General features: G+C 34.6%; 5 protein-coding genes and 1 pseudogene across 7 annotated transcripts in view; 1 reads left to right on the forward strand and 5 right to left on the reverse strand.

Moving 5' to 3' along the window:
• The window catches only part of LOC108813347 (pentatricopeptide repeat-containing protein At2g17525, mitochondrial), a 1991-nt gene extending 999 nt beyond the window's left edge, over positions 1-992 (reverse strand). The window contains exon 1 of the mRNA XM_018585882.2: positions 1-992. This exon is cut by the window's left edge and continues 999 nt beyond it. Within this exon, the coding sequence (XP_018441384.1) occupies positions 1-891 (891 nt within the window). The 5' untranslated portion in view covers positions 892-992.
• Positions 993-21648: 20656 nt separating this feature from the next.
• On the reverse strand, positions 21649-22419 carry LOC108808213 (uncharacterized). Its single transcript, XM_018580395.1, has one exon. The coding sequence runs from the start codon at positions 22417-22419 to the stop codon at positions 21649-21651; it is 771 nt and encodes a 256-aa protein (XP_018435897.1).
• Positions 22420-22798: 379 nt separating this feature from the next.
• Positions 22799-32266, reverse strand: LOC108811756 (1,8-cineole synthase 1, chloroplastic). Of its 3 annotated transcripts, XM_018583847.2 has the most exons (10): positions 32029-32266; positions 31888-31911; positions 31493-31715; positions 26159-26382; positions 25730-26006; positions 25255-25645; positions 24928-25146; positions 23947-24085; positions 23579-23830; positions 22799-23435 (listed from the first exon to the last, which is right to left on the reverse strand). In XM_018583847.2, exons 4-10 carry the CDS (start codon positions 26273-26275, stop codon positions 23115-23117), a joined length of 1716 nt encoding a protein of 571 aa, XP_018439349.1. In that variant the 5' UTR covers positions 26276-26382; positions 31493-31715; positions 31888-31911; positions 32029-32266; the 3' UTR covers positions 22799-23114. The 3 variants fall into 3 exon arrangements, with proteins under 3 accessions (XP_018439349.1, XP_018439350.1, XP_056844586.1); XM_018583848.2 differs by lacking the exon at positions 31888-31911; XM_056988606.1 differs by lacking the exons at positions 31493-31715; positions 31888-31911; positions 32029-32266 and having other exon boundaries at positions 26159-26874.
• A 5348-nt stretch (positions 32267-37614) lies between these two features.
• Positions 37615-40412, forward strand: LOC108808214 (uncharacterized). Its single transcript, XM_056987129.1, has 4 exons — positions 37615-37726; positions 37841-37967; positions 38987-39721; positions 39902-40412. The coding sequence occupies exons 1-4, from the start codon at positions 37615-37617 to the stop codon at positions 40410-40412; spliced, it is 1485 nt and encodes a 494-aa protein (XP_056843109.1).
• Positions 40413-48202: 7790 nt separating this feature from the next.
• Positions 48203-50506, reverse strand: LOC108809585 (protein PIN-LIKES 5). The gene is made up of 9 exons (XM_018581730.2): positions 50372-50506; positions 50190-50269; positions 49974-50098; positions 49564-49685; positions 49224-49478; positions 49038-49138; positions 48893-48945; positions 48626-48811; positions 48203-48546 (listed from the first exon to the last, which is right to left on the reverse strand). Exons 1-9 carry the CDS (start codon positions 50504-50506, stop codon positions 48422-48424), a joined length of 1182 nt encoding a protein of 393 aa, XP_018437232.2. The 3' UTR covers positions 48203-48421.
• Positions 50507-60158: 9652 nt separating this feature from the next.
• On the reverse strand, positions 60159-65043 carry LOC108808215 (L-type lectin-domain containing receptor kinase I.3-like; annotated as a pseudogene).
• Positions 65044-72089: the final 7046 nt, after the last annotated feature.

Genomic DNA, 72089 nt, shown 5'->3' on the forward strand with positions numbered 1-72089 from the left:
TTCACTGCATAAAACTTCCATCACCTTAGTCACTGTCACAACATCAGGAACAAACCCCAAACAAAAGCATTTCTCCAGCAACACCATTGACTGAACCAACTTCTTCTCGTTGCAGTAAGCAGATATCAAGATGTTGAAAGTCACATCATTGGGTTCCTTCATCTCACTCATCAAACTCCTAGCTCTCCCAACTTTCCCGTTCTTGCAAAGAGCGTGAAGCAAAGTGTTATATACCACAGCGTTTGGAGCCACACCACCGCCGCCGCGTGTCTTCATGAACTGAAGAAGCTTGAAACCATCACCAATCCTGTTCGTCAAGCAAAGCCCTTTCATCAAGATCCCGTACGTGTACTCATCACCTTGGACCCCACTAGCCATCATCTTCCTTCTGAAAAACTCTCTAGCTATCTCAATATCTTCTTTCACCAACACATCAAGAATCGAATTGAAAACTTTCACAGACGGTTTGATCCCAAACTTCGAAACGAGATCAAGGACACTGATCACACGTTTGGTCAGTTTGGCGCGGCCTAATCCTCGGACGATGGTTATGAAGATAGCGTCGTCTGGAGGTGAACCGATTGATTGGGGCATTTCGTCGAGCAGTTGGTAGACGGTTTCGAAGCGGCGGAAAGAGCAGAGCTTGTGGAAGAGAGCGCGGTACGTGGAGGGAGAGTGGGTGAAGCCAGGGAAAGTGGATGCCCATTGGAAAGTTTGTAGAGCTCCTGATGGTGATTTTTGGTCTAGGATGAGACGGATGATATGGTCATCGCTAGGTACAGAAAGCGAAGACGATGATGATGATGAGCAGAGAGAACGTAGTTGAAGCCGTAATCTTGTTGTCACTGGCACGTATCGAGGAGATGTCGAAATATTTGAGATTCTCAGCATCAGGGACACGAGACAGTCACAAGTCACAACTTACTTAGGTTTGGAGATTTTCTCTCTTTGTAGTAATCCTGAAAGTTATTGATAGACCATTTTCATAATTGTATTCTTACGAAATATATGCATAGATACATGGAGAATCTGCAGAAGGACCAAATTCATAATGAAAATTAAGTGGATGACGTTGTTGCAGACATAGGTTTTGATTAGTAATTTTGTGGTCTGATGGAATTTTGTTTTGCTAATCAACAATCCAAAAAAGCATGTTTGTGTGTTTTGCTGATAAAGTATCAAAATAATTTTTATTAAAAAGAAAAATAAGTTTAACAGATTATCGTGGAATTTTTATTTAAAATAACATTTTTATATTATTAAATTATATGTTAATAATATTTTAAAATTCTAATAAATAGCAATAATTTTTATACTGATAAATAGTTGTATTGTAAATAAAGTTATACTATAATTTTTGTAATATTATAAAATGTTAATAAACATATTGAAAGATAAACTAAATATTTATAATAATAACTAAAGTATTTTTAATAAATTTTAGTTATATTCACATTTTGTTTTTTTTTATAACAAAGTAAATACCATATAAATTATTTTGATTAATTTAACATGTATCTTATTATTCCATAAATTTTAAAAAATTTCACAGCTTAATTATTTTTTTGCAGCTTAACTATTTTTTTTTTTACGATTCTGCGATGGTTACCAATCGAAACCATAATGAAAAGTATCATTTATACTTCAATTTATACGGTTATATCCTCTTTAACTACACACCATTGGTAAAAAGGAAAAAAAGAGATGACATCTCACTTTAAGATTCGGACATTTTTAGTAGAAAACTGTTCAGAATGAAAGAAATTTAAAATATCTACGTGACTTGTGTTTTTTTTACTGTATACGGTTTTAGATTGGACTAGCAATGTGATTTCATTAAATAAAAATATAAATGAATGAATGACGTGCAAATTGAAATGAAGTTAGTGCATAATGGAAAATAAAAAGGATACTTTCATCTTTTTTTTTTTTTTTAAGAATACTTTCATCTTATATAAGGAATAGCATGGTTTTATGATATCTGTGGTCAGATTGATTGTTTCTCAAACAACCAGGAATGTACATTTCAATGGTTTGAAAGTTTGCGGGTGTGTTATTCCATTTTGATGAAATGAAGTTAGTGCTAGGGAGAATTTACCAACATTAAATCCTATACAAACTCCTTAATTACTAAATCTAAATCCAAATAACTGATAAACCCAAACATAATCTATATAATATGCTGCCAATTTTCTCAACGGACGCAACATAATATGGAATCGTTATAAATAGTATAAAAAAACTGATCCGTACCCAACTTTTAAATACCAAAACATAAACTGTTATCACTAAACCCAAACACCACTCTCATCTTCCAAATACTAAACCCTAAATCCTACTCACTAAACCCTAAACTCAAATATAAATCCAAAACCCAAATATAAATCTTAAAGCCAAATAGAATGGAAAAAAATACATAGAAAAGTATATATTGGTGAACAAAAAAAATATTTTTTATTAATCATCTTAATATATCGCCTTAAATAACAATATAACATAATGGTTTCGCATTAGTACACACTATCATTGTAAACACAGTAGAACATTTTTTAAGCAACAAATGTAATAGAACATGATAAATAACATAGTACATTAATATGAACGCGCCAATAAGAGAAATGTTGAATGTGAAGGGCACAAAAGACTGTTCTATTTCATAAATATAGTATATAAATATGTGAATAAGAGTAGATTATATCATAACTAGTATAGTAACATCAAACAAATATGTATACAATATGTAAGTATCTCCTTCCTCGGCTTCATCAACCATGATTCTGCAATTTCATAGTCGCCTTCTGCGACTTCGTTATCTCTCTCGTCGTTGATGTCGCTTCTTCACCCACTTCCTCGTCAATCGCAATTACGCAATCTCAAAGTTGCGTTGATTTTGTTGCGGCCACGGTGAGAGGATGTGAGGAAAAGGCTTGTTGCAGCGGTAGTAGAAAAGAATATGTGGTGATAAAGTGATCGGAGGTGGAGTTGATAACTTAAACGCACATGATTTCGAATCTATCTTCTTTACCACAAAACTTCTCGAGAAACAAAAATGACAATGTCTTACATACAAATGTAAGATGAGACATATATATATATATATATATATATATATATATATATATCTTGTTTAGTTGAAGGGGAATTTTTGATTATATTAAACTAGATTTGGGTATTTGGATCTTCGAATTGGGTTCGTGTCGGTTCTTTTTGAGTCTGAATCTGAGTTCGAATCCTTCAAATCTCAGACATGTTCACATCTACAATGAAAATACTTGTAAAATAGCTGTAAGTTTCGGATCTGGGTTTTTTTTTTGAATGAGTGTTAAATTTATTCATCAAAAAAGCATTTTTACAAACTAATGCTTACTGTTTACTTCTGCAACAAGTGAAAAAGAAACTAAACAACTCATAAAATGAGAAAACCAATCCTCTAACTCTTCTCAAAGCTCCCAAATCCCCCTCAAACTTGACCATGTGAGACAAGTCAAGTTTGGAAGTACTATGAGATTCTTCTCATTAAAACCCTCATTAGAGAAAACACATATGGGACAAAACTCTAATGGGGGAAAAAGAGTAAGAACCCCATAGCTAGGGACAAAGACCACCATTATCTTCTTGTTTCAAACCAATAGCTGAGCACTTCCCCCATCCCTTTACCACCATTGTTTCTCAATAAGCTCAGTTTATTTCGAATTCCTTTCTCCAAATATCTCTTGATAACCTCCATAGGCATAGGAGGCTCTCCATGCTTTATTCTATTCCTCTCCCTCCATAACATGTGAATAGCAGCTTGGAAAGCATACCGAACACAAAATAGACGCTTCTTATCCCAATCAGATCGAGATATAACTTGGACTAATCTCAGACCAGTCCATAGTATAAGAGATTCCCATCACCCCAATAACAAGATGCTCCCAAACCATAGAAGTAAAGGAACAACTGAAAAAGAGATGATCACGGGATTCTGCATCACTTCTACAAAGAACACAGGTACCATCCACCCCTTGACTCCAACGTACTACTCTATCCATCGTCGAGAGTCGGTCCAACATTGCAACCCACGTCATGAAAGCAAATTTAGGAGTCGCCTTAGAAAACCAAACACTCTTCTCCGAACTGTTCTGTATGTAAGAAACCCGCGTCATCATCCAAGTTTCCTTCGTTGAAAAACGCTTTTTGAACCCCACTCTATCTCTCCATAAACTACAATCATCACCACTGCCCTTCATATTCCCCTTCAAAGAAACCAATTCAGCATCTATTGAATTAAGCAACACAGTATGATAGCTTCTTCTTCTTCGAATCCTCTTAACTGCCTCTTCTACTGTTGCTGCTCTGCTTATGCCCAAATCAATAATACCACCTTCACCCAATATATTGTGGGAACCGAAATTCACACCATCAATATTTAGTATATTTTAGGAAAGTAGGAAAACTCTAATTTCCCAGAAGGTCCCGGATTTCTGAGAAACCACACGTCAAGCAATCAGAACACGACAATAACGGAAAATAAAAATAAAAATCGTAATAAGAGAGCAAGAAGGGTTTTATTCTGAATCTGCGTATAAGCGTGACAACAACATGACAACGTGTTTCGGCTACGAGAGCTGTCGGCGAGATCCTAGTTCTAATACCCGAAGGTGGCTAAACCTAGTTGAGTCGCAGCTCGAAAAACAAAAAACATAAAGTTGCCTAAAATGCTCTAAGTGCTAGTTTGCTCTGGAAAAGGTGATGTCTCTATGCCTCTCGACTTGAACTCCTTATATACTCCCTCCAAGGTCGGTTTACGCTTTCCCCTTTTGCCCTTAAGCCGTCATAGTCGAAAAATGGGAATATTCTATTTTTTCCGATCTTCATGATTATCTGCGGAAAATTTCCATTTTTTCGCGGAAACTGATGCTTATCCACCAAGCATAAACCGTCATAAGGTTTATGGATTTTTAAGAAATCGCAAGTGGGCCTCGAATTAAGTTTAGGACCTCTTTTGGGCCGTATTTTTGATTCGAGACTTTTTTACGATTTTTCCGATAAGGTTAAGTTTCCGCGGTTTTATCGTAAACCAAAGGACGATTCCATTTGATCGAGAGATCAAGAAACGAATAGTCGTGAGTTGCGGAGAACGGCTATATGGATAGTCGAGAATGCATACTTTTATGTCGTGTCGTCGTCTCGGAAGACTTTGGACGTTTCGGAGAATGATCGATGCACGAACGCTCGATTGCTACAGCGACCGAACTTTGTCCGCAGCTCGGTTGCTATAGCGACCGAGATCTATCCGCAGCTCGGTCACTATAGCGACCGAGCCTTGCTCGTGGCTCGAACGTTTGGAACCATCGCGAAGCTACGATTCTCTCAGGATGCTTGTTTGCGGATGTTTGGACCTTTGATAACAATGTTCCGTTTTTTTTAAGAAATCGTAAACTTTCTCAAGCCGTTTAAGAAATCGTTGATTTTTTAAGTCATTGATTAGGAAATTGTCGTTTTAAAGAATCGTTCTTTTAAAACAAGATTTTTCCGTAAATTTTTCGTATAAGTTAATCTTTTCCGAAAAACCGTAAAAGATTTCTAAGTAAATAATTTTTAACGGAAATTTGGATGCCAACTTTGCCTTGTCCGATTTCGACCCCAACAGTTAGCCCCCAGTGCAGTAGAATCGTGGGTTGACGAGATTTTGTCGTATGGTTAGGTCAGTTTAGGCGAGTTTTTAGGCCAAGTTAGGTATCCAAAAGTCCGAACTTGAATAGTAAATCCTGAAGTTATAAAAGAGGGGGTAACTCTTTCATTTTTACTCACCTATCTTTCATAAGACTTGCTTTGAAGAATTCTCTCAAGAAAATTTCTTTTTTTAGAAAGAAAATCCTCCAAAATGTCAAAGTTGTTTAGGAGCGGAAAGAAGTCTTCCAAGAAGAAGACTCCCGTGACTTCTTCTCCCGTTTACAATCAAGACGAAGAACTCCTCGTTCCGAAGGCCGAGTTCGAACTTCCTCCAAATGCGGCTGAACGCGATGCGTATTGGAGAGCAAGCAGTGATCGTATCAAACGTCTCGGAGAAGAAAAGTTTCCGATCTGTCGATCTCGGAAAACGGGGGCCCACCTGCCGAGTAAGACCACTGATCTTTTTCTCGAGACGCTTCGGAAGTTTGCCGGAGTCCCGGACGCGGTTGAGTTCCAGATTCATAGGGTCGGAGAAAGCGCCGACCATCCTCCGTAAGGCTACTTCACGTGTTACGAGGCCGTTCTAACGCGCTGTCGTATCTGGTTTCCGATTCCTGAGATCATTATCCGTGTACTGGACCGTTTTCAGGTTTCGTTAAACCAGCTGAGCCCTATGAGTTTCGAGATCCTTATCGGTCTCGTAATTCTGAGTTACGAGCGCGGCTTATCCCTCACTGCCGACCATTTTGAGGCACTTCTGAGGCTGCAATACAACAAGGAGTCTGCCTCCTGGCGATTGACTCCTCGTCCCATAATGCTGGTAGTAAGGGGAACTGTTTCCAATTTTAACAATTAGAGACAATTCTTCTTCTACGTCCGACTTAACGCTGCGTCTGTCGCGGAGGAGTTTATTCCGATGTTTCGGACGGTTCCAAATCCCCTTTCGTACATCAGCGTGGTCCATCCCTGACCTAGGGACATTATGGAGGTGAAGGATGCGATGAGGAGCGGTGCTCATTGGTGGACCAGTTTTACCCGTCATAGGGTTCAGAAGGCGATCCGATTGGTTCACTCTGACTTCGAGGCAGAGGGTAAGATTGATTTTGCGCCCTTTGAGCATCTCCCGGAGCGTGTTCCGGTCGAGAGATCGCCTGAGTTGCCGCGGAAAAATAAAGACATCGAGGTCGAGGAACAAGACTTTCCTCCTGACGATTCTCCACTTCCGGGATGGGATCCGTCTCTAGGCTTTGGCGATGGGAGCGGTTCGAGTGACGCGCAAATTCCCAACTTTGACGATTTCTTTTCCGGTCTTTCCGATCATCCTGTCCAGTTCCCCTTTGTGGAGGAAACAGAGAAAAGACCTGAAGTATTGGCGGAGACTTCTCGCGTGGTGAACGGGGTTAGTTTCTATTTCTTCCTTCATTCTCTTTATTTATCCGAATAAAAATTCTATCTTCGAATTTCGCAGGCGATGAACCATTTTGGCTCGGCGTTGGTGGATAGTCAGAGAGAATCAAGAATCTGGCGCTTCAAAGCGGAGAAGAACGCGAATGACTTGGCGCGACTCCAAGAGGAGACCTTAGAGCGAAATTTAAGAGCTGCCGCCGATCATGCTAGAGAGATTCGCCGAGCGAGGAGACAGGCCAAGCGGGAGATTGCCGCCGAGATGCAGAATCGGGCGACGCATTTCCAGGAGGAGTATTACAATCTCCGGGCGGCGATGCCGCGGTAGGCGATTTTCGCGAGTGTCGCGGATCGGTTGGAGCTCTCACGAGGACTTAGCAGAGGGATTACGTTTACAAAGAGGAGTTGAGCCTCATGCAGGATGGCATGAAGGACAATGTTCATGCCGAGTCGCTTGTTCCTCCCATCGAGGAAAATATCTGGGGACTCTGGGAGCCGATTCCTGTTTCTCATGACACGGTGGAGGTCGCGACCGAAGCGGAGGGAGGTGAAGATGAGGTGACTTATCCGACGGAGTTCGGAACTTCGTCGTCGGATGATTTTATCCTTTACTGAATCTTTCGGAAAAATGTTTTCCCTTATCTTTGTATTTCCGTGGCCAAGTGTGGCCGTTTTATCTGTTTATGCCGCGACCGTAGTAGGTTGCGTAATTTTATATTTTTCGGGACATGCCTTTTAAGGCTTTGAATCCCTGCCGTCTTCGCGCGGCTTTTTTATAAATATGAAGTAAGTTTTTTTGATGATTTATGTTTTATGATCTGATTTAAACTTTCGCCAAGTGTAGAGGATATAATGCGAGTAGTCAGTTCATATTCTAACTCTTAATTCATCGCTTGGTTCGTATTCTGCTTTTTGGCGAGCGTTTTAGGTGTAAGCGATAAGAGACATGTTTTGGGATCTCGTATTTAATACTATGTCTGTGAGATGTTAAGTGCCAACAAGACTGGGCTTAGGGCAAGACCTAGGTCTACTCTCAGCATCAAGGCTATGCGACGACTGATCGGCTTCCGTTTGCATGTTTGAGATTTCGACCTGATTCGTACCGTTTTAAAATCCGCGAAATGTTATCGGCTTATACGATTTTTCTGGGTACGAACCGAGCGACTTCCTTTACGAAGTGCTAGACGAAATTTCGATTTTCTTGTATAGCGCGCTATGGTAACCTGGTCGGATGTAAGAGGATCTTGTGAAAAGATCTGACTACGAATTTGTTTAAGTGAAACGTTTCTTTATTTGTCCGTCGGGGCCAATCGACGGGTTTGTTTTCGTTTTTAAAGTCGCGGAGGGACAGTTTTAATGGTTGTCTTAAAGTCGCGGACGGACTATTTTGATTAAATGTTTAAAGTCGCAGACGGACTATTTCGACGGATAATACAAATTAAGTATCTTCAGTAAAACTGCGACGTCTCGCATTTTCTTGAGGATACGGTTTTCGTTTTCTGGAATGTTTAAGAATCGATAGATTGAGAAAGAGAATTTTATAGAAAAAGTTTCGAAAATTTCGAATACAAGTAAGGGTAAACTTTTTTTTTTGTGGGAGTATACAAGTATACGCACCCACTCCCCCCCCCCCCTTTTTGGCAAGGGGGATAGCTGAACTCGCCAGGTTTCGACGGGCTGCCTACGTACCTCTTTTGAGGATCAAGTCATCTCGTAGTTCTGATTATGCCGCGAGTGTGTATACTCGTCGGTTAGTTTTTCGTCGACCGCTTTAGTGCTTCTGCAGAAGGCGTCACTGTGCCCTTTGTCGGGGCATCTTCGGCGGAAGGTTGGCTTCGCTTGCGTTTAACCGTGAATGTCGTCGTTACCTGCCTTAACTTATGCTCCGCTAGGAAACAAAGTCGCGATTTTTTTTGACAACCCCAGATTGTGGCGACTCCAGTCCTGGTTGGGAATTTGACGCCCAAGTGATAAGTCGAGAGAACGGCCTTCATGGCGTTTAGCCATGGTGTTCCCATAATCGCGTTATAAATAGCCGGGCTATCTACCACCGCGAAGTCAACTATCTTGGTGACGTTTTTTGCTAGTTGAGTCGCAGCTCGAAAAACAAAAACGGAAAGTTAACTAAAATGCTCTAAGTGCTAGTTTGCTCTGGAAAAGGTGATGCCTCTATGCCTCTCGCGTTGAACTCCTTATATACTCCCTCCAAGGTCGGTTTACGCTTCCCCCTTTTGCCCTTAAACCGTCATAGTCGAAAAATGGGAATATTCCATTTTTTCCGATTTTCATGATTATCTGCGGAAAATTTCCATTTTTTTTTTCGCGGAAACTGATGCTTATCCACCAAGCATAAACCGTCATAAGGTTTATGGGTTTTTATGAAATCGCAAGTGGGCCTCGAGTCAAGTTTAGGACCTCTTTTGGGCCGTATTTTTGATTCGAGACTTTTTTACGATTTTTCCGATATGGTTAAGTTTCCGCGGTTTTATCGTAAACCAAACGACGATTCCATTTGATCGAGAGATCAAGAAACGGATAGTCGTAAGTTTTGGAGAACGGCTATATGGATAGTCGAGAATGCATAGTTTTATGTCGTGTCGTCGTTTCGGAAGACTTTGGACGTTTCGGAGAATGATCGATGCACGAACGCTCGATTGCTACAGCGACCAAATTTTGTCCGCAGCTCGGTCGCTATATCGACCGAGATCTATCCTCAGCTCGGTCGCTATAGCGACCGAGCCTTGCTCGTGGCTCGGTCGCTATAGCGACCAAGCTGTAATCGGAGCTCGGTCGCTATAGCGACCGAGCGTGGTATCTTGATCCGTTCGCTATAGCAACCGAGCTCTTATCCGTGACCCGATCACCATCGCGATCGGGTTTGTGCCGTGGGTTATGGTCCGTTGTCCGAACGTTTGGAACCATCGCGAAGCTACGATTCTCTCAGGATGCTTGTTTGCGGATATTTGGACCTTTGATAACAATGTTCCGTTTATTTTAAGAAATCGTAAACTTTCTCAAGCCGTTTAAGAAATCGTTAATTTCTTAAGTCGTTGATTAGGAAATCGTCGTTTTTAAAGAATCGTTCTTTTAAAACAAGATTTTTCCGTAAATTTTTCGTATAAGTTAATCTTTTCCGAAAAACCGTAAAAGATTTCTAAGTAAATAATTTTTAAAGGAAATTTGGATTCCAACTTTGCCTTGTCCGATTTCGACCCCAACATATATCAATCAAAATCCGTTTAGTAGACCAATTGTCGTACCAGAATGACGTAGTCCTACCATTCCCCACTTCTCTTTTATAAAAAAACCTTGCAACCTCCCTAAGCTTGAGTATCTTCCTCCACATCCAAGAGCCAGCTTGAGTATTCTCTTTAAGAGACCAAAAATTCTTCCTCTTTAGAAGGTTTTCTCGAATCCAATCACCCCATAGAGAATCTCCCGAGAGCAACCTCCAAATAAGCTTCATACCATTCACTCTATTTACTTCTTTTAAATTTCTAATCCCCAAACCACCTTCACTTCTAAGCTTGCATACATCTCTCCAAGCCACTTTAGCGCCTGTGGATTTAAGAACTGGTCCTGTACATAAGAAAGAAGCACAGAGCTGATCCACTTCATGAATACACTTACTTGGCAATCTAAAAACAGAAATCCAAAAATTTATGATATGTTGTAAACCATCCGGTTTAAGAATGCTTATAACCGACTTTGTATTAAACCGGCCATCCTTATGTTGATCGGGCCTTGTCTTATTTTGGGTTAATGATGGCGACTTCTCTTAATGTTTAAGAGAGTCCCACATTGCTTATGAGACTTGTAATAGACGGTCTAAGCTCCATATATAAGGAGCCTCTTGTCTTTGATATTGAATAACACAACAACACCTTCACATGTTACTTACAACATGATACTCATTATCACTGCTCTAATCAGCTGCAGTCTGCCAGCAAAAGAAAGAAGCCGACAAGACCAAGTATTGATCCTACTTTGAATCGTCTCCACCAGAGGCAAGTAATCCTGTTTTCGCATTGCCTTCGTCATAAGAGGAAGACCCAAATACTTAACTGGCAGCTTTCCCTCAGCAAATGGAAAATTCGACAGAATACTTCTCCTCTCTTCACTCTTAACTCCCGCCATAAAGATAGTAGATTTCTCTGTGCTGATACTCAATCCAGACCAGAGTGCAAACTCATCAAACACAGCAAGCGCTCCTTCTATTGATTTTTTAGAACCTTCCACAAAGACCATTAAGTCATCAGCAAAACAGAGATGAATTAAAGCTATAGTTTTACACCTTGGGTGAAAGGCAAACTTCTTCTCCACTACAGCCTTATCAATTTTCTGAGACAGAACATTCATGCACAGCACAAACAAATATGGTGATAAGGAACAGCCTTGCCTCAACCCTCTCTTGCTCTGGAAGTAGCCAGCTAACTCCCCATTCACTTGTACAGAAAACGAAGGGGAAGTAATGCAAAGTTCGATCCAGTGAATAAACTTGCTCGGAACACCTATTGCTTCCAAACTTCTCAACACAAACGACCACTGGACTGAATCAAATGCCTTTGATATATCGATCTTCATGAGACATCGAGGAGAAACATCCTCCTTATGATAATCTTTCACCAGTTCAGAAGCTAATAACACATTCTCCATCAGCAGTCTACCTTGAATAAAAGCAGATTGATTTGAAGAGACAATCCGAGGAAGAAGCATCTTGAGCCTGTTTGCCAATATCTTCGACACCACCTTATAAAGAACATTGCAACAAGCAATAGGACGATGATCCCGCATCTCCATCGAGTCTATCTTTTTTGGAACCAGAACTAAGATAGTAGAATTAATCCCCTTAGGCAAGAAACCAAACCGGAAAACAGACTGTACTGCAATGGTGAAATCATGTGCTAGGATATACCAAGAGGCTTTAAAAAAACTCACAGGGATACCTATCTGGACCTGGTGATTTGTTAGAAGGCATTGTAAACAGCATACGTCTTATCTCCTCCTCAGAAACTTCCTTATCCAACATCTCACAATCCTCCAAGCTACATCTGAATCCAAGCAAATTCTCTAACTCCTCCTTAGTGGTTCCTATATAGTTTGCAGGTTGACAATTAAGAAACTCCGAAAAGAACCGCTTTGCCTCCACTTTTATTTCACCTTGACTAGTAACTGTTCTGCCATCAGCACACCGAATCTCTCTGATAATGTTTTGAGCCTGACGAGAACAAATAGCATTGTGAAACGCCTTATTGTTCTGATCACCAACCTCTAGCCAATGAAGTTTTGCCTTCTGCTTCAGATGATTTTCTTCCAACTCAGCTACATGAAGCCATTTTCCGTAAGCCTCAGCTTCCTCCTTAACATATTCTTCACACGGGTTAAAGAGTGTTTGCTGCTGTTTCTCACACAACTCTATATGAGCCTCCTTTGTCCTTTTAGTGAGATTACCCAGCTTCTCTCTACCTAAATTCCTGATGATAGGTTTCAAACTCTTTAATTTCTTGGAGAACCGGAACATAGCAGAGGTAGAGTGGAATAGTCTTGGAGTAGTATCCCAAAACTCCTTCACCGTAGACAAAAAACTTGGCAAACTCCCAATAGCATTGACATACTTGAAAGGTCTTCTGATTTTCTCACTTTGAGGCAGGATCTGAAGCTTACATCTCATGTGATCTGAACAACTTCCCGGTTCAAAAACTGAATAAGCACTAGGAAATCTTAGCAACGGTATATCATTCACTAGAACTCTATCCAGTTCCTACAAATAACTCCTTCATCTCTCTTATTGCACCACGTAAACAAAGGGCCTTGGAAAGCCATATCCGAGAACCTACAGTGAAGAACCATCTTCTGAAATTCCCACATACCTCCTGAGACTCTCCCCTGACTCAACGGACCCGAACTCTCCTCCACATCCAAAATTTCGTTGAAATCCCCCATAATCATCCAAGCTTTGCCTTGAAACGAAGCAGAATTTTGATGATGACAGAGATCCTACCACAGTACATTCCTTTCTTCCATATCATTGCTCGCATAAATGAAAGAACAAAAAAACTCCTCATGCCCTTGAATCCCCACTGAACAAGTTATCATTTGATCTGTTTTGTAAATTGGAGTCATACAAACAGTATCCTTCCAAACCACCCAAATTCTTCCACCACTACTATACTCATAATTTGTAATACTCGACCAATCTTTAAAAACAGAATTCAAAATCCTTCTCGCTTTACCTTCCTTTACTCTCGTCTCCAAAATACACCCAAACTCCATATTATTGCTTCTCATCCACTCATGAACTACAGAATGTTTAAGATTTTTGTTGAAACCACAGACATTCTAGAAGAAGCTCGTCATGGATTAATGTTTATGGCGAGAAGACCCTGAGCTCTTACTAGGATTAGGATCCCGAGCCTTAGTCTTCTGACCTCTCTTCCTCCCTTTTTGCACTCCCAACTTCCCCCATTCCTTAACTCTTTCCTCAAGCAACACCTCTTCTCGGGGATCAGCATCATCCTCACCAATAATCTCTTGATCATCCATTGAAATTTCGCCTTCCTCCCTCTCATCAAAAAGAATTGAGAATTTAGAAGCCGAAATTACAATACCCTTAGAATCCAGAGCAGGAGATACTTGCCCTTTACCCCCTTTTGCTGGAGTCAACCAGTCATTATCCTCTTTACCATTGCTCTTCACACCTACTTCAGTATCTCTATCTTCCTTCACTGGATTACTTCCCTCTGCATCTTTCTCTTCCTCCCCTTTTTCCTTCTCTAAAACCTTTACAGGACTACATTGTCTAGCTTTATTCTCCGACCTACTCCTGTGCTTATTCCGCTTACTATTCATAGCACAGACTGCCTCACCATGTCCCCATTTATCACACAACTTGCATCTTGCCGGAAGCCAAGGGTAGTAATATTTAACCGTGAATTGTTCCCCTCCTTTAGTAAAAGTGATCTCCCTCGGCAGAACCTTAGAAGTATCAACCTTGACAAAGACTTTTGCTTCCTCCAAATTAGTGCACGCTATTGTTTCTTGATGGAGCTTCACCGGTACACCCATTGGACTAGTGATGAAACTGAACCCTTCCCAAGAATACATGTGAAGTGGCACCTTCTCTAAGTGAACCCACATAGGCATTGCTTCATCCTCTTGTTCCTCACCCTTCAGTTTAGGAGACCAACGTGTAACAAGCATTGGAACTCCTACTATATTCCACATCCCTCTACGCACAATCTTCTCTCTTACCTTCGGATTTGAGACCTTGAACCTCAACATGGTAGGATTGACCTCATAAACCTCAATCTTCGCAGAGGAATCCCCATAACGTCAGATCTTATTAAGAACCATATGGACCTTTGCGATGTGAGGCGCTTGATCCAGAAACTTCCCTATCACAAAATCTTCCCACAGCGGAGTGGCGTTCTCAACGATCTCATCCGGAATCTCAATCGTTTTCAACCCATCCTTCTCCAGAACCTCAACTTGATGCTTCCTCAAAGCCTTCTTATCTTGCGCAATATCCAACTCACTTTCCATCGACTACCTTACCCAAATCACTTCGAATCTCTCACCCTTTGATTTCTCCGATCCTACCACATCCTTTAACCCAGTCGCATCCTCTGATGAGACAGACAGATCTGGCGGGACGGCCAGATCCATCAGTCGAACTCCGATCTCTAACGCTCGCAAATCGCCAAAAAAATCGCCCTAGACAAAACGCAGCGTTTTTGTTAATTGGATCTGGGTATTTAGGATCTATAAGCACTCAATATGCTCGAATTTCATCAATTTTTTTCTTCCAAAATATATAATTTATCTTTTATAAAATAATCAGAAACAAACTATTAATAATTGAAAGTTAAATATTTTTAAATCTAAATTTGATTTGTAAAATCTTATATTACTTAAAAATAAGAATAATAATAAAGATTGCTAATAAAAACACATTTCTACTAAATATATGAAACATAATATATGAAATTAGAGTTTTGAACATCATGTTTATAGGTTGGTTATGAATCGATTCTTATCAGGTGTGGTCTATTCGGATCAGAATTTTAGACTAGTCTATTCTATTAAAACTGAAGTACATTTGAGAATTAACCCTTTTATCACCCTAATAATTACAAAATATGCCACTGTATTAATAACAAAATATCTAACCAAATAAATGCATAGCTGATTTATCATATTAATAAGAAAGTTCTATTATTAACAATCGACATCCACCAAAAAGTCTAAACTTTCTAACTAGATTATCTTTTTGTTATATGACAATCTATTAATATTAAAAAAGAGTACTCCAAACCGAAGCATGCCTACAATCAAGCAAAATATAAATATTAAAATCCCAATTAAGTGTTAAATCACCAAAAAATATATCCTTCCTGATCTGATTACGTTTATGTTATGTGACAATGGATTATTCTTACAAAAAGTAATATTCGTAATTATATTAAGCCTAACAATAAAGAAATATTTTTTTTGAAAACTTTAATCAAACAGTATTTATATATATATATATATATATATATATATATATATTGCTTACCTATTACTTCTCTCTACAACAGAATCCATCATTAAAATCACGGTAAGAAAATGTCTACCAGCAAAAGTATGACTGGACAAAAATCTGAATCCAAAAAATTGAACCGAACTCGATTCAGAAAAGTAGCATCGAACCCAAACCAGAATTGACTAAATATCCGAATGGGTTCAAAATTTCGGTTTTATAAAACCAAACCCGATCTGAACCGAAGTATTTCGGGTACCCGAATATATCCAAAATAGATTTATATAACTAAATATATTAATTAGTTTTAGATATAATGTATAATAAAAACATCCAAAATATATAAAATGCTTTTAAATTTTCCAAAATACTTGAAAAAATATGTCTAAAATAACTAAAATATACTTAAAACACCAAAAATACTTAAATATCTATTGATTTTCTATCCAAACACTCAAAGCAAATCAATTTATGTGTTAAGTTTAGGTATTTTGACATATGCTTTTCAAATTTATATGTTATATATATATATATATATATATATATATATATATATATATTTTTATAGATTTTAAAAAATTAAAGTATATAATGAATTTTAAAATTTTAAAAAATAATTTAAATGGGTTAGCCGAACCCGAACCAAACTCGCAAAGATCCGAACCGAACCCGAACCAAAATTTAGAAATACCCGAATGGAGCTGAAATCTTTGACCCCGAAAATCCGAAACCTGAATAGATCCGAACCGAATTCGAATGGGTACCCGAACGCACACCCCTAAACAAAAGTTTTACACTTCTGAAAAATATTAAACCTTACAAACCCTAATATTAAATTATTAATAAAAATATAAACATTGATATATTAATACTGTCAAAATAGAACAACATTATCATAAAATTATATATAAAATTTCATATTGTAAAAAAAATAGATTTGAACATATTTCGTATTAGTTATATATACATAGTATACCCGCACGGGTGTGCGGGTTAGAATCTAGTTAAACTTAATTAGGTACATAATATATTTTTTTTCGGTTTCACATCAAATATTTTAAAGTCGATTTCAGTTTAGTTTTCCTGGTCCTGGTAAAATATCCACGTATAAAACATTGAGTTTGTTGGGTTTACATCGGTTTAATCAAACTGAGCCGGTTGGGATAAAAGAAACCAAACCGCTGGGAAAGACGACGGAATCTCGTTTCCAGGAAAGACGACGGAATCTCGTCTCCAAAGAACGAAAAGGAGGAGTCTCTCTCTCTCTCTCTCTCTCTCTCTCTCTCTCTCTCTCTCTCTCTCTCTCTCTCTCTCTCTCTCTCTCTCTCTCTCTCTCTCTCTCTCTCTCTCTCTCTCTCTCTCTCTCTCTCTCTCTCTCTCTCTCGTGTAATGAAATAAGAAAACAGAACACAGCAAATTTTAACGAGTTCAGGCACTTTCACTTCGCCCTACGTCTCGCCGGGATCTGAGATTCGGAATCCAGCAGAATCACTTAGATTATATACACTTACAACCACTTAACTCAACCATAGTTAGTTCTGTACAATTAACCCATGTAGACAGAAGAGACCAAACGTGCTTCCAAGCCGACTTCTTCTTCTGCATGAAACAGAGCAGCTCTGTTCTTCGAACTGTTCTTGCTCAAATAAGGAAACAAAGGCACGCGCGCGCCACGTGCACGCTACTCTCTGCCGGGCCTAACGGTCATAAATGTCTTCCATGGGCTTCGTACACACTTGGCCCATCTTCCATACTTAGCCGCTAGAAGAAGAAACAACTCTTCTTCTTTGATAACTCAAAGACAATTTCTACAATTTAAATTCATGTTTTTTAAGATTAGCTATGTTTTCCTTCTTCTTTTTTGTAACACATATTTCATTAATCATAAAAGCAGTTCGTTGGGAGTTGTAAATACTCCATCAAACGAACTTCAAATGAAATCAAAGCAGACTTTGCTAACATATCAGCCTGGCCATTTTTCTCTCCAAAGAACCAAGCAAAAGATATATATTCGAAAGCAGAAGCAAATATATGATGTCTACAACTACTCCATAGAGCTCCGGTACGCAGGTTCTAGAGTTTACAGCTTTGATCAGTTGTGACGAATCAGATTCGAAGCACACCGCCTTCAGTTCCTCTCTGACAGCTTCGAACAAGGCTAAAGATTCTGCCACTGGTGCCGAAGTCACGTGAGAAAACACTGTCTTGAAGAGTTGAATGTCCGAGGGGGAATGGACAACCCATACCAAACCCGCTGATGTTCCCCGAGGATTCCACGCTGCATCAGACCTAATTGTCACGGTACCTGGAGGGCTCTGAGCTTGAATCAGCGTTCGTCGCACTGTGGCGGGGGAATGCTCCTTCTTCTAGTTTGAGCACCATTCCCTTGCTAGGGCGTCGTCGAGAGAGTATCTTCCGGCTAAAGGCTCAGAATCGTTTGTGTATATGCAAGACTTTGTTAACAAAACAGTTTCTTTAGTTTTTATTAAACTCTTTACTTGTATGATCACCTTACATTATAGATTCATATATATAGGTCTTAGCTTTACCTATTACAAGTTGATCTAGGAACTTATCATAAACCTAAACCTCTTAGAACTAGGAAACATAACTTATATCCTAATCCATATGTTATTCTACTTATCTTAATGAATAACTTGCTTCCTAAGTAAACTTCTTGAAGCTTATCCAACATTCTCCCTTCTAAGCTTCAATCCATTTTTGCTTAGATCTTGAACTTGAATCATCTCTCTCATCTCCTTGAACTTTATCCTTGCCAAGGCTTTGGTTAGAATGTCTGCCTTTTGCTCTGTTCCGGGTACATGTTCCACATCGATCTCATCTTTCTCCACTCGTTCACGAATAAAATGAAAACGCTTTTGGATATGCTTACTCTTGCGGTGAAACACAGGATTCTTTGCTAGTGAGATTGCTGATTTGTTGTCGACACGAATCATAGTTTTCTTCACTTCTTTACCTGTAATTTCACACACCAAATCTTGTAACCATACGGCTTGCTTTGCCGCCTCTGTTGCAGCCATGTACTCTGCTTCACAAGAGGATAATGCCACTGTGTCTTGCTTCTGTGAACACCATGTTATTGGTGTTTCACCAAGACAAAACAAATGTCCTGTCGTGCTTCTTCCGTCATCTGGATCTGTGTTGTGACTGCTGTCACTGTAGCCGATGAGCTTCATTGATCCGCCTTGCTTATATGACAGACCATATCCGACAGTCCCTTTCAAGTATCTTAACACTTGCTTTAGTGCATTGCCGTGTGAAGCTCGTGGGGAATGCATATATCTGCTTAAGATGCCGACTGCAAATGCCATGTCCGGTCTCGAGTGCATAAGATACCTGAGACATCCTATTCTTCTTCGATACATAGTAGCGTCTATCTCTGGTTCGTCGAGGCCTTTTGAGAGCTGTAGACCAAACTCCATCGGTATACTTACTGGATTACAATCACTTAGTGCAGCTTCTTCTAAAATTCTTCGTGCATAGGATTCTTGAGTAATGGTTATGCTTTTCTCGCTTTGCTTTACTTCTAACCCAAGATAATAAGTCAATAGCCCCAAGTCAGACATATCAAAATTCTTTGACATATTGATCTTGAAGTCTGAGACTTCTTTTGCTGAGTTTCCTGTGACAAATAAATCGTCCACATATATAGCAACAATGAGAAGCTTTCCATTATCATCTTTGCGATAGACCGAGCTTTCCTTACTGCATCTCTTGAATCCTAGTCGCTTTAGAGTCTGATCAAGTTTCGTGTTCCACGCACGCGGAGCTTGCTTTAATCCGTATAAAGCTTTTGAGAGTTTGAAAACCTTATGTTCTTCTCCCTTCTTTTCAAACCCTTCAGGCTGAGAGACATAGACATCTTCATTCAATTCTCCATGTAGAAACGCTGTCTTGACGTCTAGATGATGAATCTCCCACTTGTTTGCAGCAGCTAACCCAATTAGAAGTCTTATAGTTTCTAACCGAGCTACTGGGGCAAACACTTCATCAAAGTCGATCCCATGTTCTTGCACATAACCTTTAGCTACGAGTCTCGCTTTGAACTTGTTGATTGATCCATCCGCGTTTCTTTTTACTTTGAAAATCCACTTGAGACCAATGATTTTTGCTCCGGCTGGTCTGTCCACAAGTGTCCATGATTTGTTTATGTTGATTGAATGAATCTCGTCTTCACACGCATTAGTTCATCTTTTGTTCTTCTTTGCTTCTTTGAAACAGGTCGGTTCATCGTTAATAGAAAGGAGTAACAACTCACATTCTATTTCGGCAAGTAGAATATAATCTTGAAGATAACTTGGTTTACTTGTCTGTCGTGATGAACGTCTTACTTCCTGAATCTCGTCCTGCTCGTCTGTTTCTCCTGCATATTGCTCTGTTTCTTCGACAATATGCTCTGTTTCGTCACTAATATGCTCTGTTTCATCATTGAGATGCTCTGTTTCTGTAACACTGCTTTCTTGATGTGTCCCAGTCGTAAAAGGGCCAGTGCCTACATCTAGTGTAGTTCCCCACGTCATCTGAAAGCTTCCGGAGTTGTTCTTCCTTTTATCATCTCCCTTCCAATTCCAAGCTACTTCTTCCTCAAATATTACATCTCGGCTGACTACTATCCTTTTCGTGCTAGGATTGTAGAGACGATAGGCTTTCGAACCGGGTTCGATGCCAAGATGTACGAGAGCTTGTGATTGATCGTCTAGCTTCTTCAAGTGAACTGAGTCCACTTTTGCGTGTGCAATGCATCCAAACACTCTAATATGACTTATACGAGGTTTTCTTCCCTTCAAGCTTTCATATGGCGTTTGATTATGAAGAGCTCTTGTAGGTACACGGTTGATGAGATACATTGCATGACGAACCGATTCACCCCACATGTAGTTTGGTACTTTCATTGCTTTCAACATGCTTCGTGTCATCTCCATTAGTGTACGGTTTCGTCTTTCAACCACACCATTTTGTTGTGGTGAGTAGGGAGCAGTTAGCTGTCGCTTGATGCCTTCTCTGTCGCAGTACTCTTGAAACTCCTTGGAAGTGAACTCGCCTCCTCTGTCTGTACGAAGCATTAAGATCTTCTTGTCATAGTCCTTTTCAACAAGAGTTTTAAGCATCTTGAATCTCTCAAAGGCATCACTTTTCTCTCTTAGTAAGATTGACCACATGTATCTTGTGTGATCATCTATTATAACAAAGATATACTTGTTATGAGATGGAGTTGCCGGAGTTATTGGACCACAAAGGTCGGCGTGTAACAACTCTAGTGCTTTACTTGATCTATATGTTGTTGCAGACGGAAACGAGTGCCTTGTTTGCTTGCCTACTAGGCAAGAGTCGCAGATTTGCTTAACTTCATCTATATCAGGCAGGCCTTCCACCATCTTTCTTGCTGCCATATTTTTAATAGTCTTAAAGTTAATGTGACCGAGTCTTGCGTGCCATCTCCACGTTTCTTCTTTGATCTTTGTGAGTAGACAAATAGGACTTCCGACTTTAAGAGATACTTTGTATAATCTGTTTGGAGCTCTTAAGACTTTTGTCAAAAGCCTCCCATTTGGATCTCGTATAGTTAGATAGTTGTCTTTCATTCTGACATCGCATCCTTGTTCCGTTGCTTGTCCTAAACTGATTATATTACTTTTTAGATCGGGTATGTAATATATATCAGTTAATAGCTTATGTTCCCCTGTTTTTGCTTCAAACAAGATCGATCCTTTTCCACTTATCTCTACACAAGAACCATCTCCAAACTTGACTCTTCCTTTGATATTTTCATTGAGTTCTGAAAAATATAACCTTTCACCAGTCATGTGATTACTTGCGCCATTGTCCAAGTACCACAACCCTTCTTCTTTCTTGCTTGGTTCTAGTGTCTTTGGTAATACTTTTTCCTCGTTAAGAAACACTACTTCATGTAGATAGAGAGCGACATCTGCATTCTCTGTTTCGGTCTTGTTTAATTCTTGAGTTTCTTCTTTCTTTTCAGGACATACAGATTTGAAGTGACCTTTCTTTTTGCAGTTGAAGCAAGTGATCTGTGAATAGTCCTTCTTTTATTTGTTCCATTCACCGGAGTTGCTTCTTCCACGTCCTCTTCCTATGTTGCCACGCCCACGTCCGCGATACGATCCTCTACCTCGTCCTCTCCAGTTCTGATCATTCGTGCTTTCTGAACTTGAGAATAGAAGACTGGTTTGTTGATCTTGCGGTATCTTTCCTTTTAGGCGCTCCTCATAAGCTTTGAGTCTCCCAACAATGTCTTCAAAAGGAATTTTATTCAAGTCCAGTAATTGCTCCAGAGATGCAGTCATATGGAAGAACTTCAGAGGTAGACTATTTAAAAATTTCTTGACAATTCTTGGTTGATCAATCTTGTGTCCTAGTGAAGCCGCTTTTGATACTAGTTCAGATAATTTTCCTGAGAAAGCATCAATGCTCTCTGAATCTTCCATAGTGATACGATCAAACTCATTCATAAGTGTTATTAGGCGAGCTTCTTTTACACGTTCCGCACCAACGTTTCTTGTTTTGATTGATTCCCAGATTTCTTTAGGAGTATCATCATCTCCAATTTGCATTACCAGAGTCTCAGGCAAAGATTGATACAGCAGTACAGTCGCCATATTAATCTTGTCTTCGTCCTCTGTTCCTGGTTCAATTGCCTCCCATACCTTATGAACTTTAAATAGAGCTTTCATCTTCTTCACCCAAACGTTATAGTTTGTCGTCGTGAGCATTGGACAAACTACTGTATTAGGAACATCTTCTCTTCTTCCTTGCGTCGTCGGTGCTTTCACCTCTGTCAAATCTTTAGTATCAGCCATGGATACCTTTTCTTGACTTCGTAATCACAACAATAACACAGGCTCTGATACCAAATAAAGGCTCAGAATCGTTTGTGTATATGCAAGACTTTGTTAACAAAACAGTTTCTTTAGTTTTTATTAAACTCTTTACTTGTATGATCACCTTACATTATAGATTCATATATATAGGTCTTAGCTTTACCTATTACAAGTTGATCTAGGAACTTATCATAAACCTAAACCTCTTAGAACTAGGAAACATAACTTATATCCTAATCCATATGTTATTCTACTTATCTTAATGAATAACTTGCTTCCTAAGTAAACTTCTTGAAGCTTATCCAACACCGGCGAGCCTGAGTGACTTTCGAATACATATTTGTTACGCGCCTTCCACAGATTTCAGAGAATCCAGGGAGCGAGAGACTCAGAGGTTATCCCCGAGGGAGGGAGACAAGGTTTGGAGCAAAGAGATGACCAGCTAGCTGCCAAATCTACCATTCCGCTGCTCTCCACTTCTGTCCTGGAAGGCGCAAGGTTCCACACCTTCTGCGCATATGGACAATGTCCTTATCTATTTTTTGATTTTACTGCTAAATAGTTGACTCAGGGTATTGACTGTATAAATCATAAGCTTATTTATACCATCGTCTCGTTCGAGTCAAAAGATCTAGAGTTGCATAGTTATGATTGTTATAAAATGATAATTAGTTTTACTTAAGTCCATCTAATGGGACTGGATTAACAAGCAAGGACATGACACGTTCAACGGTCTTTGCTTTGCCGGGACATCCATGACCATCGCCGTATTGATACATGCACTGCGACATGCGTGCCAGGTTCACTGCGGCTTCCACAAAACCTCGAAACTGTGACGAAGAATAAGCGCGTTCCGTTTTTGTTTCGTCGTTCATTTCATCCCACGTTTCACAGATCATCTGCTGCACGTGTGCACGTGCCTCTTCCTCCGACGCTCCGGTCTCATGCATATAGCATTGGACCGATTTGAGAACGTCCCCTCTTGCCAGTTCATCCTAACATAACAAACAAACACACTCACATACACTTATATAAACTATAGCATAAATCTTTTAGAAACTATCTTACAATGTTTCTGTTAATAGCAGAATATAATTTAAATGTATAAGGACTAAGTTTTAGAATATATATTATTTACCGGCGAAGTTCCAAGGTCATTAGCTAGACGGAGGATGGTGGCAGAGCATCGGATAATGTCTTGTTGGTGTTCAGACAAAGTCTCCAAGATTTGAACCGAGATTTGATCAGAGAAAACGCAGTAAAAATGGATCAATATCGTTGGGGCAGAGATTGAAATCAAAGCATTTTGCATGTATTCTTTCACGCTTGGTTTGTAACCCTTTTTGTACCACTTTGCTTCAACTAGATATGCTTTACATAAATCTGCCCACTAATTTTCACAAAAAAGAAATTTAAATGAAACTCTAATAATATTTTCAGTAATAAATGATTATATAAACTTACCGGTTACCGATTTTTTTTAAGCAAAAAAAAAAAAAAACTTACCGATTTTCTTAAAAATGGGATGACGTTAACATTTTTATATTTGAGAATGTCACATCCAATGCTGTTTGTTTCATTGAACAAAATAAGGAAACACGACCGCAGATACTCGGGGAGCTCACCGAGACGATTTACATCCCACCTGCAACATATATACGAATACGATTGTTTTCTAAATACACTTTTGAACAAAAAATCATTAAAATTAATGAACCAATATATCGTTATTCTTAATACAACGCAGAGTTCAGAAACATGGTATTCATGAAAATCTATGTGTGAACTGCTTTAGTTTTATAAATAGTTCTTTCAAACAAAAAAATGGCAGTAATATTTCAAAATAATTAATTTACAGTATACCAATAAAATTATGACGGAATTTGAGTGGTAGTCCTTGCTTAAAAAATAGTTTGTAAACGAAAATCCCAATAATTTGTTTTGAAAATACATTCAAAACATTCATTTACAATGGAGTTATTCTTGGGTTTATCCCCGGAGTGAACATGTAGGTTCACCAACCGATATAAATTTGTTATTCTATATTCTGTATCTTTTTAAAAAATAAAAAACATATTTACCAAATTATACTATGATTTTAAAATAAAAAGGGTAAAAATCAATAATAATAGTTGTCAAAAATGAAGAATTTTATTTAAAAAAATATTTTTAACACCGTCAGCAAAACACTAAACTTATACCCTAAATACTAAACCCTAAATCTTAAAAACTAAACTATAAATCCTTGGATAAACTCTAAATCCTAGGGTTTATGGTTTATCTAAAGGTTTAGAGTTTAGGATTAAAGATTTATGGTTTAGATTTTAGGGTTTATGATTTTATGATTTATTCAAAGGTTTAGGGTTTAGAATTTATGATTTTATGATTTTATGATTTTACGATTTTATAAATTTTATTTATAATGCTCATTTTTGTTATAATGTACCAAGAAAACTATGACGGAATTTGAGTTTGTATAGTCCTCACTTATCAACCACGGCAGTGAAGAGTTCAAGTTCTTCAAGAGTTCCATAAATATCGTAAATGTCGTCAATGGTTGTAATAATTGCAGCGACTATAGTCATGATCCGTCGTATATTTCCAAATTGAGGTTCGTATATTAATCCAACGGCCCAAAAATGATTCTCGACTATTCTATCTCTTACAAAAGGAAGCTGCTTAACCAAACATGTTTCCTTCCACCAGCTTCATGTCATTGAAAGGGAGAGGATTAGATATAAAATTTACGATAAAAACCATTCGAGATATGCAAAAGCAGTAAAATATAATGCTTTTATTAGTCTATAGTAATACCTGCAAACGTATTTGAGATCTTTTTGATGAGCAATTTGTACGATATTGAAATCGATTTTTGAAAATTCGTTCAAGACAAGATTCATGTCATGTTTCTTCTCGTACGCATCTATGTACCACCTCGTTTCTAGCCTTCTCATTCTCCAATGGTACGGCATTTCTAGCGCATGAATCGCCTTCTCATGCACCTCAAGGTTGCATGTATAATCATCATGACTACTATCAACATATTTCCTTATTTGTTCTGTGGCAAAAGGTCTGATGACTTCACGCAATTTAGTATCCGATTTCGTGGAGAGATATGACGCTTCATACATAGATATGATACTATTTATATCGTCACTCTTGAACGTTTGATTTTCTATCATCTTAACGATCACATCAAATATATCTGAAATAAACGGGTTAAACGGTCCTTTTAGCTAATGTGATGTTATCATTTACTTATCATTTTATTGAATATGAAAATACTAACCTTCGGATACATAAAAACCATGTTGTCTAAGAAGTCGGAATTCGAGGGAGGTTGCATGTAAATCTTCTTCCTTGTAACATTTCCAGATGCTTCTTCCATTTTGATGATGTAAATCCATTAAAACGTTATTTATTTCTACCTCAAAATGATATGAAACCCCAAGTTTTTCTAAATCGTCGATGAGCTCTAATTGCTCTAGACGACTCTTTGTCTCAACATCAAGCATCTTCCTCACTTTTTCCTTCAACAAGTCTCTAGCTATCTCTTTCTCCTCTTTCTGTATGCATCTTATTATTAATAAATTAATCTTAAATAATATAGGAAGACATGTTATTAAAAATAAAATAGATTTATGATCTAGTGACTAGTAGCATATATCCACTTCAATAATATATTTGTCGTTTGTTTTAGACGTGAATACTTATTTACCACATATTCATTGTTGATGGAGAGGATATAACTGTGGTCCCAAGGAGAAGGCTGATAGTTGCCGGAGCGTCGACTAAGGACATCAACTGAAGCATTATCTGACGTTGTTGTGGTCATGAATTTGCATACAAAACGCTTAGGACGACGAAGTATTTCTTTTCCGGTAGTAGCATTTTGGTAAATAAGAGCTGAAAGTAGACATTGGACTAGAAGAATGGGAATGCCTGAGAATACATTTACACAAACGCTTATATAGAACAGAGTTGTAACAATGGAAGCACCATCACAGAGTGGTTAAAGTCTAAAAACTTTAACACTAGATCTGAAGTTTGATTTCTAGATGAGGTGTAATTTCTTACAGATTAAAGGACGCAAATATTTTGGAGGTTCCAACATGCTGTATGCATAACGTTCGTTGTGGTCGTGTGCTAAAATACTACCAAAACTATTTTGCACTGGTCCATTTCTTCAACACTTTGATTTTTCTATTTTTAACATTTCATATCACCTTCTATTTATTACATCTAATTAGACTTTGATTGGCAAAATATTAAGAAAAGCATTACGGTCTTTGTTATCCAATCAATAACTACAGGAAACACATTTGAAAAAATGAAAATGCTCTCCGGATTTTCTTTACTTAATGTTTTCATATGGAGCCTTTGGTAACATATTTGAATTTATATATATATATATATATATATATTTCATACAAATAATTATAAATAATTAATTTATTGAATTCTATAGTACCAAAAATATATTTTTATTTTTATTTTTATTTTAGAATTTATATTAATAATTTTAAAATTTTAGTAGTAATATATTTTAGTTTTTTGATATAATAATATTTAAATTTAAAAATATAACTTAATATATATATATATTTTCATTAAAAATATAACTTATATATATAGATACATTATTTTCATTAAAAATATAACTATATATATACACATATAGATACATTATTTTGATAAAATATATAATAATATTATTTATCATAAATAAATATATTTTATTTAAAAATAAAAATTATATAGGGCAATTCTCTCAAAATAGCATTTTTAAGTTTTTGTCACAAATAGCACTAAAAATAAAATGACCAAAATAGCGCTTTTTTTTTGAAAATTTTAATATTTATTTTTAATTTTAAAAATTTGAATACATTCCTAAAACTCCACCCCTTAACTCTAAACCCTAAATTTTAGATTAATTAACCCAAAATTTATAAATGCATATTTACCCTTTAATAAAATTTATTTTGGTCATTTTCCTTTTTGTGATGATATTTTTGTGACAAAAACTTGATTTTGATGCTATCCTGGTCTTGTTCTCAATTATATATCATATATTAATTTTATATGATTATTTTATATACAATATAATACTGCTCTACCTGTCACTTAAATAAATATTTTAATAAGAGAATATAACTTTTGCAACATACTGCTTATAGAACATACTTCTAATTCTTTTCATCAGATATACTCATCAAGATCCATCTATTTTTTTTGTCAAAGAAGATTTAAGACCATGCTCAATGATATATTATTTTGAAAGAAATATTAAAAATGAAGAAAAAAGTCTCCACGGTACATCATTTTGAGGGAGAAAATAAAAGATATGAATCGTAACACATTGAATTTGAAACTCGTTTTGATGTTACATTGTTTTTATTTAGAAATTGATCCAAAACTTTTTACATAACTATTTATAGGGAAATTCTTTAGGAAGACACTAATTTATTTTTTAACATAAATATAGCACACAAGAGTCAAAATAACTAAAATATTTTACTACATAGGTAAATAGACACTTATATGAGAAATTACCAAAACTACCACATTTTTACTACCACTTTTTCTATTTTACATTAACCATATTTATCCTCATTTTTAAGAAGTAAATAAACACTTATAATCTTAGGGTTAACTAATATAGACTTAGAGTTTAGAGTTAAGGGATGGAGTTTTAGAATATGAAATTTAGGATTTTGATAAATATATAAATAAAAACCAAATTTAAATAAAAGATTTTTTCGAATTTCTAAAAGAAAATTTCCAAAAAGAAAACAAATTCAAAAAATTATAAAAAGTTCAAATTTGAAAAGTTATAATTCGAAAACTATAAAAAAACTTTTTTTCTTTATTTATCTTCTATTTTTTTTAAAAAATAATTATTTATATGTCTATAAAAAACAAGCGTTAAGAGTCTTTCCCCTCTTTCATGAAGATAAATATGTTTAATGATAACAATAATGTGGGACAGTGAAATTTTCTCCACTTATACTCATGGGATTAACTAATCTAGATTTAAAGTGAGGTTTAAGATAAAAAAATATTACAATTTACAAATAAAATTAAAAAAAAAATAGTTTCAAAAAGGATATTTGTATTTCAACATTAAATTTTGAAAATGAAAAAATCGAATTGAAAAACATAAAAAATAATTATTTCTATATATTTATACATCTACAAGAAGGATATAAGAGCTCTTATCTCTTTAATGAAATCTCTTTTGATCATTTTATTCTTTGGTGAAAAAACTTATTTTTGTGTTTTATGAGAGAATTTCCCTAAATTAAGTAAGGGCATCTATAATGATTGTTCTCATTTTATCCTTCAAAATTATGCAAAATTTAAATGAATTTGCATTTTTCTCTACTGGTTCTTCTCTTTTTTTCTTCTCAATAATTTTATTCATACTTATTACTAAATTGTATTTGTGCTTTTTTATTTTAAAACTTACAAACTTCACCCAACAACAATTTTAATTTAACTAATTTTTATTACATACATAAATTTGTTTTAATAAGAATATATAATCATTATATGAATTTATAATTGTAAAAAAAATTTGTAGTATAAAACACATATATTTAGTATTTTAGATATAAACTGGGCAACTCTTTAGAAGACACTAAAATAGTTTTTTTTTCATAGCCAATGAACACATAACGAAAAGAAAATGACCAAAAGAAAGAAAAGATAAAATACTCTACGCCTACTTTTTAGATATATAAATAATTATTCAATAAATAATAAAAAAATAATAAATATTTTCATTATTTTGGATAATGTGGTTTTCAATTCAATTTATTTCTTCAAGCATTTATTTTTAAATATGAAAATTCTTTTTGAAAATATATTTATTTTTTATATCTTAAATCTCACTCTTCAAAAGTTAAATCATAATGTAGATTAGTTAACCATAAAGATATAAATATATTATTACCATTTTAGTGAGATATTTTGGTTATTTTTAATTCTTGTGTACTATATTTATGACTAACAAAGTTTTAGTGTCATCGTATGAAATTTCTCATAAATCTATTTGTTACTCGTGTCTTTAATTGTTACTAAGCACGGACATATATATATATATATATATATATATAATATATATATATATAATATAAAGGATTTACAGTGAACAAATGGCACTAAACAGAAAACCAAAATATGTACTCTTTTTCAAAAAAAAAAAGGGTAATTGCTAAAACGGAACAAAAATTCAGCATGGTTGTCTTTATAGTATAAAAACTATCATTTAGCTGTCTGTTTAGTATAATTTTTTTCATAATTTCAAAACTAACCATTGATTAATCTAATTGAACACATTAAACTAATAGAATTTAAATAATAATAATTAAAAACGTTTTAAAAGGGAAAATAAAATAAAAACTTTTAATTTTTTTAATAACAATAAACTTTGTAAAATTTAATAAAAATAAAAATAATTTACATATTTTTAATAAAAACGTTAAATCAACCTAATAAAAAACAGTTTACAAAGTTTTATTTTTTATAAAAAGTTTAAAATGTATGTAAACTTTTTAATTTTATCAATTTTTTAATAAAAATAAATAAAATAAAATAAAATGTATTTCTATAAAGTTTGTTTGAACTTCTTATTAAAATTTTTTTGTAAAGTTTATTTTTATTTTTATAAAGTTTACAAATTTTATAAAGTTTGTTTAAAGTTTTTATTAAACACATTAAACTAAAAGAATTTTAAAAAGTTTAATTAAAAAGGTTTTAAAAAGGGAAATAAAATAATTTTTTTTAATAAAAATAAACTTTGTAAAAAAAAATTTACATTTTTTTAATAAAAGCGTTAAATAAACTTATTAAAAACATTTACAAAGTTTATTTTTATAAAAAGTTTAAAACGTTTTTAATAAAACTTTAACTAAATAAAAATTTTAAACTTTGTAGAAATAAAAATAAAACTTAACAAATTTTTTTAATAAAAACTTTAAACTAACTTTATTAAAAAACATTTTACAAAGTTTTAATTTTATAAAAAGTTTAAAAAGTTTGTAATCTTTTTAGTTTTATCGAAATTTTTAATAAAAATAAAACTTTTAAAAATGTTTTTAATAAAACTAAAATTTGTAAATTTTATAAAAATAAAAATAAAACTTTACAAAAAATTGCACCTAAATTCAAAACACCACATGTTGTATAGATATGTATCATATAGAACACAAGTTTAAAAATCAAAAGAAAAACTATGGAAAACCATAGATTAATGAAGAAGACAAGGGAAAATCATTTTTTAAAAAATTTTGACAAGTAAAATCGAAAATAACACGTTTTAGGAAGTTAGAATATTTTTAAGAGATTTTTAGAATATTTCCTTAACTGAAACTTTCATTAATTTTTGCAAAAATCAGGTAATCTTATCCGTAGAAAGCGCCTTCTAAAAGTTTAGAAGATTGATAAAAATCCAGAACACGCTTTCTACTTTTAGTAAATGTAAGAGTACATTTTAGAAAACACATTCCACGAAATTTAGAATACTTAATAAAAGTAGAAGATGCATCCGAACGAAAAGTAGATAACTTTAGGATTAGTAGAATGCGCATTCCACTTATTTAGAAATTTAGTAGATAGTAGAATGTACGTTCTAAAAATAGTAGATGAACATGTTTATTTTAGAAATCGTTTTCTACTATACCATTTTCCGTAGAAGGCACATTCTACCTTTAGTAGAATGTTTTCAAATTTTTATTTATCAACTTTTTGAAAAAAAAAATACCAGCTTGTGTATATAGGTGTTTTATTAATTGTTTATATTTTTAATATTTTTTTGATTAACAAAACTATTTATTTCATTAGTTTTTAGAAATATAAAGGGTAGAATAGAGAAAATTTGGACAAAAATGATTTATACCAAAGGGACAACACCCTTGTTTTTTTGTTTTCTATTGGCAATTTTCCCAAAAAAAAAAACTAAAACATGTTGATCCGAAAGTAAACAGATAACAATATCACCACATTTCTGTAATATTATAAATATATCAAATAAAATGTAAGAAATACCAACCTGGTTAGGTTAGTCTTGATCGAGAAAGTAAACATGAATCTTTTCTTGTCTCTCCTCTCACCCGAGCTTCTTAAGCTCTATTTGTTTATTTCTTCTTTTTCGAAAGCATATTAAGCTCTATTTGTTACCTTCTAGTTATCACCACAACTTTTCTGATTCTTTTTTTTTTTGACAAAAGATTTTTCTTCTTTTTGTGTTGCTTCCAAAGTTTCTTTAGGTTGTTCTGAAAAAAAAAAGAAATTTCTTTAGGACTTTTTGTAAGTGTGCTTTAAAATGAGTCGCTCGTACTCTCCCTCCCTGAATTATCACCACCATAATAAATAAACTTATTCTAGCAAAATTGAGAATCAGTTTAGGCTTTTTTGAAATGTTGTTGAATTGTGTTTACAATTTACCTTATCACTTAGCTTTTGCCATATCTAAAGAAGGAAACAAATATAAGTAGATAAGAAGGGATAAAGGTTTATGAAAATAAATTCAACAACACACAAATTATATCCGAACATGAAGAGCTCTGGCGTTTCAATCTTACTAACCTGAACTTTACGTTTATCGGCGGCTCCGCTTATCCGTCCACAGAAAATTTGTATGTTTCTCAGTTCATTGAAAAAAGTTTGTCTCTATAAGACTGTTGCTGCAAGAGGTTGTGTTTATATGGATTTATAGTTGTAGACTCGACAGTTGGCCAGAGGTTTTTTTTTACTGAACCAGAGGTATGTTTATCTCGACAAAGTAATGTCAAATTAAAGAAGTGAAATCCAATGGTCTCTCTCTCTCTCTAAAAGCTAAATGTTAATGTAGCCACGTTAAAAACATGGCCATCAAAATAGAGTCGTGTTGAATTTTAGCCATATGTTCATTCTCTACCAAACAAGATCCAACTAAATCTGAGAAATAAAATCCTAAATACGTAAATTTCAAGACATGTAAAAGTCCCACGTTGAGGAATTGGAATTAATATTTTTTTTTGTCATCAGCATAAACAAAAACTCTCATCTAGACTCAGAAAACCAAGCCGGCAATTCTGCATCCATGTGAACAATAAAAAACGGTTGTACTCTGACACTTCGTGCTAGTTTGTCCGCCTACATATTCTGCGTTTGTTATACATGAATTATCTCTGAGTTGATGAGAACGTTTTTAAGGGTTTTTATATCCTCCAAATAACTTGCAAAGCTGGCCATTCCTCTGGTTCTGAAACCATCTTCACCAATTGGGAACAATCCGTTGCAAACGTAACCTTGAACTGACGTAAATTTCTCATACATTCCATTGCCCATATCAGCCCTCGACTTCAGCATGAAGGGGAGAGAGACACGCTCTAACACTCCTTGCTCCCATTAAACTATCAAAACCTTCTAAAGTACTATACCAATTTTGTCCCGAGGCTTTGTCTTTGTCTTTCCATGAACCATCAGTGAAACACCATCTCCCTGGTCTTGATGCAGGGATGATTTCATCAATCTGTCGTACTTGAATCTGAGTATTCGTATTATGTGCTTCCATCCATAATGCGGATTCTGTCTCCGCCAATTTCAATGTATCTCTCGGGTCAACATCAAAATTACTAAAAATCTTTTGGTTCCTTCCTTTCCAAATGTACTATAGAATCCAAACAAATTGATGACTTTCTACTTTTGGATCAATTCTCCAAAATAAATAATCCATATTGGTAAAAAATGATTGATAGAGGAAAATAGCTGGATTTGAAGGGATCCTTGAAAGAGCCATACCTGACGCGCTGGTGGACACTCAAAAAACACATGATTTATGGATTCCTCGGGTGCACCACATCTATCACAACATATATCTCCTTTTAACCCTCTTGCTTGCAGATTCTTTTTAACTGCTATGCATCCTGATATCAATTACCACAAGAAATGCCTCATTTTTGGTGGGCATTTTACCTTACAGCAGTATGCTTTCAGGGTCCGACCGTAGGCCCGAACACTCCCAATGGTTTCTCCTTATCTAGATAAATTCTATCCACTTGATATCCTGATTTTACCGTGTATTTTTCGTTATTTGTATAATGCCATCCATCCTTATCTCCCAAGTTAGTCCTATTCAGAAGTATACTTTCAATAATTTTAACGTCCTAAGGATCCATTAAAGTCCGAAGTATTGATTAAAAGGCCTTGTAATCTATGATGTATTGGAAATATGATATATGAACCACATATGTGTTCCTGGCTGGGCAGTGCATAGGTTTTGTGACAATAATAATTAATTATTATTATTACCATTTAATAATTAATTTATTCGATAGACCACTTCCCATAAATTTTGAGACAAATCTCTATTTTCTATGAACAGAAAATACATAAACGGAACAAAAATTCAACATGGTTATCCCTTTGATATAATATCATCATTAAATTGTTCATTTCGTATAATTTTTTTCATAATCCTAAAACTAACCATTGATTAACCAGATTAATCAAATAAATATATTTTAAAAGTATTTAAATATTAAAAACGAATAAAAATAAAAATAATTAAAAAAAAATATATATATATATATATATATATATAATTTTAAGTCTACATTTTAGATTATATTAATAAAAATTAAAATAATATATTTAACGTTTCTATATTAATAGATAACATTTGAAATAAACAATTGAATTCAAAATAATTATATAAATAAATATATAAATAAAAATAAATAAATATATTAATGAAAATTAATTAACATAGAAAGCACACAAAAAATTTCAATATTTATTTTTTATCATAAATTGTACATTTAAGTTTATAAACCGATATTTTCAAAATATCAACTAAAAGCTTTAATCGATATTCAACAATTTTTAGTGTATATTAACTATTTTATAAACTATATAAAATATCTTAAAATTTATTAAATATTTTAAATGTTTAATCATATTTGATAAATAATTATACACTTAAAACAGTTATAATAAGTAGCACTTATATACTAATATTTTTACGATACTTGTTTACTTAAATTCAATTATTATTTTTAATATATAATGTTAATTAAAAATAAAATATTCTCATGCATAGCATGGACAATAAAATTTATATATTGCTGTGATACACACAATTGATTTCAAATAATTTTATAAATAAATATATTAATAAAAATATACATATATCAAAAATCAAAAATATATGTTTGTAACGTTTTAGGCAAGTACAAAGATTACAAATATTTTTAGAATATTTTTATGACCAAATATACACGTTTAAAGAAGTTTGAATATTTCAAATATTTTTAGAATATTTTTTAAACTGAATTTTCATAAATTTTTGCAAAATTCAGATTTTTTATCCATAGAAGGCATTTATCCGTAGAAGACACTTTCTACACTGCGTAGAATGAAGATAAAAATCTCATAAGCAGGTTGACCTCATATAACAGTCAGAATAATGTCTAGATTTCACACTCTGGAGTTGTAGAATACGTAATAAAAGTAGAAGCTGCATTCGACAGAAAAATAGATATCTTTGCAATTAGTAGAATTCGCATTACCCATGTTTAGAATTTTAAATAAAAGTAGATTGTTCGTTCTAAACAAGTAGACGAACTTTTTTAATCTAGAACTAGATTTTGATCCGCGCTTGGAAGCGCGGAATATTTTACGATAAAAAATTTCACTAATAACTTAACAAATATTTTGGTAATTTTTAAAGAGTGTGTATTTAAAATATTTTTGCATTTAAATCAGTGTTTTTAAATTCAACCCAATTGTGATTATACCCGTTAATCCGGAGATCTGACAATTCAATTTTGGTTTTTAAAATATTCATATTAAAAAAAATCACTAAACCTCGAGACTAACCGATTGAACTGATGGATGACCGATATGTAATCTAATTGGATTTAAATTGTAATAGTTTCATAATTTGTAATCTTATAATCCAAATTTTAAAGTTCATTATTTTGCAATTTATGAAATTATGATGTTTCTACAAAATTCTAAAGAGAAAATGATAGATATAAATAACTAAGATTAATTATTATATTGTCTGTAAACATTGATAGTAGTATAAAAATATATTGTTTGGAAACATTGATAGTAGTACAAAGAAATAAGTATATTGTTTGGAAACATGGATAGTAGTATAAAGAAAGTAACATTAGTGATTTAATGTAGATTTAACTATAAAGTATAAAGGTGTATTTAATTTAAAAACTTACAAAATAAATGTTAGGTCCAACAGAATGTTTCTGTTTTAATAAGATAGATTCACTTTCTACTAACCTATTTTCCGTAAAAGATAACTTCTACTTTTAATAGAACATAATTTAAAATTTTAATTTATCAAGTTTTTCAACTAAAAAATACCAGTTTGTGTATATGGATGTTTTATCATTTGTTTCTATTTTTTACAATTTTTTTTGATTGATAAAACTATTTATTTTATTAAATTTTAGAATTGGAAAGGATAAAAGAGAGAAAAGTGGACAAAAAAGTTTTTATTCCAAAGAGACAATCATGCTGAGTTTTTGTTCTGTTTTGGTAGTTTTCCTTTATTTTACTATTTTCTGCTAGTTTTTATATACAACAAATAGAAACTTTGGTTATATTTTATTTTAGTTTTGTAACGCAATATAGTTTCAGTTACCACTGATTTAAAAGACCATTCGTTAAATTACAAGAAATTAACAGAATTAATAGTCTGTGTCTGTTATGGTTGTTTTCTTAAAGCAAAATAAAAAAATAAAAAATACTTAATGGAAACAAACTATTAATTATGTTAATTTCTTGTAATATAACAATTGGTGTTTTTTTGTTGGCATCAGTTTAAACAGATTCATATAGATTGTGTAAATCAAATTGGTAACTTCATATCCGTATGGATGATCAACGACGACTACTTCTTTGCACTTTCTATGAAAACGTCTACCTCTACCTCTGAATTATGTGTTCGTGGTATATGAACGAATTCTGAATTGTGAAATTTTTTTTTAGGATCTTGATATCTTTTAAATAGCTTGTAAAAATTGGTCATTCTTTTGGTTTCGAAACTATCTTCCTCAACAATTGATATTTTAAAATATCTTTCGTAATATCAATTTATTATTGATTTTTATTTAGGTAATTTTTATTTTAGAATTATCAGTGTGTCTAGTTACAGTAATTTTTATACAAGTCTAGGCGTGGGAAAGAATGGCGTTCAACAAATCAAAATATTATTAATAGCCACCACCACTCGTTCAATGCACACTTTTATCGTGATTTATGATATTTTCAAATATGGAAATTGGACAAAATAATTTTCAACTTTCAAATTTGACTTAAGCAAAAACTTTTTGTTTTTCAAACTGAGCTATTTTAAACTGAGAACCACGTTTATTTAATCCTTAACTTTCAGATAGAACATGAACAAATTTTAGATTTTTGTTGATCAATTTTTTTTTAGTGCTGGATAATTATGTTATTACAACTATGAAAAATATTACATAATATTTTATAATGCGACAAATCTATCTATAGTATAAAGATTAAGGTCTGACTGCATCACGTAAGCCGCCCTATGAGATCCACGTTTGACGGTATTCTTTGCATCATGCTTCAGATCTCTTTTTACTTATATATAAGTTAAGTAAAACAGAACACATATATGTAGGAGGAGGATTACACCCCTCAAAAGGTCTATCAAACAGCGAGATATGGCCTATCAAGCGAGAAAGATGAGCAGGATATCGGGCCGAGAAGATGGTCCAAGGGGGATCGTTTAGTCGATCAGGCGACTAAACCACAAAGGGCCACTTGGCCGGCCCATCGACTAAAAGCCCGCTTAGATCGACGGATACTAGGGCGAACACCAGCGAGCTACCTATAAAAGGGAGAGAAGTAGCAACGTGAAGGGGACCGAGACTTCTACACACACACTAAGCGGCTAGAACTAGGGTTTCATTTCTCTTTATCCACTATCTTGTACCGTTTTCCCAGCCAGCTCTACGAGCACCGGCTTGTTCTTACCGTTTACTTTTACTTTGTAACCGACAAACTCTTTCTCTGCAATAAAAAAGTCTTCGTTAAACCCAAAGACGAGTTTCGTCTTTCTCTTTACTAGTTTCCGACCGAACTCGGTTCAAACAGTTGGCGCCCACCGTGGGGCATAACAAAGTAATGTTAGCAAAGATGAGTCCGAACCCCGAAGGTTCTACTTCCGGCGACGAACACGACGCACCGGACCCAACCCCAGTCACAGCTATTCCGATAGCACATGATTTCGTCGATACCATCATGGAACGTTGATATCTTGCATATTTGCATTGTTTTACCCATTCATTCATGTGCATTTTTATCATTTAGACTAGGATTTAGCATGTTTAGGTTGCATTTTGCATACATGAGTCCTTATTAGGTATTGTAGTATCACATGAAGTTCTTGGAGACATTTGGGTGCATTTGTGGCTCAAAAGAGGTGATAAAAATGATCTAGAGACGAACAGCCCCAGAGTGACCTCCCAGAGTGATCCTGCCTGGTCACTGTGAGCGCACCATCCTGGAGTGACCTGCCCCAGCGACCCTTGCTGGTCACTCGGCTGCCGACGCCATCCTGGAGTGACCTCCTGGAGTGACCCTGCCTGGTCACTCCGTGTTCCGTTTTAGCTCGAAGTTTAACATTAATCAGGGGAATTTTGATCATTTCTTATGCACGTTTTACACTTTCTAAACCTATGTTTAAGTACCTTTTGTAAGCCATTGGAGGCTGGATGATCTTTTATCTTTGAAAACACAAAAACCTCTTGAGAAGTTCATCTCTTTTGATCATTTCATTGTTATGTTCTTGTGTTCTTGTTGATTTCTTATCTATTATCTCTCTACATGATTAATCTGAAATCCAATATGGGTTTAAGAGGAATCATGGGGATTAGTGAGTAATCACCTTTTGGATTCATGGGTTAGGGTGATTAAGGGTGATTAGGCTAGTTCTAGGATGTTTTAGGTGTAGATCATACTTGTTCTTTGCTAGTAGAGTGATCTTAATGCATCTTTTGAGTAGGCCACTAAAAGGTTAACCTTTAGGCATTTCTCACCCGACAGGTGTTTGATGAAATACCTGAGACAACTCTCCTAGGCTTTTAGTGTACTTTGCCAAAGACATTTGTTGTTAAAGATGCTAAGATAACTAATAGATCTGTTAGTAATGATTGCTTGCATGTTATTCAACCAAAGACATTTGATGTTTGAGATATGTTAGCAAATGAGCATTCATCTAGACATAGAGCTTCCTTAGAATTGTGTCTAGGCTTAAGGTTGATAGTTTGATTGATCATTTGCCATCCTTAGTTCGAAACCTGATCACCCAAGGTCTAAATCCCTATACCCATGAGTTCTCCTTTCTAATAGTTAAAAAGTATCATTTCGTTAATTGCATTCTAGTTATAGTTAAAAACCACCAAATCATTGGCTGCACTTAGATTAGACAAATACTTGCATTCTCACTGCTTTGAGTTCCTCAGAACTGGTTCGACAACTTCCACTATACTATCATTTGACTTGGGAGCCTCAAAACTCCTAACATCAAACGTTTTGCCCGACAAGACGTTGCTCAGAAGGCGGCCACCAAGCAAATCGCCGCCTTCGCTGCACTCCTTGCTCCTCTCGCCGGTGCTCCAGATGCGCCGACTACTACCATCCGGAGACAGCTGTTCAACACCGACATAACTGCCGATCCCGCGAATCAAGGCGCCCCTTCCAGTACCTTGAACCCAGACGCCGCTCCTTTCACACCCGCAAATCTAGATCTGCAGATGATTCGCGAACTCGCCGCACTTAAACAGTCGCTCCAGGACATACACTGCATCACCACCTCCGCACCGCAGATCGAGCAAGTCCTGGCCAACACCCTCCGGACCCCCTTTTCTCACATAGTCACTAACGTCCGACTACGACCAATAGAGAAGCTCCGACTGCCGACTTACGAGGGTCTCACCGACCCAATGGCTCACATCACGTCCTTGAACATTGCGGTACGCCGAGCGAACTTTTCCGATGAAGAACGAGACGGCGGCTACTGTCAGCTTTTCGTCGAGAGTTTAAAAGGACCGGTTCTCACCAGGTTCACGGGTCTCACCGAGAACTCCATCAAAGATTTCCACGATTTGTCGTCCGCCTTCTTCAAGAACTACATCATGTTTACTCAAGAGGACGCAATGGTATCAGATCTGTGGAACCTTTCTCAAGGAAAAGATCAAAGCTTCGAAGTTTCATGGAGAAATTCAAAGCCATCGTCTCGAAAGTCATCCTGCCCGACAGCGTCGCAGTAGTGGCTCTCAAGAACACATTATACGTCCTCTCCGTTTTCCGCGATGATCTTTACAGAAACCCATGACGTCCCTTTCTGACGCCATCGCTTGTTCTTAAAACTTCATCCGCATGGAGAAAGACACAAAAGCTCATATCGGCAAGTTGAACGCAGCCAAAACTGCAACAGCCACAAAACCGGCGCCAAGAACGTGGATACTCGTCAAGAGCCACGACAACACTCGTCAGACGACAAGGCGACCCAGAAGAAAAATTTCCTATACGTCGTCGACGACGAGACTCCCCCATCATCAACAACTGTAGTCCGCGAGAAAGGGTGGAACGTTTACAACCGAGAAACCGATGGCAAACCGTCAGAGTCCTCTGCACCAGCGAGCTCTAGGCCCCCAGGAGCCGAGAAATGGTGCGACTATCATAACGCCAAATCACACGACACGAAGGAATGCAAGACACTCTTTGAGCAAATCCTCTTCTCCGTCGCGAGTGGTAAGCTAGAGATCGAACCGCCGAAGCCGAGAGCCAGAAGTCCCGCAAGCTGGAGCAAGAATAAGGACATGAAAACGCAAAGGTCGCAAGGCAAAGCCCCCAAGAACGAAAGGCGAGCAACACCCGAAGAAGTGACTCCAGCATCACCAGAAAAAGGCAACTCCTCGATCTATGAGTAATCACCGAGAAACCGACGACGAGTCGAAACCGTCTTGGCAAGACCCACCAGAAACACCAAGGATCGCGAGCTACCGCAAGCAAGGAGGCGTATTAACGTCGTTCTGACGCAGAAAAAAACCTTATCCGACGACGCCGAGCAAACTTCTCCTGCGGACTTGCGCGCTCAGCTAAGTCGCCCGTCACCGAGCGACCTACGGAACCTCCTCAAACGAAAGGACAAACCGACAACAGACGCCGTCAGCTACACCTCTGATCTTCGCGACTTGATCAATTTCTCCAAGACTTTCCGGTTAAATGCCCAAAGCCCCGACCCGTCGACCTACGAGAAAAGCTCAATTCCAAGAAACCAAAATTGAGAAACCAGTCGCCCCCTGTACTCCTATCTTCGACAAAAACTAGAGGCCTCCAAAAATCGTCCATCAAACCACGGGAATGATGTTGTTATTAACGTCATTATGGGCGGGTCCCCACTGTGCGGAGATTCTGTCAGATCCGTTAAAGACTATCGCCGCCGAGCAACATCTTCACGTAAATGGCCGTTAAATCCCGAGAATGATCATGACATCACTTTCTCGCCCGATGACGCACTTGGTATCCATATGCCACACAACGATCCTCTCCTAGTTGAACTCGGAATCATAGACTGCTAAGTCGCCAAAATTCTAATCGACACAGGCAGTTCCGTTGATCTGATCTTCCGAGACACCCTCGACATGATGGGCGTTGATACAGGAAGCATGAAACCGTTTTCCCGCTCCCTTACAGGTTTTAACAATCATCTAAAGTCATGATCGGCACATTTCGCCTTCCAGTGTTTGCATGCGGCATCACACGGACCGTCAAGTTCTCGGTTGTCTCCAAAGCCCCTTACAACGCGATCCTTGGGAACCATGTGGCTACACTCGATGAAAGCTATTCCGTCGACGTACCAACAATACGTCAAGTTCCCTGGACCCGACGGAAAGATTTGGACACTACGGGGAGATCAGCAAGTTGCTAGAGATCTGTTGATCGCGACCATCAAACTACAGCGACCAACGTCACACATCAACTCCGTATCGAAACCCTTACAGAAAGTGTTCCCTCAACAAGAAGTGGTCCTTGACGTCCATGTCGACGATACCGATCCTAGCAAAGTAATCCGCGTTGGCGCATTTTTGTCGGATGATATGCAGCAGCAAATCATTGAATTTCTACGTCAAAACGTCTCCACCTTCGCTTGGACCACATCTGACATGAAAGGAATCGACCCAGCGATCACTTCCCACAAGTTAAACGTTGATCCCACCTTCAAACCTATCCGCCAAAAGAGCCAAAAGTTGGGTCCGGAACTTTCAAAGGCAGTCAACGACGAAGTGGATCGCCTGCTCGCTGCCGACTCCATCATGGAGGTCAAATACCCCGACTGGCACGCTAATCATGTCGTCGTGAAAAAATAAAAACGGCAAATGGCGAGTCAGCGTTGACTTTACAGACCTCAACAAGGCTTGTCCAAAGGACAGTTTTCCTCTGCCGCATATCAACCATTTAGTCGAGTCAACAACCGAGAATGCACTGCTGACATTCATGGATGCATTCTCGGGATACAATCAGATAATGATGCATCCCGACGACCGAAAAAAACCCGTGTTCATAACAGACAGAGGAACCTACTGCTACAAGGTAATGCCCTTCGGCCTCAAGAACCCCGGGAGCAACTTATCAACGCCTTGTCAACCGTATGTTCGCCGACAAACTTGGTTCCACGATGGAAGGCTACATCGACGATATGATGGTCAAGTCACTCCGAGCTTAGGACCATCTCACGCACCTTTGGGCCTGCTTCGCGACGCTTAACGAGTACGGCATGAAACTTAACCCGGAAAAATGCATGTTCGGGGTTATGTCCTACGATTTTCTAAGATACGTCGTGACTCAGAGAGGCATCGAAGCTAGTCCCAAACAGATATCAGCAATCCTCGATCTCCCAAGCCCAAAGAACAGCCGAGAAGTACAGCGTCTCACCGGCCGAATTGCAGCGCTCAACAGGTTCATTTCGCGCTCAACCGACAAATGCCTTCCCTTTTTTGAATTGTTGCGAGGCAATAAGAAATTTATCCCGCCAGTCCTCTCGAAACCGGAAGCAGGCGACATCCTTCCTCTTTATTTGCGGTCACATCCATCGCCGTCAGCAGCGTTCTTATCCGCGAGGATAGAGGCGAGCAGAAACCCATATATTACACAAGTAAAGCATGACAAAACCCGAAACCCGCTACCCCACCCTCGAAAATATGGCACTTGCAGTCGTGCATTCAGCGAGAAAACTCCGCCCATACTATCAGACTACTTGCAGACGTGGGTTACAAAACTCCGCCTACGAGATGCGCCCTTGACAAACGACACACTCGCCATTCGGTCTCCAACGGCGAAAGGCATGTTCGATAACCAAGGGCGCGTCTCGTCATTTGTTTCTCGCGACTAAAGAGTCGATCCAGCGACAAAAATTCCATTTTTGTCTGAAGCGAGTCTTCAAACGACGAAAGGAATATTTGACGATCAAGGGACGCGTCCCGTAGCCTACTTCCTGCGACTTAAGAGCAAATCCAGCGACAAAATCTTCCCTTCAGTCTGGAGAAAATCGCCAACGACAAAAAGCGCACTCACCGTTCAACTTCCGCGAATAAAAACACCATCTGAAGAAAAAGTAACCCAGCGACTAAAATACCCTCTGAAACAAGAATAATCCCCGACTAAAAGAAAGCAAATCTGGCGACAGGATCTTCATCAAAGATTAAAGGCACCCCCATCGTTCAAATTCGGCGACTAAAAACGACCTCTAGAGCAAGAAGAAATCCAGCGACTAAAACTTCCTCCTCGGTTCGTACGAGAGATCCGTGACAGAACTCGCATCCGAGGCAGAAACTAGAGATCTCCCGACCAGAACTCACTGCTCACCAAACCCTTTCAACAAATAATTCAGCAGGATCGAGTTACCCCGACCACAGACGAACTGGGGGGACTTACTGTAGGAGGAGGATTGCACCCCTCCAAAGGCCTAGCAAACAGCGTGATATGGCCTATCAGGCGAGAAAGATGAGCAGGATATCGGGCCGAGAAGATGGCCCAAGGAGGATCGTTTTGTCGATCAGGCGACTAAACGACAAAGGCCCACTTGGCCGGCACATCGACTAAAAGCCCGCTTAGATCGACGGATACTAGGGCGAACACCAGCGAGCTACCTATGAAAGGGAGAGAAGTAGCAACGTGAAGGAGATCGAGATTTCTACACACACTAAGCGGCTAGAACTAGGGTTTTATTTTCCTCTATCCGCTATCTTGTACCGTTTTCCCGGCCAGCTCTACGAGCACCGGCTTCTTACCGTTTACTCTTCCTTTGTAACCGACAAACTCTTTCTCTGCAATAAAATGTCTTCGTTAAACCCACAGACGAGTTTCGTCTTTCTCTCTACTAGTTTCCGACCGAACTCGGTTCAAACAATATACAATATCTTTTCTATACAACAGAACATAAATACAACAAAAGTATTCTGTATATGTCTTCTTAAATTTACATATAATTCAAATTCATGAAGGTCTTCATAAATATTAATGTATGAAGAACTTGATAAAAAGTTGAACACATATAAGATATGCTTTTTTGTATTTATTTAAATTATAGATTCATTTCTTAAACCGTTTTAATCAAGGGGAATTTTCAAAAATACCACTTGAAGGTATTCATCTTTACCATCACTAAAAACACATTTTTAAAAATACCTTATTTATTAAAAAGTTAAAAACTCTTATATCTTTATTTTTATATGCTTTTCAAAATTCTAACCATAAACTTTAAATCCTAAACCCCCAACTCTAAACCCTAAATCATCAACTCTAAATCATAAACCCTAAACTCTATACCATAAATTCAATACTCTAAACCCTGAACCCTAAAACCTCAACTATAAACTTTAAATCCTTAGCTCTAAACCCTAAACTATATACCCTAAACCTTAAAACATTAAATCTAAACCCTAAATCCTGAACCTTCAAATCTAAACCCTTCATTAAAAGTAGTGGTAAAACTGGTTAGTGTAAACATGAAAAATGATACTAACCAAAATTTTGAATTTAGTACCTGAATTTGAAAAAAGGCTTTCAAGTGCTTACAACCGACAACATGTCAGGTAACCGGTAACTTTAACCGTGTGGAAAAATTGATGTCGTTTCTATCAGTGAAAAAAACGCACTTGTCAAGAATAAATCATGGGTATCTCATAAGTTAACAGTACATCATTATGTACCAAAGATAAATTCTGGCTACATCATTAACCACTTGTGCCATCAGTGAAACTCTATCGGCTGATGGTTGGTACTAGGAGAAAGACATTTAATGAATACCTTCCAAATAATGTCAGAGGATGGACTGGTCATCTGTTACGGACATCATGTAAATTATCCTGGGTACATCATTAACCACTTGTGCCATCAGTGAAACTCTATCGGCTGATCCGGTCGGTACTAGGAGAAACGCATTTAATGAATACCTTCCGAATAATGTTAGAGGATGGACAGGTCATCTGTTACGGGCATCATGTAATTACTTGGACCGAAACCCAAGCCCAGACTAGCCAAATAGTGATAATTTAATTCTCAGAAAGAATCGAACCAAAACGGATGTGAGTACACACCAAACTTCGATAGATTACCACTAGAATACCACCACTTGGTTAACTATATTACCTTTTAAATTAGCGATTATCTTTTTTTTTTCATCAGCACCAATAAATTTCAAACAACCAAAAAAATCTCAAATAAAAAATACAAAATTATTTTATAAATAAAGTAACTTATTTTCATATATTATATATTTATATATTTATTTTTCTAATATTGAGTTAAAATTTTTATATTTATTTTTTGAATCACTTATTATTGTTAAAAGTTTGTTACATTCTTGCATGTATTATCAGTCGAAGAAATATTGATTTTAATAGTATTGAATATGTTAATTTTATAAAATAATTTATTTAAATTTTATTTCATTTCCTTCATAATCTGATCATTTTCTCTTATTTCTAACATACGTTTATCTAAATTTAAAAGTTATATAATTTCAAAAAACATAGAAACAAATTAAACTTATAATAATACTTGATAAATTTTATATCAAATAAGACCATTTAGTATAATGATAACTTGTTGAAATTAGTTTTAGAAATCTACTTATTAGAAATCTTGATATATTAATTTGTTTTTGAAAGTAAACAACAGTTCTCCACTAGCGCAAGTTGTTTTTCTACTAGTTTAGATATTGACAGTGTGCTGAATCCGGTACTAGATTCAGCATGTTATTTTATGTTCATCCACGAACCGGTCCACCTCAGCATGTTATTTTATGTTCAGGTACTAGATTCAGATTTTCTACTAGTTTAGGTATCAATCAGATAATATTACCTTAGTTCGGATACGAATCGGCCATTTTTCTACTAATGTGTTGATGGTAACACAAAAATAGGGGAATCATTCAAAATACATATTATCAGATTTTTGTTTCTCTGAGAGTGTTCTATCTCACTCAACAACAGAACATTGTGTTTACATGTTTTCAATATAGGATTTCGAGTCTGGTTATTTGTTTGGTTTTACAGTATTGTAGGTCCTTTGGTTCTACATATATGAACTTTCTAGTATGCTGGTGGCTTATGGTTTCAATAGATGTTATGGGTCATTGGCTTCTGTTTTTTCTTAACAAAACGATGCAGTTATTTGATTTGTGTTATATTACATGTGGTATCTAATGGTTTTGAATGAGGTTGCAGAAGTTTGGATTTTTATACCATTGCATATTTTGAGTTTGGAGTTGATTACATATCAGCTGCAGACTATGAGACTTATGTTTTTTCTTCTGTTAGGAATTATCGATCGTTTGATTGCTTAACTAAATAACACTAGAATTTGATTACCGAGTTTCCGGTCTCGAACCGGTACGTCTTGGGTGGGAATCGTCTCACACAACATCTACTATCAATCAAATGGGTTTACACAAACGCTATAGGCGCTCTCACCGAAAAAGAATAAGAAAGTTCAAAGAAACTCTATCTCTTAGAGACATGACTTGAACAATGTCTCTTAGTTTTTTTTTTACTTTTATCTCTCTCTTAACTTCTCTTTGTCCCTGTGTTTAGGGTTTCTCGGATCTCTCGGATGATCAACCAAGCTTGGGACGTCTTCTATTTATACTTGAACGATAGCCAACTTATTCCTCCTAATACTCCTAATGTCGTAAGGATTATGTAAATAATCCTTTTCCTTTTCCTTACATAATAAGATCAATGTCGGTTTGTAAGGCACATTATGCGATTGGGCTTTGTTCTAACTTCTGACCCAATAGAACAATATTGATTCAAAGCTCATATTCTCACATCTTCTTTGGACCATGAGTTTTGAATCTCTCTGTTTTTCTTCACATGGGATTTTGTCTGTTAGTGTCTTAATCTCTAGTTCTCATATAAGTTTTAAAGAACAAAAGTTTCAGTGGAAAATAACGATGAGCATTATAATGTTGACGAGGATGATAATTTTGGTGCAGAGAAACTACCACGTAAGGAGATCAGGAATTTATTTTCACTTGATATTACTTTTTGGAACAAATTCTATGACAGAAACGGGAGAAGTAGTAGCAACAGACATCTCTCTTGTCTATTGGGTTCGAGCTGTCGTTCTTGATCTGGAACTGAGGAATAATGGAAACCAAATAGTGCTATGGTTAAATATATATATCCAACTTTTACAAATGCAGACAGTGAGAGGGATGAGGTATTACAGAGGTTTACAAGAATAACAGATTTGTTCATATTAATTCTATCTCCACTCACATTACATGTAGGAAACGTGAGAATTTCAAGGTGTTATATTGAATATTTACGTATTTAATACCAAGGCAAATTTAAAAGGAAAACACATTATCTGGCATTGTAAATATTACTATTTTTGAAACAGAGCAGGGCCATGGTGAGGGTTACTATGATCGCTAACATAGGTACAGGTTTTTCTGCTCAATTGTTTTTTCCCAGCCAGAGAGCGAGGTTTACTGGAGTTGTGGTTTCATACACATATTTAGAATCATATCCCATTAGTAATTTAAGAGATCAAGAGAAAATAATGATTTGAGGATGTTCCGTTAAAAAGAAAAGTCCCCAACAAACTCCCAAACTGAAACCCCATTTTTGTAACCCAAGCTCTAACTACAGAAAGCTTTAAGATTTTGTTGAATTCACGAACATTCCAACAAAAACTTGACATTTAAGGGTTTCTACGTGAGGACCTTGTGCCGAAGTCCCATGAGAACCGCTAGTCTTCCTCTTTATGTTACGTTGAGAGGGTTTCTACAGTACTGTACTTTGTTTCTTCCGTTTCCTCTATAACACTCTGGTCCTTTTCATTTAATTCATTACTGGAGTTGGTTGTCAACGGCGATTGCTCCTGCGTCTTCCTCTGATATCTTTCCTTCCTCCAATGACAGTGTCTCCCTTACCTGTAAAGCCAGAGACTCCCCTCACTTAAAATTTTTTGGTGCCATTTCTTTATCCGGGAAATCTTCCGATTTCTGTTTAGCCAGGACACAAACTTTCTCCAAGTGACCCCATTTAGCACAAGCATTTCATCTAGCAGGTAGCCATGGGAATAAGAAGTCCAATATTGGATTCATACTGAGACTAATGATTTTCTTGACAATGATATATTGCTGAGAAAAATGTGTTCCTCTTGATGAATATTCAATTCTTTTTTCTTCGTCACCTAAACACCCATGAAGTACAACAACCTTCTTCATTGAACTGATGTAATACATAATGCAACTTCTGAATGTGCAATGGGGAAAATTGAATACTTGTAGAAATGCAACCAGAAGAATCTATCAAGTATGATCAAGCTTTCATTTGATAGACAAAGAAAAAGAATGGTAAAGATCCCTTGCGGATAGATAGATATATAGATAGATATAACACTTTCTTGTGCTCCCAGGTTTTGTCTAGACCAACAAATGAAGGAAGATTGTGGACCACACAGTGAGGGCCAGAATCGCGACCAAGTATGTCCAAAGCATGAGCACTGAGCACTCGTCTTGTCCAACATTATACAGCTGTGTCATTGTACCTACAGTTTTCAAGTTGTTCATTTGTTATATTTCTTACAGATTTACATGAACTCAGCTGCTGATGGTTTATTTACTAACCGATATTCATGGCAGGTGGGAGAGTGAACTGAAGCATTAAAACATACTGAAACAGAGGATCTGCTGGAAGAAACCCAAAACTCTCAGCTGATTTGACGATGCCTATACCGATGATTGGGAGAAGTATGTATCGAACACAGACTATTCCAAGAACAACAACGGGTTTGACAGCAGAAGAACGTAAACCTGGTTGATTTGAATGACGGTAAGTATCCAAGATGTGGTCTGAAAGTGAGATGTTAGGCGTTGATAGAGGAATTAATTTACCTTGAATGAGGTTGCCCCCTAGTATAATTGTCATACAAGGGATAGTTCCATCTCTGCACAATCGGTTAAGTTAGTAAATTGACATGTATGTGAATTGAAATTGGTCAGGAGGTTGTATTTTAATGGCTAGATTGTGTTAACTTACCCAAGGAGTTTTGCTGTGGCTTGGACTATTCTTAGAGGAGCATCATCACCTATGATAAGTTTTCTGAGCCATGTAACCGCGCCGAAGATGAAACCAATAATCTGAAAGGCATCATCACATGTCACATAAGTATATTATCATACTTCATTCTTGGTATGTTTTTCTTAGTTTGTAAATCGAACTTACCGCACCAACTGTAGGTGGTGCACGAAGCTCCTCTAATATCTCATGGAGGAAGTCTACTCCTTTTCTCCAAAACCCTGTCTCTTGTTTAACCAGCTTCTCTTCTGGCGCACCCAGGAGACGGGTCTCGTGATCAGCCTCTAAGTCACTATTAGATGATTTAATTGCTGTTTTCTCAGACTCTTCTATGTCTTTGAATTTCATTGCTGACCCTTTTATAAGTCGGAACGTGTAAGTCCATATGTAGAAACCCCCTAGCTGCACATTTGAGGTTCATTTCTACTTATCTTTTTCTTCATCTCATGTCTCTATCTAGAAACAAGGGAATGTTAACATTACATACCGCCATGGAGAAAGACGCGTAAGAGAGTCCAACGGTTCTGCATACACTTCGGTTACCAAATGGACTCTTGTCCTCGTCGCAGATTGCTGGGACAAGTATGATTGGTAGGTTTCCCATATTTCCTATTTACCAAAATTGTTATAAACTATGCGAGAAGATAATTCGAAAACAGATGTTAAACGATAAAAATAAACTGACACATAAATTAACGTGGTGGTTCCCTGAATCGGCTACATCCACAGATTAAAAGAAGGTTGGATATATTTTGGATTGTATTAGATATAAAACACACAAAATCATCTGCTAATTACTGTTAACTGAGCCACGCTGAATTCAGTACATAAAATGCACGCATATGTCGTTGATGATGACGTTCATGGTAAAGTCCAAATAAATATTTTGTCACATACCTGTAGAACAAGTTGCAACAATAAGACCTTCAAGATAAGGAGGTGGTTTCAGAATCTTGACAACAATCCAACCAAGAATTCCTCCGATTAAGAATGTAAGTCCCATATTCACCGGCATAAACCACCTTTTTTATTTTTAATCATCAACAAGAACCCAATTGAAAATTAACAGTTTACTATTTTGTTACCATGATGTAAACAGGGTGTTTTTTTTACCATGAGATCATGTCCTCAAGTGTGACCGTCTGAGCCAGATTTGCAAACATCAGAGCCGGTGCAAATAGTACAAACACCACCTACAGTTTTTGGAGTTCATTAAAAGATAGATAACACACGAATCTTGATTCTTTGATATGTTTTTTGCAGAGATCCAAATATCGGGTCAATATTGGTTTTACCTTGTTCATGGAACTGCGAGCTTCCACAGGGAAGAGCTTGCATCTATCAGTGGCCAAAAAAGCTCCAACAACACTTATGATGAGAACTTGAATCACTGGCATAGAAGCCACCTCCAACAATGACCAAAACCCCATCTTTTGTGAAACTTTTTTTCTTTATTGAAACAATTTTATGGATAACTATGAGTCAAGTGGTCGGATTTTGTTTCTCTTCTTCTTCTTTTGCAGTTAATCTGCAGAGAAAACTACAAGCCTGAGAATAGAGAATAGAGAAAAGGTACGAGATAAGCAAAATATATATATGTACAATATTTACTTCCTCGTAAAGTTCTGACTCTGACAGAAGGGGTGATAATTGTATTTAAAACTCATAAAACATGCCAGAGTTTCAGTCTTTTGAGCCCTGTGTCCTTGGAGAAGGACTATAGCTTCCTCTACTTCATATGTTGACACTAAATTACTTTTGTTTCCATTCAAAGGTGACTTTTGTTTTGACCACGTTCACAGAAACCAAATATATATTGTATTACTCTTCTATGTTATATATATTATTTCCATTTTTTTTTTGACCAAGACTTTCATTAATTTTCGATAAGGACAGATTATATTTTTTTTTGTTTTTATCATTAAATCATGTTGGAGTTTTAAATAAAAAAAATTCCTACAGAAAATTAAAAATACTATCATAAGCGATACAACTGATTAATGTTTTTTCTTGGATTTGTAAAAAAAAATTTGGTAAAATGATGAAGGCTTTTTCGAAGCTGGTGATATTATGTTATTTTAAGTAAAATTTTGGCGTTTGAATATAGTGCTGGTGCTGGACATTTGAACGTAATTTATAAGGTGTTGACCCTCTTGAGTCTTGAGGCTGCTGCGTTAAATTATATTTGCCATGTGCTAAAAGGATGGAGAAAGAGTAAAAAGGGATCGAAAATACTGAAGGGAATATAAAATAATAAAAAATAATGAAGAGAAAGAGTAAAAAGGGAAGAATATATTTTTTTATTTAAGAAACTTTACAAAAAAATGAGAGGTTCATGTACCATATATTCTTTTATGAACAGTTTTATTTCAAAAAGGAAGAATAATATATTTTCTTGTTTTAGAAATTTAAAAACATAATCACATGAGAGATTCATATACCACATATATATCATTTTATGACTAATTTAATTTTTAATATTTAAAAATTATCTCCATGATAAATTACGATGTTAAATACATAAGATATTAATCGGTTGAGAAACTAATTAAACTATGCTATAATAAGTCGGATGATCGAGCTAGTGGTTAAGGTTTAAAGGTTTCTACAAATTACAGAAAATTCAGGTTTTAAGTTTTGGAGAAACAATTTATTAAACAATTATGCATAATGCAAGAAAGGTTTACAAGAGGTTTTCAACATAGTGCAAGTAGATCTTGTCAGAAGTGGATCTTTATAGGACGGCTCAGATGAACTAGTTAGGCATAGATCATTATAAGATATGTAGTAATATCGGTTGTAAAATCATCTATGTAATCTTTCTATAGTTGTAATATCATAATAAATCAGCGTTAAAAAACAATGATATAATTATATGGTTCAAAAGTTATTTACGATTTGCTTAAGAAAAATAGATGGAACAAATAAAGCATATCAGTGGTGGGCCTGGTGGCCCCAAGTATATGGGAGATTCAGGGGATGGGAAGTCACGATGGTTGGATCTACTTATTTATTTCAGAACACGTATTTCATTCAATTAAATATTCTGGTCAATATGTATTACACAATATTGAACATTTATTAGTGTTTGGAAGCAAAGGCAAAATGAATTCAATAAGAAGCCCTCCACATTTGATAATGCAAAACCAACCAACATTTTTTTTGGTTCTATAAATATTTTAAATTTGTAAAAAACATTAATATCATATTTTTTTCTCAACAATAAAAAAATACTTAGAACGATTCACACAAATAACACTATAAGAAAACTAGCCAAATTCCTATGGAAATTCCGATAAAGTCAGATTTCATCTGAGTCCTAAGAGAACTTCGATGAAAATCCGACGAATGACCTAATTTGATATTCATTGATATTTCATCGGAATATTCCTACGAAAACCAATGAATGATATGTTGTTGGAAAATTCCAGTGAAATACCTGATGAAATGACGAGGAAAATATATAACCGTTATGCGACCAGTTTTGTTGGTTCAAATTTTAAATTTCTTTCGAATTTCCGACTAAACTTCTGACTGTTACAACTATTCTGAATAATTGCAATTTCCAACAAATATCCGACGAAAAAATTTTTGACAAAAATCCGACGAGTTTATGACCATTTTATAGCCGCTTATGTTTTGATTATTCTGACGGATTCCTTATATCAGCCGTTCGAAATCCGTCGCAAGTATTGGCAATTTTCTTTTATAACTACGAGCTCCCCTCATTCCCCTTATTCACTTTTCACTCTCTTTTCCCTCTCTCTTCATTCTCTTCATTCACTACATAAACCGACGAGTTTATGACCATTTATATGTTTTCTTGTAGTGTAAGTCGCTGGTACTAAATCTACATAAACCACTTTTGTTAGAATCAAACTCCATTAATATGATTAAGATAACTATAATAATAATGTTTTCTTCTTAAAATAGAATAAATCTTTTTTTGGTTAGACAAATAGGAAACTCATTTAAAGGCACATTTTCTGCTATAAACTGTAAAACAACACTAACATTTAGATAAAATTGTTTTGACCAAAACGTAAGTGTGAGCTGGAAATTTTATAGTTAATTTTGATTTGATTCATTATTCTTTTCGATTTGATCCAAAAATTCTGGATATCCATAAACCTTCAAAGTAAATCAAATATTAAAAATTGATATCTGTTAAAAACGAAGAAAGTTACAAATAGTAAAAGTTTAGAGTCAAATATCCGATCTACTCCAAATTTTATATAAATAGATTTATATCTACTATTAAATAATTAATTTTATGTAATTATTACTTTTACATATAATTATATTAATGTATTTATAAAATTAATTATAAAATTAATCGAAGAATATAAAGTCTGTATATAAACTACAATTTTTCTAAAATTTATGTTTTATAATAAAAATTTAAAATTTGGAACTTATAGTTTCACTTATCTTTATACTCCCTCCGTTTCTTAAAAAGTGTCGTTGTGAAATTTTTCACACAGATTAAGAAAGTTGTTGAAATATATGTAAGTTGTAATTAATTATACCTTTTGACCAATAGTATTTTAGATAAATAAAATTATTTATAAAATCAATGCAGTTTGCAATTAATTTTCAGCTGAAAGTTAGTATAATTTACATTGGAATTGTAAAGTGACACTCTTTGTGTAACAAGAAAATGAGCTCAGAGTGACACTTATTATGAAACAGAGGGAGTATTATATAAAAAGTAATTTTTCAAACTTGAATAATTTTTTCTATATTTACTTATATTTTACAATAGTGGATGAGATATCCGTAAACATCTGTAAATATTCACATGTAAATTTTCTGGATATCCGAAAAATCGAATATTCATATTTTTTTGAAGCAAATCAAATCAAAAAATTAAATACCATATGATACAAAAAATCAGAAATACTAAAAATTATGGTAGTATTCTATGCCCATTCCTCTTATATCATTTACAAAAAAAAAGCGGTACTGTATATTGTCTCCCATCAAGGGTATTTTTTTTTTATCAAACAAATTTATATTAAACTTAGAAGATTTTTTTTTTGCTAAAAAAAATAGCATTAAACTTAGAAGATTTTAAGCTCCATAAAAGTCGAGTACAACAAAGCTACAAGGATCGAGAAATACGAAACAGAACTCTCACCATTGTTCATCCAATGTCTATTTTTGTATAATGCAGAATTGATATTAATCTACGTATAAAGTAATAAAAAAATTTTGGATTTCAAGAAAAAAAAGTTCCATATTTTGAGACCGCTATCCCGAACATAATTTTCTAAGTTTGGGTGGATTGGTATTGCTCCTCTACGCCTACGACACCAGAATACTTACAAGTTAAAGCAGATTGTCATTTTATCTGTTCTACTTTTGATCTAAAGATGGGTTTTGGACCGTTTGGTCTAGTATTTTCAGGTATTTGGAGGAGTGTTTTTGCATTTTTCCAATATATTGTACACATGCCACACGCATATATTAAACAAAGTTTAGACTAATATTTTCTTGTCGATATAATTATAATTAAACTCTCATGGGGTTGATAATATGCACACATACTGGACACGACACATGCATCGATGCGGATTTAATGGATCTAATTGGTACTAATGTTTTTCTTACAACTCATATTATGCAAAATTGAGATCATCATCACGATATCACCGTCACTTCAATATCTTCATATTTATTTAAACAATGCATGTCGTAAGATTCTTTAAAAAAAAATTATAACGTAATTATTAGTATTAAAATCTCGAGAAATTTACCCTCACAGACACATTATGTATTTCTAATTACTCATAAAGACACTTTGAGTTTGGAAGACATTTTCTCGTGTCTTTTTGTCTATTTTGCCTTTGTACTAAACATTAACGTGTCCGAATAAATAATAGATAACATATATTTTTTTATATAATTTTTTCAATGATAGCACAAAATCTTCAGATCCCCTTTCTCGTTTTGTTTTTTTTCTTGATTATATTTTCTCTTTTTTTACGATGATCATTAAAATTACAGAACCATTAAAATCCAGATTTTTTTTCAATCGATGATCTATGAATTTTTACGGCTACGAAAATTGATGGTGCGTCGGATGGTTCATGATGACAAGAAGCAAGATTGGAAAGTGAAGAAGGTTTGGGTTCGTCACTGATTGTGAGATTGGAAGATGAAAGGGATTTATAATTGTCACTTTCTCATATGAGAAATTGAGAATCCATAAAGGATGCTATTGAAGGAATTAGTGGAGGTCATGGTCAAGATGGCGGTGGACACGGCGGTGGAGATGGTGATGGTTATGGATATTGTGGTTATGGAGGTTGTGGTTATGGAAGAGAAGGTGAAAAGAAATTAGAAACAGACTTGAAAGAGGCGGTTGAGATTATGGAGATTGTGGTTATGAAAGAGGAGATGATAGAGAGTTAGAAACAGACGTGGAAGAGGCGATTGTGGTTATGGAAGAGGCGGTGATTACCATAGGTGGTGGCGGTAGTGCTTGTGGAGATGGCAATGACGCATATGAAGCGAAGGTCGGTGGTGGTTATGGAGATGGCGGTAATTGCCATATTTGCTTCCTCTATATGTGTGAATGTTGTTTTCGGGGATATGTCAGGTGTGGATGTAACTGCTATGGACATAGGATATATATGTGATCAGTGTGGACGGCAGCTATGTGGATGTGGTGGTTGTGGACATGAGAGTTGGTGATCAAATATGCAGTGATCATACGAAGTATAATCATCATGTCATGTATATACTTGTTGGTTAGGTTCTATACAAAATATATCCATCAAGAACGCAGTGATCAGACTTAGTTAGCTTCTATAAAATGTATATCCATCATGTTATGTCCACAAAAACATAACCACACATGTCTATATAACCATAGAAATCATATCCACGAATTTTTCATCCATATCTATATATTGTATAAATGTTAAAATATAAAAATATATATATGAAAATGGATTTCAAATTATAGAGAATAAAAATTAGAATTTATAGAAACAATTATAATAGTTTTACATATCTTAAAACTGATAAAAACAAAGAAATACATAAAATGTGAAATGAATAATAACGACAAAAAAATAAATGGACCTGTTGTAACTATTATCTTTAAAAAATGAACATGAATACCAACCTTTGTAGATTTTGTTCAGCCATTAATTTAATTGCACATAGCTTTATTTAATAAACACTATAACCAAGCCATCCGTAAGCGTCGGATCTTCTTACACAAAACTCATCTAACAGCCCAAAATAATTTCCATTAGTCCAAACACCTACCTAACTCCACGGTTGCTTAAAAAAAAGCAATTCCTCTTTACACAAAAGAAGGTCAGTATGGTCTTAAAAAGGACAGCTGGCCACATATTGTGTGCTAAATTCACAATGTGTCTTTCAACGTTAACAAAAGTCATAATGTGTCTCTTTTTGTAACTCTCTCTAAAATCTCAAGACCCAATTTCACCTATTTTCCCTTTTTACGTGACTCATAATCCATCGAACCAAAAAAAAAAAAATAACAACATAATAATCCATCGAACCATGCAAAAAAATGCAGAAGGATCAAACTCTTTCCCATGCATTACAGAACATCTCCAAAAATACTCTCTATTTTTAAAATCCCAAACTTTATAGTTAAAGTTTTAAAGTGTTCTTCTCAGAGGCGGATCTAAAAAAGTTTTCAATCGGGGAAACCATATCAAAAACAACATAAAAACATTTTTTGATGGAGGCACTTTTACAATTTTCTTCACTAACTAATGAAATTTGAAAAAAATTAACTTCAATTATTAAAGAAAAAAAAAAATCAGCCAGGGACACGTGACCCCGTACCGTCGTGCTTACACCTGCTCCTGGTTCTTCTCCAAAAGTAAAATTTCAAAATTAACTTCAAAATTATTGTACTTTACACTATATTCCTTATATTTATCGCAACTAATATAAATTTATAAAAAAATTATAAATAACTAGCACATATATAAAAATATTACAGAAATATTAATTAATAAAAACTCGCATTGAAATATAAAACTAGAAATAGAAATACATAATTAAATATTAAACTACAAGCAAATACCACATTATTCCACAAAATTATTTTTGTAATACTCTCATATGTGATCAACTATTGCATTTTGAAGCAAGAAATGACTCTTTATTTTTAATTTGTAGATTACGAGTTAAAAATTGTTGATTATTAGTATTGTTGTAATATTTAAATTTCTATAATTATGTCTTTATGTACCTTTTTAAAAGGTTTTTATTAAGTTTGTTTTGTAATGTTTTGTTGTCCAATTTTACTTTTACAATAATATAAAGCTTGTTTAATTTTTTAATTTAATTTTATGTGTAAAACTTAAATTTATAGAAATTAATCTGAGATTTATGAGATATAAAATTTTAATGATTAAAATGAGAAATATGAAATATTTAAGAATAATAAATATAATGTGTAATTGTAGGACCAAAATACAAATAAAAATATATATATTTAAAGTTATAAAGTGTCTTTTGGAGATGCTCTTAGAAGACATACAATGCAGAGAGAATTGATCATTGATAAATGCAGAACATATATTTTCTGATTATACTGCATTTGTTTTCCATTCATTTTTTAAATGCAGATCATTAAAACTACAGTGTAATCTGCATGCAGATTATTATTGTATAGAAATTTATTGATCTGCAAAAAGCAAGAAATATAGGTGGGAAAAAATGCAGATGACCAATCATGTAGGTTTTATTTTGGTTTCCTTCTATTATTTTTTATAGATAGTTTATTTATTACATTTCATTTATTTTCAAAGCAAAAAACAAATCTATGATAATTATTGTTAACATTTTATACCATTTTCGTTTCATATTATATATATTTTAAAATAAACTTATTTATAAAATTAATATAAATATGTATTCTATTATTTATATCTTATTTTTGATAAAATAGTAATGCATAGTTTGTATCATATTACAATTTTATAGAGTTTATTTGCAATAAATAGTAATGCATAGTTTGTATATATATATATATATTATTTCACTGTATAATCATATATATCTTTATATATATAATATTTATATCATTTATAAATCTCTCCAAAAGTGTGATTTATTATTTTCATTTCTTATTTTTACGTAAAAATTATTTTAGATGAACTTATTTATAATAAGTGATATATATACACATAACTGTGTCCTTTATAATGTATTATTAGTAAAAATCATGTATAGTATTTCAAAAAATATTAATATTTTTATATAATGAATTCACGTATATACTTTCATATTATTACTTATACTTATATATATTTAAAATTACTTAATATATTTGCACAACTAAATACCAAACAAAATTTGTTTGTCTTTATATACATACATATATACATATTGTTATATTTTAAAAATTTAGATGAGGATTTTAATGATATAATAACATTTACAAAAATTGACAATATGAGTTTTATATTTGAACCAAAGATATGAAAGAAGTGAAAATAAAATAAAAAATCTTTCAAAAAATCAAGAAAATATTTCGAAAGAGCAAAATCTACTCTTTGTAACCTTTTGTGATTGTAACGAATTTTATATACTTTTAAAAATGTATTATATTTATTAAAATGATAATTTATTTTTTGTATTTCTCAACATGATGTTAATTTTAAATTTATAACATATTTTATTTTTATATCTAACTTTTCAATATTCAGTTAAATACAATATTTTAGTAAATTAATTTGATCTACATTTGTTCTGCATAAATTACATAATCTACATTTGTTCAATTTAAACTGCATTTTTTATGATCCCTCAAAGTCGATCTAGTGTATACCAAGCCCCAAGCAAGCTAATTTAATTATGATTGGAGGTCAGCTTTGGTTCCTTCAAACTTTTCAGTAGGCATGGACGTTATTGATAGGTGATCAGCTTTGATGTTTCCATTCAGTTAAATCCTGCAATTAATAAACTCAAAGAACAGTGCTAGAGAGTGGTTAAATAATAACTAGAATTGAAAAATTCATCATCATTTTCTTAACTCTATAACAATTTATATAAACACAAAAACTAAATCAAAAGGAAACACAATATCAGTAACTACCTCCCACAGAATTAAACTAACACCGTCCACAGCGTTGTACAGTCTGAGATAGGTGAAAGAAATAAATCATAAGTAAAAGTTCAACAAGAAAAAACGGTAAACATGCCTTCTGATACGAGTGAGGATCGACAAAGACTTGCATAGACAAAAATAGATGGTGCGTGAAACGGTTTAGTGGTGTGAGCGTTAGTGTTGCCTGTAACGCTCTCAATTCTTGATATGTCATTATTCTCATTGAGGTGTATTGATCAATGGATCCAAGATTGGGCGATATCATCAATCAGTGCTCATTCTCTTGTGCATATCGTAGCGATAAGAAAAGAAGAAACAGATTTTCATTTGTCATATATTTTCATTCTCTTTACATAAAACTTTGTGTATTCTTGGAATAATTTGACCCCAAAGAGCGTCAATGATCATGGACATCTTTGCTAAAAATGTAGAATACGGCTTAATGATCTTCACGAACCTTGAAGATTTAGTCTCTCTAAGAGAATAAGTTAGGCCAAAGACCTTGAAGGTCCTTTTTCTGTACCGTTTGGGAAACAATTGAAAAGTTAATGCTTGTGAGTAAGAGAGACAATTTGCTCTCTCTAACGACAATAATTCTCACTTTGTTTCCACCTTACGTATCATTGAATTTGTTCCTTTAACTAGTTTGACTCTATTGGAATTACAAGAACGAATCTGTTAGAGAGTTAGTTATAAACTCATGTATTCAAACTTCCCTTATTATTGGCTTCTAAGTACCAACAAAAGAAAATTTACAAAACTACTTATAAATTTACAAATAAGATAATGTTGTAAAATCTTTTGGCCACTTAGGAATAAAGGGAAACAGAACATTTCTCACTTAAGGAGTTAAGTCTATGCAGAAGATAGCATAAAAGACTCAACTCTACCAACATTTAATTCTTGAAGATAAAAAAAAAACATTTGAGTAGCTAAAGAGATTTAGATGCAGATAATACACAGTTTCTTAGATCTCATCTTCCATGCCCTTCAAAGGTTGTATGAGAAACAAACGTAGGCATTGAAAATTTCTTGATTTGCGCACAACAATAACCAACGTTAAATGATGCTAGCATTGACACTGGCATAAAAGCTCCAATACCTTGAGAATATGGTGAGAAATTTGGCAAGGGTACGCTCTGGTTTAGGTATTGCACCATCTGTCCCATGGCACCAGAATTTGTGCAGAGCAACCCGAGTTCAAGAACCATCTCGGTAGAGTCAAGATTTTGAGTAATGTTAAAGCCGGTTCAAGATGGTATCGGTTCAGAATATCAATTGACGAGATGACCGGTTTAGTAACTTGAAGGATACTAGATCGTGATCCAAACAGTTATGAGGAATAGAGAAAGATATGGAAAGAAAATTTCAAAGAACCTTCACACGCCGTGGTATATAAGGAAGTTGACAACCTAAGAAAGATGGTGCACTTTCTAAGAGAATATATCAAGGCATTAGAATTTGAAAAAATTGCCAAAAAAGAACATAAAAACAAGTACATTGTCCATTTGGCATAAATCACTTTTTGGTCTGTTTTGGACTTAGATACCCCTGGATAACTTTAAAAAATTATATCAATTATTTTAACAGTCAGAAAAATATGGAAAAATAATCAAACTGTATATAAACAAGTAACTATCATATGAAAAATAATTTTATAGACTAAATATTATTATATCAAAATATCATACTTTGATCTACGGACAGAAGAAAACTTAATCTACCAACTACGGGTCGTAGATAGTATATTCACTAAATAACTTAGTTATCTATATCTGGTAGAACAATTATATCTACCATTGTACACTTCTCTACCATCGTAGAAACATTCAGCTGCCAGTAAATACATTTCTACCATGGTATATTTATTCAGCTTTCATTTCCCTTATTTCTGGATTTCAGTTGATTTCATTAACTACGTTTTCTAATATATCTACTAATGTATGTTTGGCATTTTCTACCAAAGTACTCTACTCTACCGTGGGCGGGTTATGCAAACTACTGTTTTATCTACTTTCTACCGCAGTAGAAGGTATATTCTACCAAGTGCGAAATGTATATTTTCCGAAAATCTCTCTAAAATCTGTTGAGAATATATTTTAAATAAATATTTTCCTTATTTTTCGTGTTTCCTAAGTTAGTTTTTTTTAAAAAACGTGTTCTCTTCTTCATCCTCATCGATCTCTTTTTTTTCTTTAGAAACCATCAAAAAAATTTGAATTTCTTGTTGAAGAAGATGCATATTTATGCTTCTTGTGGGATGTGGAAGTTTGATCCCCAAAAAGGGTGGGGATTTGATGTTGATATGAAAAAATGAGGCAGAGTACTGGTTTTGGAATTAACAAGTTCCTTTGAAGATCTAAAGGTTATGGTTTTCAAGGATTTTGGAATAGACGAAAATGATGTCGAGTTTGAGTTAAGCTACCTACCTATGGAGTTAATCGGCACCATCGACTGTCCCCCATTTATCATTGAGAATGATAGACAAGTCAAAAAATTTCTTACATACGTACGTGGAAAACCTTCGACAAGGTTGTGTGTGTCTACTTCGCTTATGCATGGGAACAACGACAGCATTGGCGTTGATAAGGAGGAATCTAACTCGCCATTCAGAGAGGTCGGTGAAGCTTCATCGGTTTCAGCTAGAGATGAGAGTGGTAGTTCATCTGATTGTAACGCGAACGGCTCGGAAGAAGATGATCATCTCGCCATACGTGGAAAAGAAGATGATAGGGGGAAAAGTGATCGATTTTCTTTATAAGCCTTACACCAAACATGAAACAGAAACTAAATAGTTTACAAGCTTTTCAGATGTTAAACCGAAGCAAAAACTATTCCATTTACATCAATGTCACAAAAAGACACAACATAAACTGTATATAAGTCATGAGACCAACTCGTTGACCACAAAAACCACTCAAAGTAAGCTACTTTCATATCCTAGATAGCTAAATCATTCATACAAACAAAATAACGAAACCTATTACACTCAAATCGTGATTAAGAACACTGAAGTGAAAGAGAGAAAGACATGCAACGAATCCCAAGTCCTAGACCAAACCCAAAAATCGCTTATAATAAGACATGAGTGAGAAATGAAATTCACGAGGAAGAAGCTAGAGAGTTCCGACGAGTTACCTGAGAGCAAGACCGCGAAGTGGGTTTGGTGTAGGAGAGCGTTCGTTTATGAAGAAAACCATGGCGGAGTCGAAGAGGGGAGAACGAACACCGGAGCCGGCGAAGAGAAGCAGCGTCGAGATGTATAGCTCCTAATTTGTCTCCGATTTGCTCTCTAGAGTAGAACGAAGGAGAGAGATTTTTTAGGGTTCTAAGGAACTCAATTTGGGGAAAAATGGAGTCGATCCCGTCAAACCCCTTCTCTTATCTGTTTTTTTTTTAAAATCAATTAATTAATGATTTTATTAATCAATTACGAAAAATATTAAAAATATATAATTATGTTTATAATAGGGGGTTAATGAGGTTTATACAAAAAATTATGGCATTGGGACAACTTTATGTTCAGTATATGGTATAGGGACAATGTAGTAGATTATTTGTTCCATATTTCCAATTTTCCCGAAGAATTTTGAGTGAGATAATGAAAATGAGAGAACTGTAAAGGTAGCAAAAGATTGTGGTTCTCAAGTTTTGGGTAGTTAAGAATTGATCATTCATGATACACGAAATGTGTGGTCATAGGAATCTGATTAGACAAGGGTTTGTTTAAACGATTCTTAATAAAAGTATTGTTGAAAAAAAATTGTTTGTTCAAGCTTCGCATATTATCCTTGTTCTTGGTTTTACAATCTCCACTTCCTCGGATAATAATTCTCCATCCAATCTTGGATCTCTGGTCTTTGAGTAAAGAATCCCTTCTCCAGCATTCACAAACCCCACTTGACTAGATATTGCTTTTCCCCCGACAGCTAAGGTTATACAGGTCGTCTTCCACAAGTTACTTCAAGAATGAAAGCACCGAAGGCATACACATCAGTTTTTGTAGAAGTTCCCATTGTTATTAGCTCAGGTGCCATGTAACCTATGGTTCCCACAGCAGCTGCTGAAGATAAGTTGGCTCTAGGGCGGAGCCGGTCCTGAGATTTAAAACCAACTCGGGTGTCTTATTCAAAAAAAAAATTTGATTTAAAATTGACAATAATTTTCTTATAGCGAAAATTTTATTTAAATAAAAATTTATTAGTTTCAGTTACCATAAAAATAATATACTTTTTATTGTAGTTTTAGTCATTTTAAATTATAGTAACCTGACAAAACAAATTATAGTAACCCAAAATCTAATATTTTCTATTAAATTTATGCATATTTAAAATATATTTGACTTTTTATTTTACATTTGCATCATATATAACTATATATATAAATATAATATATATATATATATATATAAGAAATAAATATAGAAACCAATAATTCTTGGAAAAAAAAATGTCAACTAGGCCCCATCAAATGTTTCATAATCATGTGTTCAAGCCCGGCTCTGCTCTGGGGTCATGAAACCCAGCCATTCCAAAATCTCCTAACCTTCCATTACCCTCAGAATCTAACATGACGTTTTTATATCCCGGTGCAAAACTGATTGGCTCCTGTATGCAGGTAGTTAGAATAGAAATCCTTTGCAACCATGAAAGAGATGGGTTTCAGTTATGAAACAAGTACTGATCAAGACTGCCGCAGGGCATGTACTCAGATACCAGAAGTAACTCACCTTTTCTTCTACAATACCTGAGAAGAGGAACCAAGTTCCGATGCTGTAAACTTCCCATAGTCACAACTTCAGACACAAACTGTTTCATTCCTTGTTCTGCATCATGTGACAGTCGTTTAACAGCCAAATGCCTGCTTTGAGGCAGAGTTCCTTTGTAGACTTCTCCAAACCCACCTCTCCCTGTAAGACCATCTCTCCCAAACCCATTTGTTGCTTTATACAGAGACTTGTAGGAGAATCGATGTGGACCGTATTCCTTTTCCCACGATTCTCTCACTTATGCATACTTGTTTCTCCTATACAGATAAAGTCCTCCAAGAACTATGTACAAGGATCATCAATACGACAAGCCAAACCAATAAGCAGTTGAGATAGTTTTTCTGGTTTATCTCTAGGAAGAGGAGCCTGAAATATTCCTAGTATATACTGGTTACTGGTCAGTTGCCCTGTTGATGCCGAGAAGCCCACAAAAATCTTATCTTTAAAAATTTCTGAAATATTAATGGATCTTGACATAAGATGCTGGCTTGGCTTTTTAATGTTTATAGGAGCTAGTGAAACATTTAGCAACGACCCATTGTAGTCCACCCACACATGGATAGGCTCTCTACTCAGGAGATTTATGCTTACATTGCTCCCCAACGCACTGGAAAATTAAGATGGGAGGGCAGATTTAACAGGTAGTGGGTTTTCCAGCACATCAAACTCAATCGGGCTAACAGTTTCAAATTTTCAATAGCAAGCAGATGAGGATATGAAGTCCCATTTGTTGGAATGCTGAAGACGCCCAAGTACTGAGAGAGATTCATGGAAGGAGATACAACAAAGGCAATCCCATGGCCAACATCAGCTCCCAACTTATGAGGCACCAGGGCGCACACAAAATGCGTAGAGAACAATAGTGATTCAGATGGAGCAAAATCAAATGACTGCTTGAAGAAAGCATGACCCATTTGCCGCTCTGTAGTATTTGTCAACTGCAAAAGCCCACCAGGAAGGATCTTGGCGAGACCATCGGTGAAAAGGTCTGCTTGATCGAGACCTTTGTAGATAAACCTAAATTCTTGACTTGATAGGCAAGTAAGATAAATGCAGAAGAAGAGTAAAACCAGACGCAGTCTACAATCCATATCTACTGGGAGAGAGAAAGTGTGGTTTTTATTTTTTTGCATAGATGTTTTCTCTCAGGGAACAAACAATCTGTGGAGCTGCAAAAACAAGGTCTACTCATAAAATCAGGAAAAAGTCAAACTAACATTTCCTCCTAAGGAACTGTAGCCAGGGAAACGCAAATATATTCCGAATAGGCATTAGAAATTTTACCATGAATATGATAATATAATTAAAGATAAACCATGACAACTATAATAACTAATCTAATCCATTATGTGAATTAAATACTGCTGTAAATTTGTTATACGGACTTCTCTGGTTGCTCCAAGGTCAACTGAAGCAAACAAGAAAGCAATCAAAGTATACATGTTTCATCCTTCTCCCACAAGAAATCTGAAATGCCTTAGAGTAGAGCTAGTTCCAGCATTCAGAAAGTCAAAGTTTGGACAACATATATATTCAAAGGTTAATTATGAACCCTCAATTCTAAATATCTCTGGTAATTCAACAAGTACTTAGGTAGTTGTCCCTTCAAGTATTCAAGAGAGATGATCCTACATGCATAGATGTTTGGGTACCCGTTCAGGTTCGGATCGGGTATTTTGAATTTTGAATATTTCGGTATAGAGGTCTAGAACACGTTCGGATAATTTTACATATCATGGTGGTTTCGGATATTTTTAATTCGGTTTCGATTACTTCAGGTCTAATTTGAATACTTTAGATTTTGAAAAAATCAGATTCGTCACTACTCAAGTTTCTTATACTTAAAATTTTACAATTAACTTAACTGATTTTGTAAATTTTTAGTAGGTTTAACGATTAATAGGTTTGTAATTAAAATTTTGAAAATAGGAACACACTAATTTAGTTGTTGGTCTTAGAATTTGAATGCAACTTTTGTTATTGTATGAAACAAGAAGCTTGATATACATTTAAATAAAATAGCAAATCACTTTGTTCGCAACTATAAAGTACATTTTATGATTTTGAGCTAACAACATCCATATAAATATTTTGAATAAAATGAGAGAACTAAACTAGAAATACACTGTTTAGTATACATATGTTCGGTATCTTTGGCTACCCATTTGGGTATCGGATATTACCCGTTCGGGTTCTGATATCCAATCTCTCCAAAGGGTATTTTACTATTCAGTTCGGATTTTTGTTCGAATTTTTCAGATCGGATTCGGTTCAGGTTCGGATTTTGGGTAAAATGCTTAGCCCTAATCCTACTAAATCCAGAGAAACATTAAACCAACTTTTCTTGGCCAAGTTGATGGATTCCTTTACAAATGAGCCACACACTTTTAAATTGGACATTTTAAACCCAATCTAAGTTATTTCAACTGGAATCGAGACGCAAGTTCTATCGCTTAATTTTCATATTAGTTACAAATAACTTGATGTAGCTGATAAGTCGGAGAGTCGCCTCTCTGACAATGGCATATGCATCCTTCGACTAAAACAAACAGTCAGCATTTCCGACTACTCCAAACCCCAAACCTTAAACCTTAAAATCCTCATCCAATGAACAATTATCTCTTTATAATATCATGATTATCAGATAAAATGCACTACAAACAAATAAGCATTCCCCAGAGAAAACTTTGTTGGAGTTCCATCTGAAATCCGTCGGGAATACAAAACAACAAATAAGCATTCCCCAGAGAAAACTTCGTTGGAGTTCCATCTGAAATCCGTCGGGAATACAAAACGTCTAAACATGTTCTTCAAAGCTATCTTACTAGGAAAACAATTCTTCGAAAAATGGTCGAGACACCTTGAGAAATTCCAGACAAATAAATTTTCCCTGAATTCCTGGTGAATACTTCCGTATGGACGATTCGTCAAGAATCCACAGTAAAATTCCCAACGACTGATTTGTGATTAGGAAAATTCCCAAAGACGAATTGGTTGTCTGTAATATTCTCGACGAGTGTGTCTATCATGACTTTTCTCAAGAAATTTTTGAAAGAACTTCTTCACGGCCAATTTTGTTGGGAATATATGTTAAAGGTATCCGTCGGGAATTTCTAGAGACTTTTTGAAATATTGATTTTTTAAATTTTGTTACCAATACATTTAATTTATAAAAACAACAAATCAAAAATATTTTTAATTAAAAATCCAGATAAAAATGTATTAATATATTCAAATACATAAAGTTTCATAAATAAAAACTAAACTTCAACAGTTTGAAATAAAATCAGAAAGATTTACAAGTTAGGCTGAACCTCTGTCTCTTCTTGATAAACTTCAGTTTTTTCATCCAACTAAGACATGCGAGTTGCATTTTGGTTCTCCAACGCTTCGATCCACTCATCTTTATTCCTCAGTTGTTCCACAATCTTGGGATCAATATATGACACTTGCATCAACGAAGAAGAGGAGCATGATTCACGACTTAATCCAACCAACCTATCCTTTCTTCTTATAACCGCCTATGAAAAACAAAATTAATCAGAATAAATAAAATATTAAAATTATAATTGAACTGAAATATTTAAAAATGTACATCAAGAAAGAGGTTATGGATTTTTTCTCGAGTCAGTGTGTTGGATGCTGATGATCCATCTTTAGATATCAATGCTGGATAGCAATGACCTTATCTGTCTAGGTTTCAACCAGAAATATGACTTTCTTCATAATCTGATCTTTAATTATTTTTTACTCTTTTTTCGTCTATGTTCCCTTCAATAAGACCAGATTCTCTATGGAGTTACCATCGTTTTCTGTGATTTCCCAAAAATAAAATAAATTATAATTAACAATTATTCAATAAAATTTTAGAGAAAAATAGTAAACTTACAAGTTGAAATTCCTAGGAAGATAAAATGGTAAAGCCCAAGTTGTAGACGTAAATCCCTTTCCAGCCATGAACGCTAAGACAGTTAACAAAGTCGGTGTGCCATTGAGCATTCACTTCTAGTTACACCCAATGCACCTTCAATTCCTCCCAAGCAACTACGTTGATCTACTTTAGCACTTTGCCCCAAACCCACTTATTCCTTAACACAAAGAACTGCTTGATGCAGTGATTTTCTTGTGCAGTGGTGAAATGCGTCTTCTATCATAGTTGTTAATTTAAAATGTGAACTCTAACTAAAAAAAAACAAAAGAGATAGGTGTAATGACCATGTCAGAATGAGAATGAACCGGTTTAATTTATTTTCCCATTTGATTTGATTAAACAAGTTAACAAGAAAACAGGACATATTCTGATGAAACTTCAGTTGGACAAAATTCTATCAAAAAATTATGAAGAATTTCCAAGGAAAACCCGAGAAACTGAATAACACATAGTCGTCGGTATTTCTTCGGAAAAAACATTGACAAATTTCGAAAAGCAACTGATCTTATGCAACCACATATCGGAACAAATATTCTGATTTGTTCCCAATTTGATTTACACGAGAAATGGTATTTATACAACTTTAGCCTGATCCATACAGTACATATTAGACTACCAGTAATGCGGTTGTTGAATCTTGGATTCAATTGTTTAATGGGGTTGTTGAATAGAGGAAAATATGTACATTATGTGGATTACATTGGGCTGAATTAATTCAACCAATTGAATGCAAAAAATAGGGACATAATGACACATGGAGACATGTAAATAGAGTAAACTGGGAGAGTGAGAAACATACGCCGGCAAATGGGGAGAGTAAAACACATTTTTCCTCTTGAAAAGTGTTATGTTTTCATTGGTTGGGAAGCTTTTTTTGAGATTCTTATCCCCTCAAATTATTGAAGCTCAAATATTTTTTAAAAATCATATTTTTCTTTAAATAATTATACTACAATTCATAATATTTTCATGATCAATAAATATAGATTAGTCTCACTTTATTGGATACATAAGAACATCTGTTTTCACTATAATTTTTTTGTATTAGTTTCTAATAAAAAAAAATTCGTGTGTTTAAACTTCTTTTTATGCTAGATGAATCACAATAATGATCTTTTTAACACTTAAAATTCGACTAAACTTTCTTCTGAATATCTAAACCCCAACAATTGCCAGTTTGAAAATCAATCTTCAAACACACCCCAAAATATACCAAGTTAGGATTTTGTACCAAAATATTTTATGCTATCATCGGTTCCAAGCTATCTTCCATATTATGGATCAATGATGCCAATTTTTTCTTAAAGAACTTCTTTTTCTTATACTTCAGCGGGTAATAGTTTTTCCAAATGTTTGAACAAAAGAAGTTTTCAAATTTTCTACACAAAAATGTCGTGGTGGCACAAGCGGTATCAATGAAGTCACTCGTAACAAAAATGTAGAGGATTCAACTCATCCTCGTAGGAAAATCCAAAATGGACCACTAATCAAAATTTTGTGCTACATAGTGGATTGATAAGTGGATTAAATATGGAATAGAAAGTGTTGTAGGTAGGAACCAAAATAGCGAAGCATAATGGGGTAAAATTGTTTAGTACTGTAACGAGGATTTTTCATTTGATCCTCCGCGAGTTGAAGCTTCATACAAAAAATTTACAACTATTTGAACAAAAGGTTGGGAAAAACGGTTGGTGTTTTCGATAAGGCTAAAGGTATGCAAAAAAAGGGTGGTTGGAGAATGATGTCTTAGCAAAAGCACATTAAATATATTCAGATGGTAAGAATGAATATTTTCTTTTAATATCAGACTGTCTCGCTATCCGTAATCAACCAAGTTATAGTAGTCAGGTAGAAGAAAATAGTGCTCAAGTAGTGGATCTAAGAGATCCCGCAAGAATGATGCAATTGACTCCAACTCTCTGTCGGATCAAACTCTGTAAGATCTATTGCTCGTCCAATGGAGGGGGCATAAAAAGTAAAAATAAAAACATAGAAGTAACTTTAGAAATGGTCGAGGAAGAGTGTAATGAATTAAAAATAATCAAAGAGCATGAATTAGAACAATTGGACAAAATAGCCAAGAGACAAATGAAGGCAAACCAATTGATGAAAGAAAAGACTCAAGCTAAAAATATGAAGATGTTCATGAACTTAAGTGAAAAAGAACATCTCGATAACAAGAACAAACAGCTGTTAGAGAGGTTAAGCCATGATCTATTTGAAATTAAGTTGATGTCATGTTTTTGTTGTCTATCTCTTTATGCTTTAATAATGTGTTTTTCATTCTTTGGTTATGTGAGTTTATCTTTTCTACTTTAATAACTTCAATAATGTGTGTTTGTTTTTCTACTTTAGTAATAAGTGTTTGTTTCATTCTAGCTTAATAATGTATACTAGACTTTGATCTGCGCGATTGCGCAGATGTATTTTTGAAAAATATGTTACTATTTGTTTTTCATGTCACTATTATCTATCATATATGTGTCATCATATAATTAATCATATTTTATATGTACCATTATATAAGTAATTGTATAATTAAAAGTATTTTATATGTACTATCATATAAATAATAATATATTATATTTTTAAAACTTAATGTGAAATATAAAAAAAACATAATTTAATTTGGTGTTTGAAATTGGGCTTTGTATTGTATTTTTATTATCTATATTGAAAACATTTTTTATACTGGTTATTGGAAAATAATTTAGTAAAAATCAACTTTTGAGTATATATATATATATATATTGAATCAATTTTTGATATAAATCAATTTTAAATTATTATTTTGATTTTAAATATGTATAAAGTTAAGTTTTTATGATTATTTTAGACAAAAAATGTTTTTAGTTAATTAGATTTGGCCATTTTCATATATTTTAAAGCTGGCCCAGATATATAGTTTCTCATAATATAGATGACTTCCATTTTTTCTTAATAACTTAATCCCATTATTTGCTATATAATTAGATTTGGCCATTTTGTATATTTTAAAGCTGGCTCAAATAGTTTTTCATTATTTTTTTGTGTTTTGTTTCATGTTATTTTGGAATTTCAATTATTTTCTGCTTTATACATACCATCATATAATTGATAGTATTTTATATGTATCATCATAGAAATAATCGCATACATTATATTTTAAAATTTTAATGTGAAATATAAAAACCATAATTTAAGTTGGTGTTTTAAAATTGGGCTTTTTATTGTATTTTTCTTATATATTGAAAATACTTTAGTAAAAATAATTTTTGAGTATACGTATATTTTTGAATCAATTTTTTTATATAAATAAATTTCAAATTATTATTTTGATTTGAAACATATATATATATATATATATATATATATATATATATATATATATTTTAGTAAAAATAATTTTTGAGTATACGTATATTTTTGAATCAATTTTTTATATAAATAAATTTCAAATTATTATTTTGATTTGAAATATATATATATAGTTTAAATTTTGTTTTATTATTATATTAGACAAAAGATGTTTTTAGGTAACTAGATTGGCCATTTTCGTATATTTTAAAGGTGGCCAAATTGATAGTTTTTCATAATATAATGGATTTCTAATTTTTCTTATAGAGTAACAACATTATTTTTTTCTAAATATACTGCTATTCATATTTCAAAACAAAATTATATTTTTTTTATACTACTACATATGTTTCCATTCAATTCCCAAAGGTATTTTAATTTTAATAATATAGATATATTTTTCTACTTTAATAATTTCGTTTTTATGCAATCTATTACTATCTGTTTTTGTGGGAGAATCCAATTTTATCTATTATTTATCTCAATTTAATGTATGTAATAAGTCCAAAAATTCCATCCACTCAATTTTATATATGACAAAAATATCAATGGATCCATCAGAATTTCTTTTTGAAAATGAAGTTTACAGAAAGGAGTCTGAAATTAAAGAGAAAGGTATATCGTGAATCAGTTTAGAACGCGTCGAAGAAAACTTAATTAAGAGTAAAGCACTTCGTAGCAAGAGAAAATACTTCAAAAGAAATCATGTAGTGGCAAAACAAAGACTTATTGATGATTACTTTGCAAATCAACAAAAATATGATGACACAATATTTCTTCGACAACTACTGCACCCATCAAATTGACGAAGCCAATAAAGAAGGTATATCTCCTTTGGTAAAAAGTGTCACTGCCATGTAAATGCTAGCA

This window comes from Raphanus sativus, chromosome 6 (genome assembly GCF_000801105.2).
Source record: "Raphanus sativus cultivar WK10039 chromosome 6, ASM80110v3, whole genome shotgun sequence".
In the NCBI taxonomy this organism is placed as follows: domain Eukaryota; kingdom Viridiplantae; phylum Streptophyta; class Magnoliopsida; order Brassicales; family Brassicaceae; genus Raphanus; species Raphanus sativus.

Coding starts and splice junctions, on each gene's coding strand:
- LOC108808213 (XM_018580395.1), bottom strand. CDS start 22,419: ATGGCTGATACTAAAGATTTGACAGAGGTGAAAGCACCGACGACGCAA.
- LOC108811756 (XM_018583848.2), bottom strand. CDS start 26,275: ATGACCACAACAACGTCAGATAATGCTTCAGTTGATGTCCTTAGTCGA. Junction 25,646..25,729: donor TGGTTTTTATGTATCCGAAG/GTTAGTATTTTC, acceptor CGTTTATTTCAG/ATATATTTGATGTGATCGTT. Junction 25,147..25,254: donor GATCTCAAATACGTTTGCAG/GTATTACTATAG, acceptor AATGACATGAAG/CTGGTGGAAGGAAACATGTT.
- LOC108808214 (XM_056987129.1), top strand. CDS start 37,615: ATGAGTCCGAACCCCGAAGGTTCTACTTCCGGCGACGAACACGACGCA. Junction 37,968..38,986: donor AGTGATCCTGCCTGGTCACT/GTGAGCGCACCA, acceptor TTGACTTGGGAG/CCTCAAAACTCCTAACATCA. Junction 39,722..39,901: donor TCAAAGCCATCGTCTCGAAA/GTCATCCTGCCC, acceptor AGTTGAACGCAG/CCAAAACTGCAACAGCCACA.
- LOC108809585 (XM_018581730.2), bottom strand. CDS start 50,506: ATGGGGTTTTGGTCATTGTTGGAGGTGGCTTCTATGCCAGTGATTCAA. Junction 49,479..49,563: donor ACGCGTCTTTCTCCATGGCG/GTATGTAATGTT, acceptor TCAAATGTGCAG/CTAGGGGGTTTCTACATATG. Junction 48,946..49,037: donor GCCACAGCAAAACTCCTTGG/GTAAGTTAACAC, acceptor CCGATTGTGCAG/AGATGGAACTATCCCTTGTA.